At 54.7% G+C, this 60,948-nt stretch overlaps 6 protein-coding genes across 8 annotated transcripts in view; 3 read left to right on the top strand and 3 right to left on the bottom strand.

Moving 5' to 3' along the window:
* Positions 1 to 3,182: 3,182 nt before the first annotated feature.
* Positions 3,183 to 14,126, bottom strand: LOC141475015 (cryptochrome-1-like). Its single transcript, XM_074163114.1, has 10 exons — positions 13,714 to 14,126; positions 12,641 to 12,757; positions 10,840 to 10,987; positions 10,137 to 10,277; positions 8,747 to 8,917; positions 8,459 to 8,599; positions 7,813 to 7,964; positions 6,721 to 6,818; positions 5,093 to 5,203; positions 3,183 to 3,346 (listed from the first exon to the last, which is right to left on the bottom strand). Exons 1-10 carry the CDS (start codon positions 14,124 to 14,126, stop codon positions 3,183 to 3,185), a joined length of 1,656 nt encoding a protein of 551 aa, XP_074019215.1.
* Positions 14,127 to 20,576: 6,450 nt separating this feature from the next.
* On the top strand, positions 20,577 to 26,580 carry UBE2T (ubiquitin conjugating enzyme E2 T). The gene is made up of 6 exons (XM_074163407.1): positions 20,577 to 20,862; positions 21,210 to 21,279; positions 22,623 to 22,728; positions 24,044 to 24,142; positions 25,308 to 25,391; positions 26,273 to 26,580. Exons 1-6 carry the CDS (start codon positions 20,754 to 20,756, stop codon positions 26,396 to 26,398), a joined length of 594 nt encoding a protein of 197 aa, XP_074019508.1. The 5' UTR covers positions 20,577 to 20,753; the 3' UTR covers positions 26,399 to 26,580.
* Positions 26,581 to 27,677: 1,097 nt separating this feature from the next.
* On the bottom strand, positions 27,678 to 30,655 carry LOC141475228 (tetraspanin-18-like). Its single transcript, XM_074163478.1, has 7 exons — positions 30,599 to 30,655; positions 30,255 to 30,449; positions 29,257 to 29,331; positions 28,869 to 28,967; positions 28,475 to 28,654; positions 28,168 to 28,251; positions 27,678 to 27,725 (listed from the first exon to the last, which is right to left on the bottom strand). Exons 1-7 carry the CDS (start codon positions 30,653 to 30,655, stop codon positions 27,678 to 27,680), a joined length of 738 nt encoding a protein of 245 aa, XP_074019579.1.
* A 1,696-nt stretch (positions 30,656 to 32,351) lies between these two features.
* On the top strand, positions 32,352 to 38,143 carry ADIPOR1 (adiponectin receptor 1). The gene is made up of 7 exons (XM_074163341.1): positions 32,352 to 32,492; positions 33,336 to 33,452; positions 34,092 to 34,263; positions 34,726 to 34,912; positions 36,060 to 36,247; positions 37,473 to 37,666; positions 38,015 to 38,143. The coding sequence occupies exons 1-7, from the start codon at positions 32,352 to 32,354 to the stop codon at positions 38,141 to 38,143; spliced, it is 1,128 nt and encodes a 375-aa protein (XP_074019442.1).
* Positions 38,144 to 40,658: 2,515 nt separating this feature from the next.
* TIMM17A (translocase of inner mitochondrial membrane 17A) lies at positions 40,659 to 52,326 on the bottom strand. Of its 3 annotated transcripts, none has more exons than XR_012463640.1 (7): positions 52,268 to 52,313; positions 47,617 to 47,716; positions 45,904 to 45,967; positions 44,364 to 44,492; positions 43,232 to 43,342; positions 42,317 to 42,400; positions 40,989 to 41,957 (listed from the first exon to the last, which is right to left on the bottom strand). XR_012463640.1 is itself a non-coding variant. In XM_074163209.1 (6 exons), exons 1-6 carry the CDS (start codon positions 52,291 to 52,293, stop codon positions 41,887 to 41,889), a joined length of 501 nt encoding a protein of 166 aa, XP_074019310.1. In that variant the 5' UTR covers positions 52,294 to 52,326; the 3' UTR covers positions 40,659 to 41,886. The 3 variants fall into 3 exon arrangements, 1 of the variants encoding a protein (XP_074019310.1); XR_012463639.1 differs by having other exon boundaries at positions 41,632 to 41,957; positions 42,317 to 42,403; XM_074163209.1 differs by lacking the exon at positions 42,317 to 42,400 and having other exon boundaries at positions 40,659 to 41,957; positions 52,268 to 52,326.
* Positions 52,327 to 58,661: 6,335 nt separating this feature from the next.
* LMOD1 (leiomodin 1) overlaps positions 58,662 to 60,948 on the top strand; it is a 21,826-nt gene continuing 19,539 nt past the window's right edge. Inside the window, exon 1 of the mRNA XM_074163403.1 lies at positions 58,662 to 59,058. Within this exon, the coding sequence (XP_074019504.1) occupies positions 58,798 to 59,058 (261 nt within the window). The 5' untranslated portion in view covers positions 58,662 to 58,797. The remainder of the gene's footprint in view (positions 59,059 to 60,948) is intronic.

Genomic DNA, 60,948 nt, shown 5'->3' with positions numbered 1-60,948 from the left:
TGAGCCCTTCCCTTCCTCCCGAAGCCGCAGCGCTCACAGGGTCCCACATTGGCTGTTCCTGCTGGGAGGGCACAGCTTCCTGGGATGGAATGGGCTGGGGATAGTCCTTGTGTATTTTTATTGGTTCTTTAGTGGTTATTAATACTGGTTCTTTAGTGTTATTAATGTTAACTATCTAGTATTCTGTTATATCTATTTATATTTCTGTCATAGGGTTTCCTTGTTTTTCCCCGATTCCCCTTCCCAGGTGGGGAGGGCTCATCGGTGAGAGAATAATCGTCTAAACAACACTAAATTGTTGTGGGTTTCTCAAACCTTGACACTTTGGGATGACCTTATTGAGGTGAGGCGTGGAACTGCCCTCGTCTGTCACTCCTGGCAAAGACCCACCCATCACCACCCAGGGACGAGTCCTCCAGGGTAAGGTCACAGAGTAGCTCCTGCTTCCAAGTAGCGATTGCAGCCCTTTGAGCCACGAGCGAAGCTGGTTGAACCAGTGAACGGTATCAGCAGCGAAGGTTTCTTCAGCAGCAAGGAAGGAAGTCGTGTCACAAAGCTAAAGCAGCTCTGAAAACTCTGCGTCTGGTTGGGAAAGGTCCCCACCAAAGCAGAAGTCACCGCAGGCAACCAGATGACCTAATTTGGCCGCCTGCCTCTGGTGTGATTCACCACAGCATCGACTGCGACACGAACCAAAGGAAATTACATCAGAAAAGACACTTAAAGCCCTAAACTCACAACCCCCAAAATGTGAACTTAAAAAGACAAGCCTCCTAAAGAAGGAAGAAAGAAGAAAAATATCACCTGGACACACAGAGCGGGTTTCTGCCTGTTGGAGAGGAGTGAGGAGCCAAGGGAGGGGCAGGAGGGGGGGAAAAAAAATAAATCAGGTAAGATCAGTCACCATCAGGCCCCTCTCTCTACCGTGGTAAATGCACTTAAGATGAACCAGATTCAGGTATGACCACTGCCAAGCTGGGGCGGCCCTGCCTCACACCAGGCACACACAGCAGAGACACCATCACTCCTCTCCCTACCCAGAGCTCAGGGATCTTCACCAGAAGAAACCCAAGTGCATTTTGTTGGCTCAAAATCCAACCAGTTCCACAGGGAAATAGTGTTGCCTCCATGGTCCGGTCCCCCACAGCAGAGAAAAAGATGGAGAGGAATATTCTCTCTTAGTGATTAATTTTTACTGAGCAGATCTTTTTGCCACGAGGGAATAAATGAGACCTTGGTCCTTCTGCTTCACGGGAACTTCTCCATTGCTACTTTGTCAGCCAGAAGCAAATGTCTTAGAGCTCAGTTGCCCTTGAAGTTTCCTGCTTAAACAGTGCTCCTACTCCTGCTGCGGTTCCTCAGCAGGCACAAGCCCTACCCCTTCCAACCAAAGACCTTCCAGCTGCTTTGTCACAAAAAGTCTCCTGAAGAGGCCTTGGTCCTCCTGGTTCCTTTGATGGCTGACCAAGGCCACCCGCATGGTTGGAGGTCTCTCCGCCTATGGTGGATGCCCCTCTGGCTGCAAGCATGCTCATGTCCAAAGTCATCTCTTGCACCACGATGTTAGAGGTGATGCTGCACAGCAAAAAACATTCGGTGGCTGCTGATGGTCCTGTCTCTTCTCTATGAGGCTCTTCCTAGGACTCACAACACAGCTCAGGTGACACAAAGTACTCCAAGGCAGAGATGTTTCAGGTAGCTGAAGAACCATTTAGGACCTGAAGGACTATGCCTTAAAACATGAGGCAAGAACCGCTCTGCATTCCTGTGGCCACCTGGGCTACAGCCCTGTGAGCTCAGGATGCAATAAATCCCTGTAAGCAGGAAGGAACCCAATTAAAAAGATGATGGATGCCAGGAGGCTTCAGTGCAGTGGTCATTGTCCCCAAAGTAAGAGGCACTGCGTTGGCCTCCGTCCTTTCATCAAGGATTCAGTAAGGGCCTCTCATTCTGGTCATCCTTGCGAATTCTGAGGTTTGCTGAAGGGCTAAAATGTTGAGGAACATCAGCACCTCCAGGAGCTTCATGTGTGCTTGGGGTGGCGGGAGGGTACAAGCAGCCTCTCAGATCAGTCCGATGGTCCCTGCGGCGTTTGTGTTTGTATCCTTGTGCTATCGTGCCCTTTCCTGAGAGGTCCTGCAGGTCACCAGCAGTGGTGGAAGACACTGTCAGGAGCAGTGTTTGGCCTCCTCCTGGTGCACACGGTCCTGGGCTGCTTCTGCACCACGTCCGGGGATGCTCTCCAAGGGAAGGAGTTTGGGAGCTCTGGGTCGCTGCAGGGGTGTTCTGCAGCCAGGTTTCCATAAAGGACCGACGGATACCAACCGTGATGATACATTACTCTAGAGACCTTACATTTTTCATGTCAGGAATCATTTTTATTTCTGTTAAAACCAAAAATAGTACCTACGGTGATTAAAAACCCCACTCCACTCCCCCCCACCCCCACCAAAACCCCAACCATAATAAAAGATCATTGACTAATCCCACCTTGTGAAACCTCACAATGAGACGCTTCAATGGAAGGGCACGTTTGTACATGTGGTACCATAGAAATGACATCTAGTCTACAGTTCTACAGTTCTAGGGGAATTAGCCAAGAAGCAGAGTTCTGGTGAATGAAGCTGAACATCAGCCCTAATTCAGTGAGACATTTTGCAACGTTACCCTTAAAAGGCATAAGAAATCCCACTTAAGTCACAAGAACTACACACAACCTTACAACGGGCTGGACTCCGCTGCCCCTCCCCAGACCGGGGACTGCAGCACCAACTGTGAACCTAAAAACCGCATCTGAAAATCCCTAAACCTCTGTCTCTACAAGACAGACAAATAAAGCTGTTAACACTAATGTGTGAAAACACATTAATGTGCACATATTCTTCAACTGACATTTATCTGGTGCGTTGGAAAGACAAGTATTTATCACTTAAACTATTTATACGCACGAACACGAACTCGCACAAACAGCGAGTGGATTCGAACAATACTGAAGCATCGCGTCCTGTCCAAACCAGCCACCTCTTGAACAACAAACAGCTTCTAACGCTCATAGACAGAGAGTTTCATTCGAAATAACTGCACTAACACACACATTCAGGATCCCACACTTTTCCTGGAGGTCAGTTCCGAAACCGGAGGCACCGCCTGCAGGACACAGCCCTGGGTGCCGTTTGCCCAGCTCAGTTGCCCCCTGCCTCTCCCCTCTTGCCGTTCTTTGGTTCCCGATGGGTAATCCCCGACGGGACCTCGGTGTGATCTGCCATCCTGGCCACTTTTCCTTTTGGGACGTTTTCTTCAGAGTGGTCACGCTTTACCTTCATTTCCATTGGGTCATCTGTGTCATCTACGGCGAGAAGGAAAGAAGAATTAAGGTTTGCGAGTCCTTCTGCGACTTCAGCGCGACAGCCCCCAGTGACAGCGGTGGGTGAAGCTGCAAAGCACGGCAGAACCCCCTTCTATTTACAGGCACCAAGAACAACGTGGGGAGTACGGGGCTCTGGGTCTTGGATTTTGGATTTCCAGATCTCCAAGGGTTTGTGGAAGAATTGACAGCATCCAGTGGTTGTATCTGGAACTTCCCAGATACATCCGTGTGCACAGGATTGGGAGCAATTAATTCCATCTGACCACAGCAACTGAGGCAGGGATACTTAAGAATCCCCTCGGCTGCTGTACGTTGGATTTCTGTAATGTATAGAGAGGCTGCTACGCCGTACTGTTAAATACAAACGCATCGCTTCACTGACAGCCCTGCAGAAGATTCTCCTGAGGCCAAGAGCTCGTCACAGGCCCCAGGATTTCAATTTTAAGAGCACGGGTGCCGTAAGTGAAACATCCACATGACTGGAAATACCAAATTAATTCAGGCTCCCCCAAAGTTTGAGTGTTCCAGCCTTACCTGATAATTACCAGTTTGTTATGCAGATGCTTAACCTACTTAGAAAACAAGGTCAAAAGGTAAATTTCTTGGAGCAACTCAGCTCTCAAAGGCTTTTCGCTCATTAGTGGTCAGTGGGAATGTCAAATAATTCCTGCAGGGCAGATCATGGTAAAAAGGACAGTTAAGGATGCTGTGGTTCGCGAGAGGTGTGGGCAGAGCTGCAGAGATTTCTGTGCCCGGGAGATGCAGCTGGGAACCCTGGGGCTGGGGAGTCTCTTTGTGCAGAACCAGGGAAGGCAGAGAAGGTCTGCTCTCAGGAGGTGTCCCTCCAGCAGGGAGAAGGGAGCTCCTGCCCTGCCGGGGCAGCCGTAAGGGAAGGGACACTGCCTGGCCTCTGGTTTTCCCTCTTGGGACACCATTTGAGCAGTAACTAGAAGAGCAGCACATGGTGATGGTAACCAAGAGGAAAGACATCCTGATATTACCGTTTGAGAAAACCCATAACAGTTTATTGTCATTTAGACAATGATTCTCTCACCCGATGACCCCTCCCCACCCCGGGAAGGGGAACTGGGGGAAAACAAGGAAACCCGGGGGTTGAAATAAAAATAGATTTAATAGGATAAGACTAAAAAATTAACAATAATAATAATGAACCAGTATTAATCCCAATACTAATATAAGATACATAAGGACTATCCCCAGCCCATTCCATCCCAGGAAGCCGTGCCCTCCCAGCAGGAACAGCCAACGTGGGACACAGTGAGCGCTGTGGCTTCAGGAAGAAGGGAAGGGCTCAGGCCTCCGGCATCGGGGCAAGGAGTTCTCTGGACCATTGTCATCAAGGGAGAGAGAGAACTACCCAGCAAACTTTCTAATTTCTGTGGAATGTGCTATTCATGGTATGAAATAACCCCGGTGGCAGCTTGGGTCAAGTGCCCGGGTCTTGCTCCCCCTAATCCTCGCACCTGGGGAGCTTGAAAACACTGAGACCTTGAAATCCGCACCCAGAGCTGGCTGTAAAGTAAATATTGTCACAAATTCAGACACCAGAGTCTTCTAAAAGTGCAGTTCTCCCAAGCGTTAGAAGTTAGTCCCGTGTTGCTCAAACCAGGACACCTGGAAATCAGCACAAACCCAACGCCCAAAGCCAGTGACGGTCTCTGCATCACAGCAGAGTGAACGCCCAGCGCTGCAGCCCCCCCTTACCTCTCGTCAGCTGGGCTGTTCTGGGCTGCTCCTCTCGCACCCGCTTCATCAGCTGCAGGTTGTGATCGCTGGCTTCCTTGTGGTTCACCATCGGGAAGGGGTAATCGCGACCTGGGGCAACACGGAGACAGCGGCTTTTACAGAACTGATCAAGGACAAGGCACTGGATTTGCACCAGGGCAAACACAGCTTTTCTTAAAATAAATGGAATCTAAAATAGAATCACACGGAATCACAGAATTGTAGGGGTTGGAAAGGACCTCTGGAAATCATCCAGTCCAAGCCCCTGCCAAAGCAGGGTCACCCAGAGCAGGTCACACAGGAACGTGTCCAGGCGAGTTTGAATGTCTCCAGAGAAGGAGACTCCACCACCTCTCTGGGCAGCCTCTTCCAGGGCTCTGACACCCCCAAAGAAAAGAAGTTCCTCCTCATGTTCAGATGGAATTTCCCATGTCCCAGTTTGTGCCCGTTGCCCCTTGTCCTGTCCCCGGGCACCACTGGGAAGAGTCTGGCCCCATCCTCTTGCCCCCCGCCCTTTAGCTATCGCTCAGCATCGATGAGATCCCCTCTCAGGCTGCTCTTCTCCAGCTGAACAGCCCCAGGTCCCTCAGCCTTTCCTCAGCACAGAGATGCTCCAGCCCCTGAGCATCTTCGTAGCCTCCGCTGGACTCTCTCCAGCAGCTCCCTCTCCTTCTGGAACTGGGGGGCCCAGAACTGGTTCCAATGCCCCAGATGTGGCCTCCCCAGTGCAGAGCAGAGGGGGAGGACGACCTCCCTCCACGTGCTGCCCACGGTCATCTTGATGCACCCCAGGAGACCATTGGCCTTCTTGGCCACCAGGTCACATTGCTGGTCCATGGGCAACTTGTTGTCCAACAGGACTCCATGGTCTTTCTCTGCCAAGCTGCTTTTCAGCAGGTCTCCCCCAACCTGTACCAGTGATGGGGTCATTCCTCCCTAGGCCATGTGACCTACTCTTCAGAAGTGCTGATTTCTCTCCATCAAAGAGTAAAAGCTCCCATTTAGCCACAAGTTTATAACAGACTTCAAAGATGCATTAGAGCGAGCGTAAAAGCACAAGATGTTCCCATACTATTTAAAGACAGCCAGGAACCCCAGACAGATTCATAGATTCATAGATTGGTCCAGGCTGGAAGAGACCTCCAAAGGTCATCTAGTCCGACCTTCCCGCAGTCAGCAGGGACACCCCCAACTAGACGACGTTGCCCAGGGCCTCGTCGAGCTTCACCTTGAATATCTCAAGGGAAGGGACCTCAACCCCCTCCCTGGGCAACCTGTTCCAGTGTTCCACCACCCTCAGAGTAAAGAACTTTTTCCTAATATTCAATCTAAATCTCCCCTTCTCCAATTTAAAATAAGTGCAAAGGCAACAACTTACAGTGATCCAACAGTTTTAGGACATGAAGTAGAGGCAAAAATATGTACTCTGAGATTATTCCCCAGTAAAAAACTTTAAAGCAGAATGGACAGAAGGTAGACTGCTGGGTTAACCCATTTTCAGAAGATAAATGCATGACTTGTGTCGGGAGTGAGACGCTTCCAGCTCACGCATGTAATCATTTTGGACATTGAGCAGCAGCAGAACCTTCAGCACCCAAGTGAATTACCGATGATACACCCCGCTCGCTGCTGCTCCTCTTCGGAGGCCGTCCAGGGCTCATAGATGTACTTGGAGGGAAAGTTCTTTAGAACAGGCAAGTATTTCCTGCAAAAGAGGAATAATATGGATTTTTATAACCCTGCAGATAAATATTCATACATTTAAGAGAAGTGTAAGCCAACCTGTGCCACATTAATTCTTGGTGATCGTACTGATACTACAATCCCTGGGAAGGTTCTGATTCGTTTTGCACAAAACCTCTTGGGTTTATGTTCTGAAAACTCCACAGGTTGATATCTTCCAAAAGTTAATTTTACAGAAAAGAATAAGTGGGTTGATTTGAACATTACTTCAGCTTTGACTTCATCCAAAATATTTTGGGTTTTTAACATTTTCACTGATATTTCATCTTAAACTTCAATAAATTTGAAAAACAAACTCATTAAAATTATCTAAAAACTTCCTAGAGAATGGGGAAGTGATTTTCTGCCCCGCTCTCTCAGGTACATCAGCCTGGGCTCCTCCTTGGCAAGACACGAAGCCGGGCAGGATGCGAGGAAGAGGAGGTGCAGGGAAGTGGAGTTGTTCGCTCAGACGTAACATGGCCTGTTCCTGTCGCAGGCAGCGGTAAAAACACCCCCGACTTGTGAGGATGCCCATCGGTACCTCATCTAGAGAGAAGGAAACTGAGACTTTGAAGCAAAGAGGACTCACTCAGAGCAGGGAATAAAACTGAAGTGTCTGAAATGAATCAGATCAGCTACAAAACCCAGAAACGCAGCACTGACTGGGGCGGAGGGAGCTGTGGGAAGTTTTACTCGAGTCCTTTAGAAAGAGGAGTCAGGCTGTGATCAAACACGGTGCTGGGACCAACAACTGCTCACAAATCAATCCCCAGCCCTGCTCAGTCATCACCTGTGCAGCCACACTACGTCCCTGCTTCTCTGTGCCTCAGTTTCCTTATGTGTTAAATCAAATCATTGCTGTGTGCCCTGTTTCAGAGGGGTTTGTGTTTCAGACAGGCTGAGTTCAGGGGCTCCTGCTGTCGGAGGAGCCAAGGGAGCGGTAATGGAGAGGACGGTGGGGTGCATGGCCCTACCTGATGTACTGCCCCTCGGGATCCGTGCGCTTCCCAAAGCGTATGGGGCAGAAGATCCGCGTGTACTGGTGGAAGAAGGCGCTGGCCGACAGCCACATCCAGTTCCCCGCGTTGATGCTGTAGTCGGCATCTAAGAGCAGCTCTTCAAACACCTGCGCCTCAGGGATGGGAAGAGAAAGAGAGAAAAACACCCCTGAAACGGCTGCCTTCGTGGCCAAAAAAAACCCCTCCAAACACGTTGGGAGATGAAGGGTGAAGGTTGGCACTGGGGCTGGGCTGCCCTTCTCACAGGGCACAGGGCTCTCCAGCAGGACAGTTTGCCAGTAGGAAGCTAAAGCAGAACCCAGTGATAGAGCAACCCAAAGCCCAAAGGTCTGGCTTTGATGCCTGCTGCAGACTGAGCAGGTCTCCGATACCCAAAATGATCCAAAATCATCCAAAATCATGAGGCCTTGGGCACGGGAACAACCTCTCGCCGCTGCACCCAGCGCAGCAGGGCTCCAACCTGGTTTCATTGGATTTCTAGCGAGGCTCCGTATCGAGGCGCTGCTCCACAGAACCACCTCCCGCTGCCAGGCCCTCCCGGTTCTGAGGGGCATTCTCAAGGTCAGCCCGAAGAGAGAAAACCAAAAACCCAGGAGCGAACCTTCATGCCCTCTTCCCAGCTGATCCAGAGGTCCCCCCGCGTCAGGAAGCAGGCAACGGCGTGCCGAGCGAGGTGATGGATCCAGCCCTCCTGGCGTAGCTGGGTCATAATCGCGTCGATCCACGGGAACCCCGTCTGTCCCTGCAGCAGAACATGAAAATAAGCACGAAGCTTCTTCCCTACACGCTGCTGTAGGTCCCAGCTCAAACAGCCAGCGAGGAACAATCCCAGGGCAACAAGAAAAGCTCTAAACTGAGACGCAGCGGTTGTGGCGACACGTCCTCTTACCGTTTTCCACTTGTGGAGCCTCTCTGCATCCTCGTACCAACGGATCTGCAGGCAGATGGGGTTCCCAGCCATTTTGGTGAAGTTTGGTGTTGCCGATGCCACCGTGTAGAAGAATTCCCTCCATAGAAGCTGCCCTTGGAGGGACACCGGGGGCAGAGAGTGATGCTTGGCCTGCAAAGGACACGTGAGGTGGAAGCTTCAGTTCATACGTACCATCGGAGCCTCACTCATGTTGTGACTGTCAGGCCCATAAAGTAAAGATTAATCTAACTACACTAATGGCTTCACGGCACGTTACCAGGAAGAGTAAAAGGCTCCAGGGAGACCTTAGAGCCCCTTCCAGTCCCTCAAGAGGCTCCAGCAAAGCTGGGGAGGGACTCTGGATCAGGGAGGGGAGCCATAGGAGGAGGGGGAAGGGTTTGACACTGAAAGAGGGGGGATTGAGCTGAGATGTGGGGAAGAAGTTCTTTGCTGTGAGGGTGGTGAGACCCTGGCCCAGGTTGCCCAGAGAAGCTGTGGCTGCCCCATCCCTGGAGGGGTTCAAGGCCAGGCTGGATGGGGCTTGGAGCAACCTGGTCTGGTGGGAGGTGTCCCTGCCCGGGGCAGGGGGGTTGGAACTTGATGATCTTTAAGGTCCCTTCCAACCCAAACCATTTTGTGATTCTATGATTGCCACAGAAATCAAAGCTCTGAAGCAATGCTACACGCCCAAAGCAAAGCTGAACTCTGTTAAGACATCAGCGTTACCTCAAACATTCTCATCTACCTCCCAAAATGGGATTTCTTAAACCAAACATGCATTTTAAACCTAATGAGCATATTAACTGCTCGGCCAGCTGAATTCAGGTGCCTCAGCCGTGTTTCATGAGATACTCTTACGGAAAACACTCAGGGAGACCTTGGTTTTCTTTGTTTGTTTTCAACCATACTTTTTCTTAAGAGTCAAACAAGTTTTCAGAAGCCAGTTTTGGCTTACGCTGTAGTTAAAACTTGTTTAAGATGAAAACAGACACTTTCTGAAAACAAAACGGCTTGAACAGGTTAAACTGATCAAAAACTTCACTTAAACACCAGGCAAATGCCCTGAACTCCTTGAATTTTCGGAGGGTTTTCCTGGGCTTCCCCCTGCTGCCTCCAGGTCTCACTGCTCCCTATTTATCGTATTTCTAAACCTTAATTGGGAAAAGCCGTGTACGTTCACCCCTGGTTCATGCAACGTATAAAGCCACTCACAGATTTCACAGGACACTGTGAAAAGGCAGTAGCAAAATAGCATTTTTTGATAACATCAGGTCTCTACCAAGATGATCCGAGTGTTAAATCCCAGCCTCGGGGGCCGGACATGTGAAAGTGCTGGATTTGCTTAATTACGAGCAATTATTTTTCTTACCTGAGCATAAATGTTTGACAACCTATAAAAAAAGGTGCGAACGGACAGACAGCCCATGCTGAAATAGGGGCTCAGGCCCGTGGTGCTTGGAAGCAGCGAATTTGGGACTGTTCTGGGTTTACTAAAACTGGCCACCCAGCCCTAAAATGGAAACAGAAATCCAGGTTCAGGCAGAACAAGGTGACAAACGTCCAGCCTAACAAAAGAGGCGAAAAAAACCTCTTGGCAATTGGCTTCTGCATCACGAGGTCACACATGGAAAATACTCCCGCCACCCGTTCTCCCACAGATGCCACCATCGAGGACAACCACATCTTGAGACCAGGCTGCCATCCTCCTCCAAGATCTCCAGATACACAGACCACCTCCAAGCCCAACATCAAGCCATGTCCCACCCCCACAGATCCCAGAGAGTTGGGTGATTTTCTAACCCAAGGAACAGCTCTCTTGGTCCAACAGAAACTAAAGATCTTTTCCACTTTATGAAATTGGGAGGGGGAAAAGCATCTTCTTAAAAGTGGCCAGCACCAAGGCAGGGCTGGCATCTAGGAGCTGAGCCCCGTCAGGGAAAAACTCAGCTAGAGCTGGAAAGGACTCCTCAGCTGAGCAGCTTCTCCAGGTCTAGACACAACCAGACACAAAATGATACCAACCTCAGCCCACCCCAAGCCACCAGCATCGCCCATGTGAAATCAAGGCTGACCTGGTCCGTCAAGTGTTGCTCCAGGCGCTGCAGCCCTTCGGTCTCCCCTCCTCGCCAGGGAGAAAGGCTCTCCAGGGGGAGCTTCAAATCCATGGGGAGAGGCACCCCGTAACCCTCAGCCAGGCCCGGGTCAGGGGGCTGACACCTCCTAATGTGAGAGAGAGGTCTCTTTCAAAGAGGGGACTAGAGCCAGGAGAGGGGGAAGACCCCTGCCCATTGAACACGCCAGGATCTCCTCTGTCACGGCACAGCCAGAGCATGGGGGAACCAAAGCCCAGCCAGAAACCCCAGGCTGCACTCTCCTGGGGGGGAAGAAAGAGCTCGTCCTGCAATGGCTCCAGGTGATTCTAGCCTGAATTGGGGGAAGAGGAACAGACCCACCAAATTACAGTGCTCAGAGCAGTGGCTGCAGCCCCCGCAGCTCAGACATCCCTCTCGCTTCCCATCTGCTATGTAAGGCTCGGAGGCACCTCCTCTCCAGCGTCCCCCGACGCCTCATCCATCCCTGGGAGGGAGCCAAGAGCCTCCTCAGACTCTAAACACAACTATGGGGCACCGGTGCCGCCTCCACCGCCCCAGATCCCGTGCCTCTGGGGAGAGGTTTCATGGGAAGAGGCAGATCAGCCCCATGGGCACCTCCCCAGCCAAGGTGGGGGCTCCCCAAGCCGTCCCCCCACATCTCCTCTGCAGCCTCAGCTGTTGAAGCTTCCCCAAGGCTAGAAGAGCATCAGGGTGCTTTTTCCCCCACTGTAAAACACCGAGGAGGTTCAGGGAAGTGTCGGTGGATGCAGACTTCTCAAAAACCATCAACGGACTGAAGAGATCGATAGAGATCTTTCCACTTACCTGGAGAAACCGAGCCCAGCTCTGCTGCAGACACCTACAGAAGAAGGGGCCAGTGCAGCTCTCAGAGCACTGGCACAACAGAGGCCTGCTGGGAAGCACGTGAACCACTTATCGCTCAGCATCATTAATTTATTAAGTGCAAAGAAACAAATTCAGGAAAAAAGAAAGAAAAAAAAAAACCAACCAAAACCGTGCAAGAAAAAATATAGGAACTGATCTATCCCAGTACCTACATAGGTCTTACCATGGGACTATCTGAGGACAAATTCAGGAATTCATGGGATTCCCCCAAGATGGGAAGAGCCAAGACTATGTTACCGACACCAAGCTGAGGTCACGCAGGTGTCTGGTGCAGAATTCCCAAGGATCTGCCATCCCATCCCCAGTGGCCAGCTCTCTCCTGCCCCAGCCTTACCTCCCTGGGCATCACTAATCTCTCCTCAGGCAGAGCTAATGATAAGAATCCTTGACTCTGAGCTTCTTCTCAAGTCCTGGGAGACATGAGCTCGGTCCCTCCTTCCCATAGAGCAGAGGGGAGGAGAGAAGAGATTTAAAGCCAGGAGGGAACAGTACGATTATTCCACCAAACTTCCTGCATAAAAGAAAAGCTACAGTGGTTCAGCCAATTCCTGCCCAAAATCTCCATTTGAGAGGAATCTAGAGCTTGCCTTTGAGAGAGAGACCTGGAATTCCTTAGTCGTTCCTCTCAAACTTTCACATTTCTTAAAAGTTCATCTCAATGCGAAAGCTTGAAGTCTTTGGACCGTGCCACCTCTCGTCTGCTCTCCCCTCCCAACAGCAGGGTCACATCCCCTCTACATAAAACCGATAACCCTCCGTGCACAGAAAGAATGCAACGTAACAGCTAAAAAACCCCATCATCGTTTGGCCCTGGCTCTTCTTTGGGGCAGAGAAAAAGGGACCTGCAATTTCCTGCTGGCCAACTGGTACCTACTGGAAGTCTTCAGCGGTGAGGTTTCGGACGGGCACCTCGGGGTCACCGAGCAGAGACAGAATGTGAAGGAACCTCTTGTACGTTAATGGGGGAGTCCCACCATTCAGGTCCAAAATCCTAAATAAAACCAAGATCACTTTTCACCATAATATAAAGCAAGAAGGAAGCTGGAGCCGCCGGGGGATGGGAAGATGACAGCACAGGCTGGAACAGCCCCAGTTCCTGCAACCGGATGTGGAAATTACAGATTTTACAAGTAAAACTTCCCTGGGTGAATGTACATCCACCCCGAGAGCGGTCTCTCAGGACCTGAGACAACAAAACTGGGACTGGGATACCAGCCACGGCTTGAACTGGGCAGCTGTGTACAGAGTGGAAGGTGCAGGGCACCTCTGGGGCTGCCAGAGGCAGATTGATCATAAAAAAAACGGGGTCAGGGCATTAAATAACTCTTCTACGGGAGCAATCACCCGTCCAAACAAACAGCTTGGATTCAAGACGGGAAGTTATCCATTCATTTATGGAAATTCAGAGCTTCCCAGGACTGTACTGTTATGGCTTTTTTAGCTACTACTGATTATCTCCCTGTTATTATTACTAATTTCAATATCTTCAGTCACTCGGCTCTGAATGACAGCTTGGATCCACGTGCATCCAGAGACCACTGAAAGTCTATTAGAAAGATTAAAAATAAAATCTGACACAAAAAGATTTATATAAAAGTCCTATTAAATGTGTTAAAGAATTTCTTTCGCTCTGTTTAAGAGAGTAGTTAAATGTAAGGTCTGAAGTGAATTTAACTGCCCAAAGGGAAAAAAATTAATAAACTCTTTAGGCTCAGATCACAGCCCAACATCTGTGCAACCCACCAAAATCCCTTCTGTTGCTTCCAGCAGATCAACACACAAAAATCCTCCGGTAAACAGTGCCATGGCCATCTCAGAGGGTCCAATTTATTCAAAAAAAAAAGCACATTGGGATCCAGAAGGACCAAGATACTTGATCTTTTCTCCCTGATGCTTGCTAAATCTAAAATAAACCTTCCTGGAGAAATCTTGGGGGCAATCACGTACCGTTTGGTATCGTACAGGCTGTGGCCCACCAGAGAAAGCACCTCAAACCCCAGCTCTTCTCCCAGATGCCGTATCTTGGCCTCCATCTCCTTGTAAAAGGGTTCCATCTCCGCATCCAGAGTCACCTGTGTGATATTCCACTTCTGGACGTGATCCCTAAGAACGTCCTCGTACTCTCCTTGAGCAACCAGCAAGCAAGAGCCCAGCCGAGACAAGTTTTTCTGGAGATCCTCCAGGGACTGCAGCAGAAAATGCCACCGCAGGGCCCCTATGTGCATGACGGACGTCATGAACTTTCTGTCCAGGATGTAGAGGGGGTAGAGGACCTCCGAGGACTCCAGCGCCGCCACCAGCGTTGGGTTGTCATGAAGCCGAAGCCCCTTCCGAAAAAGATGGATGGTGCGATGCGGCATCCTGGCTCCTCTGAGAGATGAAGGGAACCGTTGGCTTTGGGGACACACGATGCCTATTAAGGAATAAGGTCAATTAGCAATTAGAAATGGAGCTCCAAACAGTCCCCAGCTCTTTTTACTGCCAATCTCTCAGAATCATAGAATTGCCTGGGTTGGAAGGGACCTTTCAGATCATTGAGTCCAACCAGCAACCCAACACTGCCCAAACCACCACTCACCCATGTCCCTCAGCACCATGTCTGCCCGGCTTTTAAATCCCTCCAAGGATGGTGACTCCACCACGTTCCTGGGCAGCCCATTCCAAGGCTTCATAACCCTTTCAGTGTAAAAATTGTTCCTAATATCCAATCTGAACCTCCCCTGGCACAACTTGAGGCCATTTCCTCTTGTCCCATCGCCTGTTCCTTGGGAGAAGAGACCGACCCCCCCTGGCTACACCCTCCTTTCAGGGAGTTGGAGAGAGAGAGAAGGTCTCCCCTCAGCCTCCTTCTCTCCAGGCTGAACACCCCCAGCTCCCTCAGCCTCTCCTCATAAGACTTGTTCTCCAGACCCCGCACCAGCTCCGTTGCCCTTCTCTGGACCCGCTCCAGCTCCTCAATGTCCTTCCCAGCCCATTCCCTCCCGAGAAGTCGTGCCCTCCCAGCAGGGACAGCCAATGTGGGACCCTGCGAGCGCTGCGGCTTCGGGAGGAAGGGAAGGGCTCAGGGCTCCGGCACCGGGGCAAGGAGTTGTCTGGATCCCAGCCATCATGGGAGAGAGAGAGAGAAAGAGAGAACTCCTCAGCAAACTTTCTAATTTCTATGGAATGTGCCGTTCATGGTATGAAATAACCCCGGTGGCAGCTTGGGTCAAGTGCCCGGGTCTCGCTCCTCCTCGTCCCTGCACCTGGTGAGCTCGGAAACATTGAGCCCTTGAATCCCGCTCCCCAGAGCTGGCTGTAAAGTAAATATTGTCACAAATTCAGACACCAGAGTCTTCTAAAAGTGCAGTTTTCCCAAGCATTGGAAGAGAAATTCATCCTGTGTTGCTCAAACCAGGACTCAAGGGAAAGCAAAGCCCAGCTCAACCAAGACCGAAACAGGAGTGTAATATCCCAATTCATCCATTTGCCATAGTTTTTATCCATCTTTCCTAACACCAGGAGACCTCACAGTGCTTCCAGGCATCAGGAGAAAAATCCTCCTCTCTCTGTAGCAGAGCCGGGTGGTGATAACTGCACAGAACTACTATTTTTCTAAGCTGGGGCTGACACAGGGATTAACACACACCCCCATTCCCCTCGGAACTGCTTCGGCTGAGAGCAGGGGACAGGCAGGGCTGCCAGAGGCAGAGGGGTCACACCAAAACCAGGGTCGGGGACGTAAATAACTCTTCTGTGTGAGCAATCACCCGTGCAAACAACTTGAATTCAAGATGGGAAGTTATCCCTTCATTTATGGAAATTAAGGGCTTCCTAGGACCACACTGTTAAGGCTGGTTTAGCTACTGCTGATTATCTCCCTGTTATCATTAATCACAGAATGATATGGGGTTGGAAGGGACCTCTGGAGATCACCCAGTCCAACCCCCCTGCCAAAGCAGGTCCACCCAGAGCAGGTCACACAGGAACGTGTCCAGGTGGGTTTGGAATGTCTCCAGAGAAGGAGACTCCACCACCTCCCTGGGCAGCCTCTTCCAGGGCTCTGCCACCCTCACAGGAAAAAAGTTCCTCCTCATGTTTCGGTGGAACTTCTTATATTCAAGTTTGTGCCCATTTTCTCTTGTCCTGTCCCTGGGCACCACTGAAAAAAGACTGGCCCCATCCTCCTGACACTCACCCTTTAAGTATTTATAGATGTTGATCAGATCCCCCCTCAGTCTGCTCTTCTCCAGCCTAAACAGACCCAAGTCCCTCAGCCTCTCCTCGTAGGAGAGATGCTCCAGGCCCCTCATCATCTTTGTAGCCCTAATTTCAATATCTCGGTGTTGGTTCTCAGTCTGGGAAGAGTCTGAGAAGCTGCTGACAGACTCAACAGCAAAAAGAAAGGACGAGCCCAGCTGCCACCTCGTGTTTGTGCCAAACCCAGTGGCGTCTCCCCAACCCACTCTCACCCACGTCAAGGGGGGAAGCTCGACCCCTTCCTCCCTTCTGGGTCCACCCCTGCTTCTGATTCTAGCGTTACCGCCCGGAGAAGAATTAAGAGATTAGGGATTAGCAAAGAACCAAACAATAATCTCTAACCCAGTTGAGCTCTTCCAGCCAAACCGCTCCACTCGCACCCTCCCAAAAGGCTGCGACGGGGGACTCGGCCCCTTGTCCCCGCGTGACCCACAGGCAACAGCTTTACCAGCCTCATACAGGATGATTTTGCTTGACCTGTTTCCCAAAAACACCCATCAGCGTCACCGAGACAAACCCAGGCCGTGACACGGCCCGTGGCAACCCCCTGATAAGTGAACCCAGGAAATTCATGGCAAAAAGCACAGGGTTTGGGGTTTTGTGGGGTGCTCTTGCTCCCCGGCTACGGCACCGCCCTGCCTGCACCTCCCGGGAGAACAGGAAAAACAAGGCGGCTCTCCTGCTGCTCAAGGGGGCACCCAGCTGGCACTTTGGGGTAAAAAAAAAACATGGAAAGGGTGCTAGAAGAGTCCCCTGCATCCCGTGACAGCAGCACAGGACCAGCCGGCCTCCCCAGGGGGCTGCCCCAAGGCCCCCCACAGCCTTTGAGGCCATCCCAAGCCCTGCAGCCCCACAGTCTGCAGGGACACCCCAAATCCAGGGCCCCATAAAGCCCCTAGGGTCACCCCAAATCCGTGTCCCAGGGCCCCAGGCAGCCTGTGGAGCCTCTCAGCCCCACGCAGCCTTGAGGACTGCTCTGTGCAGCCCCACAGAGCCTGGGGGGCCTCCCCTATGGGAACGCCACCATCTCAGGACACAACCTATGGGGCCCTGCACCCCACCACAGCCTATGGGGTCACCCTGAGCCCAGTGCCCTGTAGACCCTATGGGGCAGCACCAAATGTGGGGTCCCACATAGCTCAGGGGGCCAGCCCAAGCCTGAGGGCTCCCAGCCCATGGGATGTCCCCAGGCCCAGGGTGTCCCAGTGGGGGTCCAATGGGATGGGGAGGGGTCTAACCCAGCCCTTCCAGCAGTACTGTTCCCTGCAGGGCCGGTGGGGCACGGCCATGGGGAGTGGGAACACATCAGAGCAGGGACTGGGAGGGATTGGGAGGAGGGCAGGGGGGCACCAGGCCAGGGCTAGAAGGGACCTGGGTAAGGGGCAGCTCTGGGGATTCCAGCGCAGGGGGCTGTAGGAATCGGAGTTGGGGGGGAGCAGGGGTCCCATTAAAAGGGGCTGGGGGACACTGGGGAGGGGCTAAGTCTGGAGCTGAGGGGGTGTCAGGGCTGGGTGGGGAGCTGGGACCCATCCTGGGGTGGGCAGGACGGGTGGTATCGGAGAGGAGGGGGCGGCTCAGCACCAAGGGATGCTCTGGCCCCACCAGGAAGAAGAGGAAGATCCTCCGGGGTCAGGGGGAAGGCAGAACAGGCACTGTCTGTCGATAAGACGTTGTGTTAGGATTTATCTCCTAACTCTCCTCCAACGAGTGACTTGAGGCCGTTGCCCCAGCGAGGCCAGGCAGGCTCCCTGCCACGTCTGCGTCACGTCTGCCCACGGAAAATCAACCAGCGCTGGCAGAAAACACACCTGAGGCATCCCACACTTCGGGAAAGGCACAACAGAAAGCAGGGAAAACCTCAAATCAGACGACAGGGCCTTACCTCGAGGGTTTACCTGGTTGAGGCTCCGCGATCTTCACATGTCACCCCAAAAAGAGGAGGCCACGCAAGCGCCGATCACGGCTCTCCCGACGGTAAGCATCTCCCTCCGCGGGCAGAGACGTGCTGGAGGGATGCAGCTGTCGTCAGAACGTCACCATCCCGCTCCTACAAACATTGGGGAATCAGTCGCCGGGGTTTAAATGCTCCAAAATACCGTAAATCTACGCATCGAGGTGGATTCCGCACCGAGGATGGTCTGAGCGACTGGAGGGTTTGTGTAATTCCCGTGCGCGGAGGAGGGCGGACGGCAAGACGGGGCACGCAGGGGCTGAGGAAGGGAGACTTTTAACAGTTTAATTCCCTCCACGGGCACTCTCGATTGTCCGGTGAAGTCAAACCACGGACGTTCTCCTTGGCCATAAGCCTGGCTGCTTAGGAAGCAACAGTAATGCAATTATAAAGGTTTAAATACGTGTGTCAGGCAGCTGGAAAAAGCAGCCCCCGCGACTGCCCTCTGGAACTGCTACGGTTTGGGCTTCTGAAGTGGAATAATTGTCACCGTCAAGTTGTTTAACGGTATTCTGACTTGACAGGCCGGAGGACAATTCCTCAGTTGGGACTTAAGAAGAATCCCAGTCTTTTGCGTTAATTTGCTTACGTTATCCCAGTCTCTGCGTCAACCCAACCCCTCTGCCTTATTTCCTCTTGTTCTGATAGCTTAGGTGATAAATATATAGCACTTGATGCAAGAAAATGGCATTTTAAGTCACACCAGGAAAAGAGCCCCAAAACCACCCGCCTGTAGGGGCTCGGGCAGCTCTACCCCCCCCAGGGGGGCCCGTGTGGAGCCCTCAGGCGGGCGGGGGGCGAGCGGCCCGACCCGGCCCGGCCCCCAGCACCTACGCTCCGCCTTTACCTCCTTCCCCGCGGCCCGTGGTTTCTCCTGGAGGCCGGCGCCCAGCCCCTGGCCCCGCCATGCCCCGTTACACAACGCCGGCCGGGGGAGGAGAGGCGGGTCCGGGCCATGGCGGCTCCGCCTCAGGCCCCGCTCCCCCGCCGCCCCGTCACCGCCCGCCGCCCGCCCCGCTCTGCGCAAGCCACGCCCACGCAGCGGGATTTTTACTGGGGAAGGCGGGGCTTGTGCTCCCGCCTGCCGGGCTCGTCCAATGGCAGCGCGTCTCCCTTTCGAATTCGAAAGGCCGCCGCCGAGGGGGCGGAGCTGCGCGTTACCCAATCAGCGCCGGCGTGGAGGGCCGCGGGGCGGGGCTGCCCGCGAGGCGTCGCATCCCGTTGCCAGGCGCCGGAGGAAGTCCCGCCCCCGCCGCGCGCCAGCCGGGGCTGCCTCGAGCCGCAAGTGTGTGAGGGGGTTAAACTGGGGGGTAATTAGGCTGAGGGGGCTAATTAGCGGGGGAGAAAGCAGTGAGGCTAGGGAGGGGGAAGGCTGTTCCTGGTGGGATTCTGCGAGGGAGGGGGGCTTTTGGTGGGACTCGGCCCTGGGAGGCCATTGCCATCCCCGTGAGGGGGCAGTTAGGCCCTGGGTGGGGGGTGTCCTTGTCCTTGTGAGGGGATAATTAGGCTGAGGGGGATAATTACTGTGGGGGAAGCAGTGAGGCGGGGGAGGGGGGGCTGCTGTTCCAGGTGGGATTCTGTGAGGATGGGGGGCTCGGCCATGGGAGGCCATGGCCACCCCTGTGAGGGGGCAGATAGGCCCCAGGGGGCGTGTTAATCCTCGTCTATGTGAGGGGATAATAAGGCTGGGGGGGGGTAATTAGGCCGACGGGGGGGTAATTGTTGTGGGAGAAGTAGTAAGGGTTGGGGGGAGGCTGTTTCTGGTAGGATTCTGTGAGGGTGGGGGGGGCCAGGCCAGGGGAGGCCATTGCCATCTGTGTGAGGGGGCAGTTAGGCCTGGGGAGGAGTGTCGTTGTCCGTGTGAGGCGCTAATTAGGATAATTAGACTGAGAGAGGAGGGTGAAACTGCTCCCCCGTGTGGGTGGTCAGGCTGGGGGGTGCAGCTGAGCTGAGGAGGGGTTTGGTGGTTCCCTGAGGGGGGGGGGGGGGGGGGGGGTTGACGTTGGCCACAGGGTGGTGTGGCTGGGTCTGTGTGGGAGTAATTGTGTCGGGGGAAGGGGAAGGTGAGGCCTTGGAGGGGGGGGTGGTTAAGCCAGGGAGGGGCTCCCCCTCATCAGGGGTGAGCAGTAGGTCTGGGGTGGGTTATGTGAGCCAGGTCCTCCCTGTCCCCCCCCTGTCTCAGGGTCCCTGTCCCTGTGCACTCAGGAAGAGGTGCCCTGTCCATGGAGATGGGACGGGCAGAGTGAGGGGTGTGGGGGGCCCTGCCTGGGGGGTGTCCCATCCCTGAAGCAGCTTTGGGTTTCCTGTTGCACAGGAGGGGAGAGCAGGATGCCTTTGAGGTGGGAGGGGTGTCCCTGTCTACTGGGGGGGTTGGAGGGAGGGGGAACCAGTGCGTGTCCCAGTCTGAGGCTCCTCTGGGGGTGGACGGCCCCAGCAGGGCAATGGGTGCCCCTGTCCATGAAGGGACAAGGGTTGTCCCGGGTCCTGTTAGGGGTGTGGAGCCCCTGGACTGGGAGGGTCTGTTAGACTCAGGTGGGGACTGAGGGTTTATTACGCTCAGATGGGGACTGAGGAGTGGAACTGATTATAAAGGGGGCGGAATCTGGTTCTCTTCCTCCAGCTGGATGTGAGAGCAGCTCCAGGAACAGGTTCCTCAGACTCTGCTTATCCCACCAGGATAACAACTTGAAACCCAGGTTAATTCTCCTCAGCCAAAAAAAAGAAAAGAAAGTCTCAATATTCGAAGCGCCAATTTTGCCAGCGATAAAACTCAGTCTCTTAAAAGAGTTTCAGGACAATGCAAAGAGCTTCGCGGCTGAAGAGGGAGCTCTCCCTCTTGACCACGGAGCCGCCCCCAGGCATCACCTGCTGGCAGAATGAAAACCAGCTGGATAACCTGCGTGCACGTACGTACTGCTCCCCTGGGACTTTCCTACAAGGGCTGTGTTAGAGTTTGCTGCCAGGTTTGGATTGGCTGGGTGGTGGGTACTTTATGGGTTCCACAAAAACGTGGAATTTTAAGAAAAAAGGGGTGTTTTTTCTTGTTTAAACATAAAACTTGGCCTATGTCTCCGTTGATCTGCCTGTGGTTTTGATGGCTGTGGGGTGGAACTGGCCTCAGATAAGATGACACTTTTTTATTCCTGGGTCTGAGCAGCGTTAGAGGCCTGTAACTGGGAGGTTTGTGGAGGCTGTCGGACGAATCCAAGTGATTTTTGATTGTAATGCTTATGTTTTAATCTTGCTTTTAAAGAAATTCTAGGAGGTGCAGACACACCATATGAGAAAGGAATATTCAACCTGGAAATAGTTGTTCCTGAAAGGTAAGTGGGCAACGAGATCTAGTTGAGTAGTTGTTGTAGTGCTTCCTTTAAGTGGTTTTGGCAATGTTAGGTTGATGGTTGGACTCGATGATCTGAAAGGTCTCTTCCAACCCAGACAATTCTATGAAATATAAATTAACTGATGTAAGCTATTTTAATGTAAGTGCTACCATTTTTGTCTTTCATAGAATTGCCTGGGTTGGAAGGGACCTTTCAGATCATCGAGTCCAACCATCAACCTAACATTGCCAAAGCCACTGCTGACCCATGTCCCTCAGCACTACGTCTGCCTGGCTTTTAAATACATCCAGGGATGGTGCCTCAACCCCTTCCTGGGGCAGCCCATTCTGAGGCTTAAGAACCCTTTCAGTGTAAAAATCGTTCCTAATCTCCAATCTGAACCTCCCCTGGCACAACTTGAGGCCGTTTCCTCTTGTCCCATCGCCTGTTCCTTGGGAGAAGAGACTGACCCCCCCCGGCTACACCCTCCTTTCAGGGAGTTGGAGAGAGCGAGAAGGTCTCCCCTCAGCCTCCTTTTCTCCAGGCTGAACACCCCCAGCTCCCTCAGCCGCTCCTCACAAGGCTTGAGCTCCAGACCCCTCGCCAGCTCCGTTGCCCTTCTCTGGGCCTGCTCCAGCCCCTCAATGTCTTTTTTTGTGGTGAGGGGCCCAAAACTGGACACAGCCCTTGAGGTGGGGCCTCACCAGTGCCCAGTCCAGGGGGACGATCACCTCCTGAGTCCCACTCACCACGCTGTTCCTGATACAGGCCAGGATGCTGTTGGCCACCTTGGCCACCTGGGCACACTGCTGGCTCATGTTCAGCTGACAGTCGACCAACACCCTCAGGTCCTTTTCTACCAGGCAGCTCCAGCCACTCTTCCCCAAGCCTGGAGCGCTGTGTGGGGTTTCCATCAGCCTTCCAACAAAGAAGGTGGTTGATTGGGTGACACCCTTCCTTTAAGGCCTGTAATCGTTATTTCCCTTGGGTGATAAGCTTATCTCGCATTGGGCATCCTCAGGTGTGTGATTAACAGCCTAAAAGCATTATGACAAGGTCTCTGCCTGATCATGTTGTCTCAGAGCTTCCTGGAAAGGAGCTTGTTCAGGAGTAGAAGCTTCCTATCGTGTTGCTTCTCTGTGGGAAGCTGCCCAGGGAAGTGCCAGTCGGACACGGCTCAAAGCATCGAAGGCCGAGTGCTGCCCCCTCCCACAACCTGTGGGGAAGGACGTCACTCAGTAAATGCCCAGGAGGAGGAAATGACGGCATTTTTGGGGTGATGAAGCAACTGGCGGACAAATAGAAAAATAATTGTTTTGTTTCTTACCACTTATCCCTTAAAGGTACCCGTTTGAGCCCCCGAAGATTCGCTTTCTGACTCCTATCTATCATCCGAACATTGACTCCGCTGGAAGGATTTGCCTGGATGTTCTTAAATTACCACCAAAGGTAAGACAGCAACTTGGGCGTGGGTAAGTGAACCTGGGGAGGAGAATGACCTCCTTATCTTTTCCTTGTAAAAGCCTTATTGAATGTCTGTTCGCTACTGACTTATTTACAGAGGAGCACGGGAGTAAAGTTTTTGAGTGGCATCTCCTTTGTTTAGAGACTAGAACATGACCTTCTCTGTTCCAGATAAGTTTCTGAGGTTTTTAAGGACTGGAGTCTGAAGGCATTAGGTGGCCCGGTGAAAAGAGGCTACCCCAATATCGACCTGGCAGAGAGGCGCAGCCTGTGGCTGTTGGTGAGGCTTCCTCGGAGAGGCCACAGCCCGTGCTGAGAGAGGATCTGGTGGTTTTTTGTGGGGGTTAAGCGCTCTTAAGTCCTGAGGCAGCTTGTGGGCAGGTGGGGTTTAAACGCTCTAAAGCGGAAAAGGAGCTGGGGGTGTTGGTGGCCAGCCAGCTTAACATGAGCCAGCAGTGTGCCCAGGTGGCCAAGAAGGCCAACGGCATCCTGGCCTGTGTCAGGAACAGCGTGGCCAGCAGGAGCAGGGCAGTGATGGTGCCTCTGTGCTGGGCACTGGTGAGGCCTTACCTTGAGCGCTGTGTTCAGTTCTGGGCCCCTCACTACAGGAAGGACATTGAGCTGCTGGAGCGTGTCCAGAGGAGAGCCACCAAGCTGGTGAGGGGTCTGGAGAACAAGTCACACGAGGAGAGGCTGAGGGAACTGGGCATGTTTAGTTTGGAGAAGAGGAGGCTGAGGGGGCACCTCATTGCCCTCTACAGCTCCCTGAAAGGAGGGTGTAGAGAGGTGGGTGTTGGCCTCTTCTCCCAAGGGAATAATGACAGGAGCAGAGGAAATGGTCTGAAGTTGGGGCAGGGGAGGTTTAGATTAGATATTGGGAAGAATGACTTTCCTGAGAGGGTGGTCAGGCCCTGGAACAGCCTGCCCAGGGAGGTGGTGGAGTCTCCATCCCTGGAGGGATTTAAGAAACGTGTAGACGTGGCACTTCAGGGCATGCTCTAGTGCCCGAGATTGTTGGTTTGTGTCTGTTTGTGGGTGGGTGTGGGGTGGGGTTGTGGGTGTTTGTTTTGCTTTGGTTTTGGTGTTCTGTTTTTTGGGGGGGGGGGGGGGGGGTGTTTTTTTGGGGTTTTTGTTGGTTTTTTGGGGTGTTTTTGTTGGTTGGACTCGATGATCTCAAAGGTCCCTTCCAACCAAGAAGATTCTGGGATTCTGTGATTCTCTAAGTCCTGGGCTGTCCCTGGGCAGCCGGTGGGCGGGTTTCTTCCTGCTGATCCGTTTCTCTCGCCCCGTTTCCTCGAAGGGCGCGTGGAGACCGGCCTTGAACATCTCCACGCTGCTGAGCTCCATCCAGCTGCTGATGGCGGAGCCCAACCCCGACGACCCTCTCATGGCAGACATAGTACGTGAGCTCCTCTTCCTCCCTCGTGGCCGTGGGGAAGGGACAGTGGGTTAGATCGAGGCCGGTGTTTCCCCTTCGCTCCCTCCGCATTAACGCGCTGGCACCTTCCGTGTTGGTGCAGCTTGACCTGGATCGGGCTGGGGGGGGGGGGGGGGGGGTGTGACTGCGGCACAGGGTTTGTGCCGGGGGTGGAAAATGGATGGTGTCGTGGTTTTGGCCAAATTTACCAAAACCGGACTGACAGATGGCCCTTCCCTCCCCCCCCCCCCCCCCCCCAAAAAGAGGAGAGAAGAAGAGAATGAGATAAGGAGATTTAGAAGTTTAGAATGAACTACACTACTTTAATGAAGAATTAATATTAAAATAAAAATAAAGAAGAAAATAATGAAATAGATACAATATATATACAAAACCGTATCAAGCTCCCAGGATGACAGTCATGTCACCGGCAGGCACTGGGGAAGTCCCAGACTGGACTCAGTGATGGATGGGAACTGGATTCCAGCTCTGGAGTCAGGAACACACGGATCGGGATCAAAGGCAGATGAACAGACAGAGTCCTCTCTGGACGTTGGCCATCGCAGGAAGGGGCTGACCCTTTGATCCCTCAGCTTTTACACTGAGCGTGGGGCAGATGGGATGGAATACCCCAGTTGGTCAGGTTTGGGTCACCTCTCCTGTCCCCTCCTCCCCACCGATGTGACCCCTCTATGTTTTTTCCGTTTCCGACCCTCTGAGGGGGCAAAAACCGAAATGGGCTGCCCTTGGTTGTTATGGCAATAAGGATAAGCAAGAGCCTCCCTGCACACCATCCCTTGGCACGGAGCACAAACATTGGGCTGATCATTCTGAGAACGAGCGGTTTTCTCCACAATGTGCCGTTCATTTCAGAGAGTTAGAAGAGGCCCGGCTAAAATGTAAAATTACAGAACAGGAAATTGGTTCGGTTTTACTTCAAACCGGGACAGATGGTCGCGCTCCCGTCTTCAAGCCCGCGAACGGCAGCGCGTGTTCTTCAAGCAAACAAAATGAATTTTACGCTTCGTGCCGCTTGTTAGTGGTTCTGGTCTGGTTTTAGGAGTCCTGGAGCCGGAGCTTAGTCCCAGCTCCTCGTTCTGATGTTTTGTAAGAAATCAAATTTCTCTGTCTCGTTCCTTACGTTTAGTCCTCGGAGTACAAGTACAACAAGCAGCTCTTCTTGCTAAATGCCAAAGAGTGGACGGAGAAGTACGCGAGCCAGCAGAAGAGGGTAAGAAATGTGCTCTGCTTTCTCTCTCTCTGTGCACAGCCCGGCTCGTCTCGCTCTGCCTTTCACCATCCCTTTGTGCAGCTGCCTTTGGCCACGTTCCTCCTTTCCTCCCCTTCTGTTCTGTATTTCATTTCATTATACTTTTTTTTTTTTTTTTTTAAGATCATTAGATTCACTCCTTCCAAATAAATGTGTTCGTTCACAAATAACTGCAGTGGTTGGAAGGATGAGGCTGAATCCCGGATAAACCCCTTCCCCAGGGACGCTGCCGCCCCATTTTCCGCTCTGTTCTGCTCTGGCTGTGCCTCACACCCAGCTGCGCCCGTTCTCCCCCTGCTCCTGCGTTCCCAGACCAGTCTCCCAATTCCCGGTGGAGAACAGCCTTCCTCCATCTTCCTGCCTCTTCTCCCTCCCGCGCCCTGACTCATCTCACAGGGGACTCGCATAAAAACAAAGAGGACAAAACCTGTTCCAAAAAAGCAGTTCTGTTTGGGCCTTCTCCTTCCCTTCCCTGCACCCAACGCGGAGAATGTGCTTTCCCAGAGGGAATTTCTTCTACCTGGAAGCCCCGGGAGCGGTGCTCGCTGCTCCTGCGCCCCACATGTTTGTAAATTAATTGTGTGGGTCGTTAAAGGGCTCAGGGTGAAGGGCAACAAAATCTGTCTGGCAACACTGAGCGCTTCCAGGCTCAGTCATTACCCTGCTTCCCGCTCCATCCCCTTCCCAAACAGGAACAAACAGGAGCAGGACAATCAAGGGTCGCTCGGGTCTGATCCCAACGGAGCGCAGGGCGTTCCAAGAGCTGGGAACCCACAGCAGTGTCAAGGGCTGTAAAACCGAACTACTCACAGCTCTTACTCCTATTTCTTGTGCTCTCACAGGCTTCCAAGCCTTTGGAGGAGAAAATAAACCAAAGCGAGACGAGCGCCACCGACGGATCTGCCGTGCAGAAAAGAAAAGGGAGTAACCTCAGCAAGAAGGAGAAGAAATCCCGCCTGGATTCCTGAGGGGGAGTTTGTTCCTCCTGTGGCTGTCACCGCTGCCTTCCCTCTCCTTGTCTCTTTACACAGGTTTTCCTAAATATTTTAACCGAGACGTAGCTGTAGCTGCTTTGTTTTCCTATTTCCTAGGATTTTTTTTTTTGGTGAAAAGTTCCATTATATAAATAAAATATAAAGCTTTAACTTACATTATATGTATTTTTTGGTTTTGTGGTGTGGAGTTTTTGGAATATTCAGAAGAAAAGGAAAAGTGGAAGTACTGGTTCAGCTTCTGATTTCCAGCTTTCTCTCGGAGAAACGGGAACAGCACCCGGTATTTCAGTTCCCGTTTTACCCTCCCAGCCGGCAGAACGGGAGCTGAGGAGCAGCCACACTGGGACCAGTGTGTGGAAATCCTTCTCCGGTAAAGGCTTTGTGTGGGGCAAGAAGCCAGACGAAGGAGAACAAGTTGCCCATGGACCAGCAATGTGACCTGGTGGCTGAGAAGGCCAATGGTCTCCTGGGGTGCATGAAGAAGAGCGTGGGCAGCAGGTGGAGGGAGGTCATCCTCCCCCTCTGCTCTGCACTGGTGAGGCCACAGCTGGAGCACTGGGACCAGTTCTGGGCCCCCCAGTTCCAGAAGGAGAGGGAGCTGCTGGAGAGAGTCCAGCGGAGGCTACGAAGATGCTCAGGGGCTGGAGCATCTCTGTGCTGAGGAAAGGCTGAGGGACCTGGGGCTGTTCAGCTGGAGAAGAGCAGCCTGAGAGGGGCTCTCATCGATGCTGAGCAATAGCTAAAGGGCGGGGGGCAAGAGGATGGGGCCAGACTCTTCCCAGTGGTGCCCGGGGACAGGACAAGGGGCAACGGGCACAAACTGGGACATGGGAAATTCCATCTGAACATGAGGAGGAACTTTCCTTTGAGGGTGTCAGAGCTCTGGAAGAGGCTGCCCAGAGAGGTGGTGGAGTCTCCTTCCTGGAGAGATTCAAACCCGCCTGGATGTGTTCCTGTGCGACCTGCTCTGGGTGGACCTGCTCTGCACGGGGTGCTCTCCAGAGGTCCCTTCTGACCCTCATCACTTGGTGATGCTCAGCCTCCCCTCCTGCACGGTTGTCTCTAAGGAATTTAACCTGTGTCCTGTCCCTGCTCTGAGCCCGGCCCATCCTCACACTCCTGCCGGAACAGGGACAGGACTCGGGGCAGCAATGGGGGTGCTGAGCTGGGCTCCGATACCCCAGGAGATGGAGCGTCCTGGCCTGTGCTGGTTCCAGAGCCCTGGGCTCGTCTCTGACACGCTTCGTCCTGCTCAGTCGAAGTTGTAATAAAGGCAAAAGGCAAAGAACATGGCGAAGATCTGAAACGGCAGGAGGGGGAGCGGGTTATCCCCCCACGGCCGGGCCACGCTCCCGCCTCCCTGCTGCTGAGCTCTGAGAGCCCAAGGACTAGGGGATGGTGGAGGAAGCACTTGGGACCCTCCTGAGCCTGACACCCCTCCCCTCCACGGGCAGTGAAGCAAAATAAACCCTCCCCAGCCCTTTACCCCACGGTGGGAGGTTGGTTTTACACCCCAAGACAGACCCACTGTAGGTGAACCCGCTTTCCGGCTGTGATTGTGCCAGCTACAGGTGTGGGATGGTCCACCCTGAGCCCGTTTGTGGTGCCTTCACACACAGACCACCCTCCCGGCAAAAACAGAGCCCCTGGGAGGTGACAGGGCTGCCTGCCCTGTCCCTTCTCATCCGCCCTGTCCTTTCCCATCTGCCCTGTCCCTTCCTGTCCCTGTCCCCGCTCAGCACCTCGATGCCCAGCACGGCCAAGCTGCAGGTCCCAGGGAGGGAGATGTATTTCTGCAAGGTCCTGCCAAAGGTGGAGAAGCAGCCCTGGGAGGGGGGAGAGAGACAATGGAGGGACTCGTTTGTGCACCCCACGGCCTCAGGGAACTCAGAGGGTGAGATCAGGGGGCACCGCGATGAGCTGGGGACCTGGGGAGTCACCAACGAGCAGTGTCCCTAAATCTCAGGGGCAGAGGACGGTGCTGCCCCACCGCCCCGAGTCTGGGAAGCGCTGGGGACGGGAGGGGGACGTGGCAGGGACGTGTCCTACCTGCTCGTGGATGAAGCCGGGGCTCCTCTCGCGGCACTGCTCCCAGCCCCGCAGCTCGCCCGCCTGCAGCAGCCCGTCCCGGGCACAGCACGCCTGCGGCCAGGGCATCCCCGGGTACAGCTCCTGGAAGCGGGAGCCGTTCCCAAAGTCTTCTGGTCCTAAAACGCCACAACACGAGAACTGAAACAGAAGGGAAATGCCATCAAGATGTGGTCAAAATCTGGGGGGATGTCGCTTGGGGAAGTGACGGAGGGAGGGGGAACAGCCCGGCGTGGAGCCCGGTGTCTGTCTGGGGTCCACGAGCCCCTTGCCCGCATTTGGGGCCACCCTTGGCAGGTCCCGTGGGTGCTCCACAACTCCCCTGTAGCCCACCAGGAGCTTCCCGGCTGCTCACCGTGACCATGAGAGTGTTCCAGGCGGTGGAGAAGACCTCAGCGCTCTCGTCCCCGCGGTAGTTCCTCCGCAGCTCAGAGAGGAAGACCTCGGGCTGGATCTGTGGGATCGGTGCCGCCTGTGAGCACCGGGGGACCAGGGACGGGGACGGGGCTCTGGGGGCTGTGCACCCACCCTAACCCTCCCCAGGGCGCCAGTTCTCTTCGAGGGGACATGGGGACCCACCCATGGGACCCACCCACCCGATATCAGGCTTGCGTCAGGGTGATGAAGATGAGGGTGAGAAAGGGTGTCCCTGCAGCGGTCCTTGTCCCCTGGGGGACTGGGGGCCATGACCCACGGGATGACGGAGGGAGGAGAGGGGTGGTGTCAGGGCGCGGGGACGGTACCTGTTTCCAGTGCACCAGGAAGACAACAGCCCCGACGAGCTGCGTGAGGAAGACGAGGCTCACCAGGATGAAGAACTGGAAGGCAACGGGATGTAGGATTCAGAGACCAGCCCGACCCCGCGGGCAGCTCGCTCCGGCTCTTCCTCCCCTCCTCTGCAGCCAGCCCTGCCCCCGAGACCGCGGGGACACTGGGGACACGTGCCACATCTCCCAGCACCGTGGCTGGGAGGCAGAGGGTTTAAAAACAAGGACTGGCTGCCAGAGCTTGGGGCTGCCAAAGAAACTGGGGTGTCGGTGCTCAGAAAGGGGTTTCTAGCCCTCGCCATCGGGGGGAAAAGCTCAGAAAAGCCACATGGGACAAGCCAGCGGCTGCAGAGAGAAGTGACCCCACTTGGTGGCTTTATAAAAGCCGCTGGGCTCTCAACTGAAAGACTCACAAGGTAGGGACTGGATTGGGAGGGCACTGAGAGCTGACAGGGCCAGGATGGGGAAAACCGGGCTCCTCCAGGGCCACCCCGCGTCCCCCAACACCCTCCATCTCCTGGTCCCCATGTCCTCCAACCCCTGGTCACAACATCCCCCAGCATCCTCCATCTCCTGGTCCCCGTGTCCCCCAGCACCCTCCACCCCCTGGTCCCCATGTCCTCCATCCCTTGGTCCCCATGTCCCCCAACACCCTCCATCCCCTGGTCCCTGCGTCCTCCATCCCTTGGTCCCCATGTTGCCCAACACCCTCCATCCCCTGGTCCCTGCATCCTCCATCCCCTCGTCCCCGTGTCCCCCAACACCCTCCATCCCCTGGTCCCCGCATCCCCCAACACCCTCCATCCCCTCATCCCCGTGTCCCCCAGCACCCTCCATCCCCTGCTCCCCACGTTCCTCAACACCCTCCAAGCCCCTGGTCCCAATGTCCCCCAGCACCCTCCATCCCCTGCTCCCCACATCCCACAAGCTCCAGCGCCCCACAGCCCCCTCCCCACCCATCTCCCCTCTCTCACCACCAGCAGCAGGGGCCGGCTCCGGCGCAGGGCCCCGCAGCACCCCAGGAAGCCCAGCAGCGCCAGGGCGATGCCCACAGCCAGCAGCAGGTAGGCACCCGCGCTCAGCACCGCCTTGGTAGCCACGATGTCCTGGAAACCAGCCGGGTCCACGGCCACCCAGACCCCCAGGCCTGCCAGGCATGTCCCCCCAGCCTGTGGGACACGCCGGGGTTATGGGGTGCAGGGACCCCATGGGGGACTGAGGGAGGCTCTAACCTCTGCTGGGGGTCCCCTCCCATGGAGTTGTGGTCCCCCAGCTGGGAATGGGTCCCCCCCACCCCACCGGGCCCCAGGGGACTCACAAACACCAGCACGTTGAAGATGAACATCAGGTACTTCATGCAGCTCAGGACACCCATGGGGACACCGTGGTGGGGGGGACACGGCAGCGTTTGTCCCTGCAGAGGGGAGAGCAGAGCCCTGGCCACCACCAGCCCCAACCTGGCCTGGTTCCCTTGGCTCCAGTGGGACATGGGGGTGCCCCCATCCAGCTCAGCCCCCCAAAATCCCCAGAGCATCTCCCACCCCCCAAAGAGCCCCAAACCCTGTGTCCCCTCCAAACCCCGCGTCCCCTCCAAAACCCACGTCCCCTCCAAATCCCATGTCCCCTCCAAACCTGTGTCCCCTCCAAATCCCGTGTCCCATCCAAATCCCGTGTCCCATCCAAATCCCGTGTCCCCTCCAAACCTGTCCCCTCCAAATCCCGTGTCCCATCCAAATCCCGTGTCCCCTCCAAACCCCACGTCCCCTCCAAAACCCATGTCCCCTCCAAATCCCGTGTCCCCTCCAAATCCCACGTCCCCTCCAAATCCCGCATCCCCTCCAAACCCATGTCCCCTCCAAACCCCTCCACCACTCACCCTGTGGGGACAGCGGGTGACCCAGGTCCCTCCGACCCACCCCGGCACCGGCGGCACCTATTTAATGCCAGGAAGGTTGGAAATTCCCTCCCCTCCCCGTTCCCCAGCCCAGCAGCCCCCGAGAAACCCCTTCCAGCAGCGGAGCCATGAATGATTGATGGGGAACAGGATCCGCCATTGTGCCAAGCAGCTGAGGGGAGTCTCCGGCCCTGGCTGTCGTTAGCGGAGGTAATTAAACCTCCGGGCAGGGAAAGATGAGCCGGCCCTAACAGGCCGAGGGCGACCTCGGCCATGAATTATTGCTGCGAACGTTTGCTCTCCGGGGCTGTCAGCAGCCGGGGAAGCCCTCGACGGCCTTCAGAGGGACCCGCAGCGCTGGGGTTGCCGACAGCCATCAGGGACAGAGGGACGGGGAGAGATGGGGCCTGGCCTGGGCACCCCTCAGGGCGGCCATGACACCGTAACAGGGCGGCAGAGTCACTATAACCGCAGGCCCAAGGGTGGTGCGGGCCTGACCCTCGCCCCTCGGGGGGTCTGTGCCCCCTCCCCGGTAGGGCCGCGGGGTGCGGGCCCCCCCGGGTCCCAGCGGGCCCTCCCGCCGCCATCACGGGTCGCCCGGAGGTGGCGCTCCCGGCGCGGCGCCCGCCCCGCCCCTAGGGGGCAGCAGAGCGTGCGGCCACAGAGACGCGGGGCCGGGCCAGAGCGCCTCCCGCCCGGCACGTCAGGAGGGCGGCTCGTCCAATCACAGCCGCGGGAAGGGGGAGGGTGGAGAGAGAGAGATAGACAGCGGCGGTGACCAATCAGAATGCGGGACCCGCCGTTCCGCCCCGTGGGGGTGTCGTCGCGGCGCGGGGCGGGGCTTCGCCACCGGAAGCGGCCCCGTTCCCTCAGCGTCGCTTCCGGTGCCGCCGCCGCCGCCCAGCGCGGGATGTAGCGGCCGGTGAGTGCGGGCGGGAAGGGGGAGGGCGGCGGTCTCAGTCCCGCCGGTGCCCCGGGGAGGGTCGGGACCTTCCCGCGGGCTGGCACCGGCGGGCCCGGCCCGGCCCGGCCCGGGGTGCGGTGCGGTGCGCGGCCCGCGGTTCCCGGTGACTCTCTTCTCCCTCCCTCCCTCCCTCCCTCCCTCCCTTCCCAGCGCGGCGGCAGAAGGACGTGGAGGGACCTGCACCGGCTGCCCCCCAGCACCGACCCCGCCGCCATGGCGTCCCGCAAAGCCTCCGCCGCCGGGCAGGGCAACGGGCTGGCGGCCGCCGGCCGGGACCGAGCCCACCTGGAGCTGGCCGAGCTGGGGCCGCTGCTGGAGGAGAAGGGGGACCAAGGAGCCGCCGGCTCGGCCAGTGTAAGCTCTCCCTCGCCCTCCGCCCCGAGCGGGTGCCCCCGCTCGCAAGAGCCCCGGTTGGGCCCCCGCGCCTCCGTCCCGGGACTCCCCGCTCCCTCCTTGCGGATTAACCCGGGAATTTGCCCCTTATCCCATTAGCAGCTTGAAGGGTGCGGGCCGGCTGGCTGGGTTTTGTGGAGCCCCGAGGCCGGTCCTGGCGTTGGGTCACTGCAGAGCGGCCGTGAGGGGACGGGGAGGCCGTGAGGGGACAGTCTGGCTGGTCCCAGCACTGAGCTGCCCCAAAAAATTTCTCCCGCGGTGCTGGCGTGGGCCTGGGGTGGCCGAGACGCGCCGTCCCTGCCTGCCAGCGCTGCTGTTTGGGGTGAAGGGGGTGTTTGAAGGGGGGGGGGGGTGTCTCAGCCTTAGGGCTGGAAATCGCTTTCCCAAACCCACTAACGGAAAAGGAGGAGGCTGGGAGCTGCGGTGGGACGGGCAGAGCGTTCCCGGTTCCGGAGGGTGCTGGGGAGCCCCTGGCCCTGCTCTGGGTTGGGCTCATGGCTTGGAGGGGGGGGGGGGGGGGGGGCAGGTTTCCTGGCTGGGCCGAGTGGCTGTTCCAGGGGTGTAGGGATGCAAATCCCCCAGGGTAATCCCGCCTTTCAACAAGGATAAATCTGGGATTAGCCTGCCCGAGATGGTTAAGACAGCAGCGTGTTGCATAAGCGGTGGTGACCGGCGGGTCCTGCCTGTCCCCTCGGGAAGGGATGAAGCCCCAGGTGCTCTCGGAAGGGACTCGCCATGCTCCGTGCGCTGTTCCTCCTCCTCCCACGGGCAGGAATGATTTCCTTCCGGCCTTTCTCCCTTTAGGCTGAAGACCCGCCGTGCCCAGCGGCCCGTGAGGAAGAAGAGGAAGTGGTCCGTGTGCTGACTTTGCCTCTGCAGGCTCATCATGCCATGGAGAAGATGGAAGAGTTTGTCTATAAGGTACAGGAGCCTGGTGCGATGCCCTAATCCTGATCTTGGAGTATTAATGAGGCCGGGATGCCCCAGGGCCTGTTCCCGGGAGTGGTGTGGGAAGGGGATGGCGGTGGCTGGGAAGGACCGGTGGGTGTTGGAGGTTGTGCCCAAACGAGCAGCGACCTGGGGAGCAGCCCCGGTGTCTCTGCATTCCTTCAACGGGGACTGGGAGCACCAAACATGGTTGCAGGTTTTACTGGGCGCCTGTGCCCGCGGTCACCGTGGTTCTGTAAGCGGGGACACCGGCTGAGGGCCAGCCCGGTTCTTCTACCATATGGGACTCCCTCTTCCCTGACCAAAACGGGAGGGAATTCCCTGCTGCAGGGAACAGTTACTTCAGATGCCAAAGGGTTAAACCTGAGGGTGCAAATCGGCTCTGGCTCCCTGGGGGGCCGTGTGGGGTGCGCTCAGCGGGATGCGGGTGGCTTAAGGGGTGCCTGATGTTGCAAGAGCTGAACTTCCTCTCCCCGAGGAGCCTTACGGAGCGTTTTCAGCCTGGGCTGGGCTTGTTCCGCCTGTGACTTTAGGCTCCTGGAGTGAGTAGATGTGAGCCCTTGGGCTGGCTCAGTGCTCTGGGGGCCACTAGCCCGGCTTGGCCCGTTGCAGGTGTGGGAAGGGCGCTGGCGCGTGATCCCCTACGACGTGCTGCCCGACTGGCTGAAGGACAACGATTACCTCCTGCACGGCCACCGGCCTCCCATGCCCTCCTTCCGAGCCTGCTTCAAGAGCATCTTCCGAATACACACCGAGACGGGCAACATCTGGACCCACTTGCTAGGTGACCGGGGGGGTGGGGGTGTTTGGTAGCCCATGGGGCTTTTCCCCTACTCACAAGGGTGGGCCAGGACCGGCCCACCCTTTCTTTTGGCCAGGACCGGCCTGGTGTTGGGGTCCTTTCTGTGCCCCGGGATCACCTACCCCTGCCTGGTCCTGTGTGCGCAGGGAACTGGTCGTGAGGTCCCTGGGGGAGGAGAGACCGGGGCATTTCCTCCCAGCGGGGGCCCCAGCCTGGGCTCAGCCACCGTTTGTGGCTTTGCCAACGCTCCGCAAGAGTGGGACGGAGAAATACCTTCTGGGCAAGATAAGAAATCCTCGGAGTCTGAAACCCAGGGGCGGGCGGTGGCTCTTCACCCTGTACCTGACCGTGCCCTTGCCCCCGGGGCCCTGTTTCTCCTGGGTTTTTGCTTGAATTCATTCACCTCCCTTCTCCCTGACCCTCCCTTTGGTGTGTTCCCTGCAGGTTTCGTCTTGTTCCTCTGCCTGGGGATCCTGACCATGCTGCGGCCCAACATGTATTTCATGGCTCCTCTCCAGGAGAAGGTGGTGTTCGGGATGTTCTTCCTGGGAGCGGTGCTGTGCCTCAGCTTCTCCTGGCTTTTCCACACCGTCTACTGTCACTCGGAGAAGGTCTCGAGGACTTTTTCGAAGTGAGTCAGCACGAGCGCGGTTGCGTGGCATCGTATGGAAGGTTTTGGGTTGTCTCAGAGCTTCCTCTTGGAAAGAGCTGCCTTCCCAAAGTTTTGATCCCTGGGGAAAGGGAGTGGTCACCAAATCCGGTGCGGAATTGAGAGGGAGCCACAGCTGGGCCCTGGAGGGCTCTGTCCTGTGCCCAAGCACCTTAAATCTGCCGCTCAAATGATGAGGTGGATGATAAAGGCCGGGGACCCGCAGCTCCCGAGGGAACAGCCTTTGTGCCCCTCGTGGGGGTGAAGTGAGGAGGGGTCTCGCTCTCAGGAGAACGGGGCGGTTTGGCAGTTTCCTGGCTGCTTTCAAAAAAAAAAGGAAAAAAAAAAAAAAACAACAAAAAAAAACCAAACGCTGGTTTGGATCCAATTTGGATTGAAACCAAATGGAAAGAAAACAAACAGGATTCCCGGCAAAGTGGAAAGGCTGGGCAGCGGCCAGTGCCTCTCCCCGAGGGCTCCTAGGGTTAAGCTCGCATCAGCGGCGCGGGCAGAGCAGCAGCCGGGCTTCCACGAAAGATCTGTCAAAGGCTTTTATTTGGGGGTGGGTTTTGCTGGGAAATGGGGTCGCTCTCCTTTGCGCAAACCCCAGATTTCCTGCGGGATCGTGCCTGCAGAACAAACGGTGCCGCCGTGCCCTCAGCAGAAACGTCCTTGCCCGTCGGGGAAAGGGCTGGCCGTGGCCGCGGGGGTAACGCGAGCGGCTGCTTTCGGTGCTGCAAGTGGTTCCTGGATCGATAGATCGAAAGCACTTTGCGGCGGAGGAGGAACAGTCAAATCCATACTCGCAGGGACTCGTGCCCGACGTGTCCTGGGGTGGGGGTTCGAGCGCGCGGCCCCTCGTATCCACCCGGTTCCTGTTTGTCCCCAGGAGCCGCCTTCGTGCCCAGACCCTTTCTCCTGTCCCAAATCGCGTTGATGAGACCCAAGATTTCTCCCCTTTGTGGACACTCGGCTTCACCCGCGGGGCCGGGGAGGGGGGCTTTGTTGGGGCACAGACAGGCTGGGGGGTCACCGACACACCGTTACCCAGAGGACACCAGGAGGTGGGGGGGGGCTGGATTTTGGGGCTCATCACCTGTGACTCTCCGTCGTTCCACCCCGGCTGCAGGTTGGATTATTCAGGAATTGCACTGCTGATTATGGGGAGCTTCGTCCCGTGGCTCTACTATTCCTTCTACTGCTCCCCGCAGCCAAGACTCATCTACCTCTCCATCGTCTGCGTCCTGGGCATCTCCGCCATCATCGTTGCGCAGTGGGACCGCTTTGCCACCCCCAAGCACAGGCAGACGAGAGCAGGTACGAGTTCTCCCTCCTTTCCCTGAGTCCCCAGCCCCGGGAGGGACTTTGGGAAGGTCCCGTTGTGGGGGCGTGGCTCTTCCCATTCGGGGAGAGTTCTCGGCAGCTGCAGGATGATTTCCCCCGGAGCGCTACGGCAGCTCCTGGCAGGGAGAGGCTTCTTCCTCCACGGGGATTTAGACCCTCCGCCGAGCAGGGCCCGAGCTCCGCCTGGCACTCGCCAAACCCGAGGTTTGGAGCAGACGGACGGCGTTTATCGATAGCCCTGTAAGCGGCGGCCGGGTGCCCCGGGGCTGTGCCGCACGGAGCCACCTTCTCCGGGAAGCGGTTCGAGCTGCGGGTTCACGCTGCCGGGCGGAGGAGGAGAAGATTCCCTCCTCTCTCCCCCGTCGGTTACACGCTGGCATGTTCCTGCCTCCCTGGAGGCTGCGGGGAGAGGCTGCCCCCCGATCCCACTCCGCACGTACACCCTGTCCCGGCCCCGCTGCGGGTGGAACCAGCCTCACTGAGCGTGGAGAAATGCCTCTGCCCGTCCTTCCTCCCGGGGGGGGGGGTCCTACAGCAAACGGCTCTCCTAGCGGTGTCCTCGTTACGTGGCGAGAGACGATGCTGAGCTGGAGGCCGGGCGTGTGAGGCGGGAGACCCCCCCCGGGAGGGCAGGGGACAAGGGGGGGACCTCCAGTCCCACCACCTCCTTGGCTGCCGGCTCCGGGAGGGGGCTGCCGGCCTCCCCCGGTGCCAAGAGACAGCGCTGGCTGGGCCAATTCCTGTGGCCAGTCCAAGCCGCAGCCTCTCTGGGCTGGTGTCTCACCGCGGTGCCGTTTGCTCTCTGCCAAACTAATTAGATGCTAGAGCTGAAAATTTCAGCACTGCTAATTAGCACCTTCCCCTCGAGCTCCAGGCAGTTTCACCTCCCCTCCTGGCAGGGTTCTGGGGCTGCTGCCCTCCTCCTGCCTGCTGGAGCACCAAGGGGCTGGCACCCTCCCCAAGGGCTGTTCCCGGAGTCGGGAGCCATCCCTGTGGCTGTACTGGGAGCACAGTGAGCCCTGCCCAGTCAGCACTGGTTTTGACTGGGACGTAGAGCTGTAAATCCTTTGTTTTTCAATGGATAGATGCCTTGGGGTCGCATAATTTGGGACCGAGCGAGGAAAAGCCTGCCAGTGGCTGCGGGATGTGGGGTGGGGGGTGATGATGGCGGTTTGCTGATCTCTCCTCTCGGTCGCAGGCGTCTTTCTGGGGCTGGGGCTGAGCGGGGTGGTGCCCACCATGCACTTCACCATCGCCGAAGGCTTCGTCAAAGCCACCACCGTGGGCCAGATGGGCTGGTTCTTCCTCATGGCCGTCATGTACATCACGGGCGCGGGGCTCTACGCCGCCCGCATCCCCGAGCGCTTCTTCCCGGGCAAGTTCGACATCTGGGTGAGTGTGGGGCGGAGGGGGCGAGTGTGGGGCGCTGTGGGGCTGGGGAGGGGATGGAAAGGGGGGGGGGGGGGGGGTGAGCTCCGAGGTGAGGAGGAAGAGGCTGGGGGTGTCCTGCTGTGCCCCAAGGCACATCAGGCAGCCAGACCTTGACTGGCTGCTGCCAACAGGCAAAGTACAGGGTAGAAAATTCCGCCTGGGAGCGAGGAGCGGGGAGAAGCGGAGCTCACAGTCCTGGGGCGGTGCAGAAGCAGCGAAGAGGAGGAGAAGGAGGAGGAAGAAGAGGTGTTCCCGGTGTTACTTTGGCCCCTTTGGTCCGGTCTAAAGGGCTTTTTCCCTTCCCCGCAGTTTCAGTCTCATCAGATCTTCCACGTGCTGGTGGTGGCCGCGGCCTTCGTCCACTTCTACGGGGTGTCCAACCTGCAGGAGTTTCGCTACGGACTGGAAGGGGGGTGCACAGACGACTCCCTGCTCTGAGACACCCCCCCCACTCCCTCCCCCCCCCCCCCCCCCCCCGTTTTAGTACAAGCTTCCTAAGTGCTTTTTAAACTCTTTGTCTTTGCTAAAAATCAAAGGAAGACTTAAAACTGTTTGGGGTTGTTGGTTGGGTTTTGTTTGGTTTTTTGTTTGGGTTTTTTTTTTTTTTTTTAAGAAAAAAAAAAGAAACAGAAAAATTCTTTAGCATTATTGACCAAATCCTCACACACACACACACCCCCCCGTTGCCACACGCTTCACCGGGGCTGAGGGGGGAGGCGAGGGGGGGCCCCCGGCAGCGCTTTTGCCTCCTCCAGCCGCTCTGGGGTGATTCCCCCCCCCCCACTCCTTCCCAGACAGGTCGAACCCCCCCAAAGGTAGAGGCACGGGCCCCCCCAGTCCTGGCACCGCCGAGCCCCCCCCCGAACTCCCCCCCCAGCTCACGGCCGGAGCCAGCAGCAACACGCACTACCAGAGATATTTCTTCTGCGTATCCCTCGCAGCAGAAGTGGGGGGGGGGGGGGGGGGAGCAGCTCTGCATCCCTCCCCCCCCCCGTCCCCCCAGAGCTGCTGCCCAGGGCGCAGATGCATATAACTTAAGTTTTAATTGTCTTATTTCTTGTTTGTTCGTTTGTTTTTCCTTGACAAAGTAATGTTAAACATAAATGAGAGAATATTTAATATTTAATACTAAGCTTTAAGGACTTGCTGCCAGCGCAGTGCACCGGGCTCCCCGCTGTCTGGGGGCGTTGAGGAAGGACAGCGTCAGGGGAATGTAGAGCTGCTGTAGCTGATTGAAATAAAAAGGTCAATAGTTCAGTGTCGTGCGGGGGGGTGTCTGTCTCCTTTTTTTTGGGGTTGGGGGGGTTGGGGGGGGCGGCAGTGAGAGTGAGCAGCCCCAAGGGCTGAAATAAAACAAAGGGAGCCCTTTCCGGGGGAGGAAATAGAGAATCACAGAACAGTTTGGGTTGGAAGGGACCTTAAAGGCCACCCCCCGCCCAGTGCCACCCCCTGCCCTGGGCAGGGACACCTCCCACCAGACCAGGTTGCTCCAAGCCCCCTCCAACCTGCCCTTGAACCCCTCCAGGGATGGGGCAGCCACAGCTTCTCTGGGCAACCTGGGCCAGGCTCTCACCACCCTCACAGCAAACAAGTTCTTCCCCACATCTCAGCTCAATCTCCCCTCTTTCAGTGTCAAACCCTTCTCCCTCCTCCTATGGCTCCCCTCCCTGATCCAGAGTCCCTCCCCAGCTTTCCTGGAGCCTCTTTAGGGACTGGAAGGGGCTCTAAGGTCTCCCCGGAACCTTCTCTTCTCCAGGCTGAACCCCCCCCAACTCTCTCAGCCTGTCCTCACAGCAGAGGGGCTCCAGCCCTCCCAGCATCTCTGTGGCCACCTCTGGTCCCACTCCAACAGGTCCATGTCCTTCTGATGTTGGTGGCCCCAGAGCTGGAGGCAGCACTGGGGGGGGGGGGGGGGGGGGTCTCCCCAGAGCGGAGCAGAGGTGCAGAATCCCCCCCTCGCCCTGCTGGCCACGCTGCTGGGGATGCAGCCTGGGGTGCAGGGGGTTTCTGGGCTGCCAGCGCACGGTGCCAGGGCTTGTGGAGCTTCTCACCCACCAACACCCCCAAGTCCTTTTCCTCAGGGCTGTTCTCAAGCAGGGCTGGGTGAAGGCTTCCTCTGGGGCTCGGTGAGGATGAGGGAGGTGCCGTGAGCTGCTGCAGCCCAGCTGGTGGGGAGGGAGGGAGGATGACACCCCGAATCGGTGTCTTCCGGGGTGTAGGTGACTCTTGCAGGGGATCAGAGGGAAGAGCTGAGCCGAGCCAAGCTCCTCTCCGCAGCCCCGGCCCGTTGCCTTACAGAGGGGTGAGGGAGGAGGGCTCAACAGGGCCACCGCGGGCCCCGAGCCACAGACGGACACTGGTGGCACATGTCCCCACTCTCCCCGTGTCCCTGCTGCTGCAGAGAAGGGCTGTGTGGTGGCCCCTTTATGGGGGCCACCTTTAGGGACCTGGTGGAGCCCCCAGGGAGGGGAGCAGCAGGTTCTCCTGTGACAGCTCAACCTACAGCAGCTCCTGTGCACCCCCGTGTCCCCCCTGGCCACAGCACAGGCAGGAGAGGTCACCCATGTCCCCTGGGGCCAGGAGGGGACTTGGCCGAGAGTCCTCTCTCCCCTCCCGGCAAATGCCCAAGGACAGCTCAGCGGTGCGAGGGCTGGAGACCGAAACCCTTGAGCTGCACAGCTGAACAACACCCGAGGGCTCCAATCCCATATAAAAGAGTTTGGGAAAACACCTTTTGTGATTAAAATGGAAATTTGGATGCCCGGGGGAGGGTCCAGAGCTGCCGGGAACTGAGCGTTAATTCTCTCTTAGAGACCAGAGACTCACCAGCTCTATGCCTGGGGGGCTCAACTGAGGAGAGGGCACCGAGTGACACAAATCAAGAAAATTGCCTTTAAAATTCACACACACACACACACACACACACACACACACACACACACACGGTGCTTCTGTGCTTAAGGTTTTTGGAAATGACACACCAGCAGCAGCCACGTGCAATGGTTCGGTACCAGAGCCCCAACCCTGGCAGCCCTGGAGCGTTTCCAGGACAGGCAGGGGGTGGGAACAAGAAAACACCCCCTTTTACAAGATGCCAGGACAAAAGAGATGGTCGGGATCCCGCACGCCTCGTACGATCCCAGTTCACCCCTTTATCAACCACTAACTGTGACCGCTCCTGCCTGATTTCCACCCTCTCCTCCTGCTCAGCTCCGACAGGCTCCTGCCAGAGGGCAGGGATCAAACTCCTCTCTGGGAGGGGAAAAAGCCACGAAGCAACTCAGATAATATGAATGAAGTCTTTTTGAGTACGGATATTCCATCAGGAACTGACAGAACGCATGATGCAAGCATGACGGCACCAAGCAAATGTATTAACAACAGAAAACCTCACTGGATTATGATTTTTTAACCACTGGCAAGAGGGAACGCACCTCCGCACCTGGAGTTTAAGAACAAAACCACGGAGCAGCCATTTTAATCGTGCTCAGGACTGGACCCAAGGCGAAAAGACCAGCAGCAGAGGTGAAGAATTAACTTGCTGCCACCTCTTGCCACAGGGGGCTCAAAGCCTGGCGGGTTTAGGGGACAACGGGGGACGCTGCAGCCCGCGGACCCCCAAAAGGCAGGTTCAGCTTTAACCAGAGACCCTGGGCTGCCTGGTGGCAGCCCAGAAAACAAAGAACAGGAGTGAAATAAGTACTGCTGGAAGTAATTTTCACTGGCTTGCACATTCTCCCAGTAATATTCACTTTAGGAATGTAAAACTGCGCGTAGATTAATTATTTTCCTTAAGCTGAAATGTGTGTCGTGACCTAAATCCGGTGGGGAAGAGGCTGCGGTCGCTGTCGCTGCCCCATCCCGGAGAAGACTCCAGAGACCTTCACTTCAGTCCACTTCCAAAGGATGACAAGACTCCGTTTGGTCCTTGTCTCAAACCTCCGTGTATTCTATCAGACATGTATTAACATTACAGCAATGGAATCTATCGGGAATAAATAGATTTGTCGTCTTCTAAAAGTTCTCCTGCGCAGCTTTACACTGAAAAGGGCTGAAGGTCCTCTGGGCCTGGTTTGGGTAAGAGGCTACCACCGGCGTTAAGGACATACCGCGGCTCGCTCCTCCAGAGTTGGGACATTTCAGCTCGGGGCCAACGTGAACCAGGAGAAGGAGGAGAATCATCACTGGTATTGTCTGTAGTCACCGAACGGAGAGGGCTGCAACTGGGAGGGGTCTTCTGAAAACTGAGGGCCTGGGAAGAAGGCGAGAGGGGGAAAAAAAAGGCAGATGATAAATACCAGAAGACAGGAGATTCTTCCCACTCCCAGCATGAACCACATTCACAGCATTTTTAACAGAAAGCCCCTCTAGAACTAACGAAGCCAATAACAAGACTTTATATTTGGTGGTTTTTTTTCATTCAAAGAAGTTCAAGAGCTTTTTGCATCGATGGAGCCTCGGTCCAACGAGGACCATGCTTTTATCTCCTTTATTAAGAGGAAAATTAATCGGAGCAGCGAGAAGGAAGCATTTTCAGTCACCTAAAGGAGCTGAAACCTATTCCTTATTGCCCTGCAGTTGAACTTAGCCACTCTGTAAAGGTTTACCCACCGTAACTTGCCCGACAATAAAGCAAGCCAGTGAGACGGAACAAATCATTGCGGAGTCAGCTTCCCGACTCCTCTTGCTGCCGTTCTGCTGGAGGGAAGCAATACGTTTACTGTGCGCCAATCCCAGAGAATAAATCCTAACAGACAAATGACACCCTTCCTCTAAAGCAGCTTAATTTTAAAATGTCTTGGCACGAAGAACAGAAACTCGTAAGAGTTTTAAACTGAACAAAGAACATCAGTCAACAAACCCGAGAGGAAGCCTCTCAGGAGTTAGTGGCTTGTTACTAATCCTTTCAACCAGTCTTTTTTGTCAGAATTCCTCCCAAAACAAGGCGGGGCGAGAGGTATTGAGTATTTTGCGATACGAGTAGTAACACAAATGGTTCTCGACTCGGCTGACACCCCAGCTTGCATTTTACTTAGAAAAAACCAAAAGGGATCTAGTTTTTGAAGAAGTTTAGAAAAAAAATGCCGCCGCCACCCTCCTGCCCCTCTTTGAAATCTTGTATTTGTCCACTGATCTCCATCAGCCCATCTAAACCAGTGTTTATACTGGCACACAGACCACAGCAGGCCCTTCCCCACAACCTGCTGCCTGCTGTCCCCTCACACCTCCTGTGACACCCTCCACCGACTAAACTCCTGCTGCCACCGCCTGCCAGGCTGTACGGTGGCCCCAGGGGACGGGGCAGGACAGCAGGGACGTCCCTGCTTTTGGTCTTGGGTCCCCAATTTCAGTCCCACAGCCTCCAGTCACCCACTGGGACGGAGCTGATGATGCTCTGGGCTTCTCCTTGGCTTTCCGCAGCCTCAGAAGCCGGCAGAGCAGACGTACTCCGCGATGAGACTGAGGTTGGGGAGTAACGGCTGCGCTACGAAAGCCTTGCGATACCGGAGGCCGATGGTTCCTCACCATTTGGAAACTGTGTGGAGGCAAATCTTGTTAAGAGAATACCAGCTCCTTCGATTAAAGCCAGGAGAATTCCTCCCATGGCGGCAGATCCGACCATGGCAACGGGGCCATCTGGAAACAAAAAGCACAAAACAACACTTTTTTACTTCTTTGATGCATAACTTTGCATATTATAGCTCCCTTTCTTCAGTTATCATCTCTCCTATAATTCTCCTCCAAATTTTGCATCCATTAAGCCTCATTAGCATCACCAACAAAAGGATAATTACTGTGCAACTCCCCTCCTCTTCCTCAAGGAAACAAAGGAACAGGGTAATGTCTGAGAACATCATTATTACTTTCATAAGTGTGCCCAGTGCCAAGAAGGCCACCAGCATCCTGGCCTGCATCAGGAACAGCACGGTGAGGAGGACTTGGGAGGTGATTGTCCCCCTGGACTGGGCACTGGTGAGGCCCCACCACCAGTGTGTGTCCAGTTTTGGGACCCTCACCACAAAAAAAAGGACACTGAGGAGCTGGAGCAGGCCCAGAGAAGGGCAACGGAGCTGGTGAGGGGTCTGGAGCTCAAGCCTTGTGAGGAGCGGCTGAGGGAGCTGGGGGTGTTCAGCCTGGAGAAAAGGAGGCTGAGGGGAGACCTTCTCGCTCTCTCCAACTCCCTGAAAGGAGGGTGTAGCCAGGGGGAGTCGGTCTCTTCTCCCAAGGAACAGGCCATGGGACAAGAGGAAATGGCCTCAAGTTGTGCCAGGGGAGGTTCAGATTGGAGATTAGGAACAATTTTTACACGGAAAGGGTTCTTAAGCCTTGGAATGGGCTGCCCAGGGAAGGGGTTGAGGCACCATCCCTGGAGGGATTTAAAACCCGGGTTGACATAGAGCTTAGAGACATGGTTTAGTGACGGGTTTTATCAGAGTTAGGATGATGGTTGGACGAGATGATCTTAAATGTCTCTTCCCACCCAGACAATTCTATGATTCTATAAACACAGGACAAAAGTTTCAGATAATCTTTCAATTTCCCTGAGCAAGTAAATTCCAATTTGGGTATCACAGACTGTTGTTTCGCTGTAACAATGAGTATATTTAGAAAACAGAAGTTTTTCAATTAATGTCCTCCTCAGTGCTCAGGTTCTTACTTCTGGCAGCCAATATGGCTCCGGTCAGGGCTCCGCTCGTGATGGAATTCCACGGATCTTCTTTCCCTCTCATTCTGACCATGCTACAGTCGATCATGGAGAAGAGCCCTCCCCAGACAGCAAAGCTACCTGTTAAAAAATAAACAAAAAGCAGTTTGGAGAAAGCAGCCGAGCCAGTTGTGCTGCAGCCACGTAATCAAGAGAGGTTTCAGACACAGAAGTACATTCAAACTCCAAAAGAACCCAAAACAGATTAAAAGCAATACTGACAAAAATTCTCAACTTGCCAGGTGACACACAAATTACACATATTTTATATATAATACCACTAACTTATATTTAATGACAAGAAGCTTATCAAACAGTGATCATAATGGAATTTCCATCCTAATAAAACCAGATTAGCCCCGGGAACTTTAAAATTTTTCCATCTTTAAACATATTTCCACATAGAGAATGATGCAGAACAATTTTGCACCTTATCCTAATCCAGTTCTGCCCTGGGCAGGGATGCCTCCCACCAGACCAGGTTGCTCCAAGCCCCCTCCAACCTGGCCTTGAACCCCTCCAGAGATGGGGCAGCCACAGCTTCTCTGGGCAACCTGGGCCAGGCTCTCACCACCCTCACAGCAAAGAAGTTCTTCCCCACATCTCAGCTCAATCTCCCCTCTTTCAGTGTCAAACCCTTCCCCCTCCTCCTATGGCTCCCCTCCCTGATCCAGAGTCCCTCCCCAGCTTTCCTGGAGCCCCTTTAGGGACTGGAAGGGGCTCTAAGGTCTCCCCGGAGCCTTCCCTTCTCCAGGCTGAACCCCCCCAACTCTCTCAGCCTGTCCTCACAGCAGAGGGGCTCCAGCCCTCCCAGCATCTCCGTGGCCTCCTCTGGTCCCACTCCAACAGGTCCATGTCCTTCTGATGTTGGTGGCCCCAGAGCTGGAGGCAGCACTGGGTGGGGGGGGTCTCCCCAGAGCGCAGCAGAGGTGCAGAATCCCCCCCTCGCCCTGCTGGCCACGCTGCTGGGGATGCAGCCCAGGGTGCAGGTGGTTTCTGGGCTGCCAGTGCAAGTTGCTGGGGTGTGTGGAGCTCCTCATCCACCGACACCCCCAAGTCCTTCCTGTCAGGGCCGTTCTCCAGCCATTCTCCACCCAGCCCGGATTTGTGCTGGGGATTGCCCTAACCCAGGTGCAGGACCTTGCACTTGGTCTGGTTGAACCTCATGAGGTTGGCTCGGGGCCACCTCCCCAGCCTGTCCAGGTCCCTCTGGATGGCATCCCTTCCCTCCAGCGTGTCACCACGCCACACAGCTTGGTGTCATTGGCAAACTTGCCGAGGGTGCACTCGATCCCACTCTGTGTTAAGCCTGGTTTATCACACCACGAACACAAGCATCTTCCCTCCCCACCTGAACCAATCCTGGATGCACCAGAACCACATTTACCCCCTGCCTGGAATCACAAACCCCACTGATCTGCCCCACAGCTCTTGTCCCACGTTACGTTCCCAAACTGGCAACTGACAGCAACACCACCACAAAATTAATTACCTCCCAGTTGTGGAGCTCTTGTTTTAATCGCTGTCAAACTTCCCCGCAGCCGGTGGTTCACACCCTACAATAAAAGAGAAATGACAGTTAAAAGAGTGAAGACTCAGCCAACCTGCCTATAGAGAGTGAAAACTTGCCACAGGCCCGACATATTTCTAAGCACCCTCAAGAGCCATGATCAGGAGCTGATAAAACCTTGTTTTATACATATTTTATTATTTACCACTCCCTTATAATGTACCCATCAACTACAGAAATTAATTACAGCCATCGGGCATTAAACAATTTCAATTCAAAGTCTATTGGCCTACTGGGGACTAAAGGAGACAGCATTTCTCTGCTCCAATCCGCTGCCTGGTCACCTCATGCAGTTGGCACAGGAGCCACCAGCAGAGCATGAGGGGCAGGAAACCATGGGGAGGAGACTCTGTGGGGAGAACAGGGAAATCCACCCAACAAGAGTCCCACAGGGCTGTGCCAGAGGAAAACCCTGCTGATATATCACATTTCCATCAGTATTTCATCTATTTTAGTACAAGCCTATCTCAGATGCCCACATCCCCAGAGGCCTGTGCTGGGCCATCTCATTGGTTGTCCCGAATTTAGTCATTCCTGGTCGGGTGGAGGATTTAATCCTTGTCTCGTCAGCATAGTCTCGGGAGCTAAGGGAAGCGAGGAATTCAGCTTCTGAACGTGGTGCTGAGCCTTCCAGAGTCTGACGCTAAACACGTCACCCAGGACCCCACAGAATTATCACTTGGGATTTTCCTACGCTTTAAGAAGATTTAAAGAACACACACCCAAGTTTGATTTTTGATACAAGCACTCAGAAGCGCGACAGGTTTATTTAATAAATCTTAAGGAAAATTAAGAATATAGTTAAGTCTATAATCCTTTTCAAGTTAATTGCCTGCAGGATCTGACTAGTTTGGAAACAGTTATTTACTTACAAAACTTACCTCAAACCAATGGCTTATTAAGTGTCACACAAGTAACACCAAAAAGCTCAACAAAAATCCCTTTTTGTTTGCCAGAGAAAACGTTTTAAAACGTTTATAAAACATTTTAAAAGGCTTATAGTCAAAATTTGGCAGCAGAAATCCTGAAAGTGAAAACTGACTCGAGCATCAGCTCAACTTCAACTTTCATGTTGACACACACTTCTGCGTTTAAACAAAACCCAACTATCAAAAAAATCTAGTTAATAAAGAATGCTAATAATTAAGTAAGAGACTAATTAAAGAAAATAATGCCCTCTAATACAAATCTGAAGGAGAAAAGATTCTTGCTTTGTGTCTTTCCATTTGTGAAAAGGGAGGGAGAGGGGTGGCCGGAGGAGGAACAGCCCGGGCTCCACGTCTTTATGTGCAGACAGAATCAAAGGTAGAAGATCAGCCAAAATGGACATATTCTGCTGTACCCTCCACTTCCCCATCCCGAGGGAAATGTCCCTCAGCCAGGGTCCCACTGGTGCCACCAGATCGAGCAGGGAAAGCAGAACTTCGACCCAGAAAGACGAAGGAGCCATCTGGATCCTGAGCCGGTCACCAGATGTACCCCCCCTGGTTTGGATTAATGACAGGCAGGTCATTAATCACTCACACTCCCGGCACAGGGATGATTTCTCCTCTACCTTCGGCTGGCCAGATTCACTGCTGACAGGGAGAGAAAGCAGGACGCACTCAGAATATGCTCTGAAATGGTTTTACTCACCACTGGGGAATTCCTGAACCCCTTGATAGCTTGGAAAATGCCACCTCCTATCGCTCCCATCGTGAAAGCACCTCCGCAGTCATCTACTATCCTCCAGGGACTAGAAAGAGAAATAAAGATGAAAACACTAAATTTCATCACTTTAAACCACACAAGTAACAGTAACGGATTCACCACTCAAGCATCGAGTGTAACTGGAGTGAAAATCAAGCCTGCGTTGTCTCACACCCAGCGTGCTGAGCAGACATCACCAAAACACAGGGAATATTACACCAAAACAAATCCGAGGTTTGCCAAGAATCAACCAACCCGGCTCCCTTGAGCGGTGGCAACAAATACGGAGAAGAATTGCCCGAACTCCTCACACAAGGCAGAAAGACCTATTTCCATCACGGAAAACTTCTGCAGAGTTCTGGCTCTGCCCTAATTACAGAGCGTAAATAGCTTCAAACTTTTTGTTCTCATTTTCCTCTTGACCTACGGAAAACTTCGGTGGCAAATTCAACGAGACTCGGTTCACAGCTGGCACAAAACACCGCTTTCCTGGATTACTCCTGTTTTTCATTAGTTCTGGTTATTTAAACGAGAGGCTTCAAAGTCATCTTTTGTTAAAGGGAAAAGGTTTTTTTCATGGTGCGTGCTGGATGTCTGAAATTCACTCGAACAAAACACAGACCCAGTCAGAGAAGGCCGCAATTCCTGCCTCCGACGACACGGAGAGTCAAATGTTTCCGACCAGCGCGGAAAAGCTTTGCGACGGAAAGAGTAACTCCCTCGCAGCAAACGCTTTCAACACCAGTGAGATGAGCTTTAATTTGGGGTTCAAAATCCGTTGCCAAACACTAGAGCCTTGGAACTCTCCGCCACCAAACTGAACTCCTAAACCAGGTGACTGCTAACCTGGTATTAACCTCTGTTGCCACTGCTGGTAATTTCAAAGCATAAAATAACAAAGTTATTGTGTTTCTTTCATCTTCTGTCAAAATCTTACAGCAGAAGCCAAGCACTCAGGTGATTATAACTCCTGCGCTGTCAATAATCAGAAAACTGAGCAAAAAAACACTACAACACCACACAGGGTGACAAAACTGAACTCTATGGAACGCTCAGCGCTCACGGTAGCGAACGCCAGCTATGAGCATCCGTGTGCGTTCCCCATCGCACTCTGAATTTCACGTTTCTGTTCACGAGGGCTCCCTACAGCACCCAGCTGAATCAAAGAATGCTATGGGGTTGGAAGGGACCTCTGGAGATCATCTAGTCCAACCTCCTGCCAGAGCAGGGTCACCCAGAGCAGGTCCCACAGGAACGTGTCCAGGCGGGTTTGAATGTCTCCAGAGAAGGAGACTCCACCACCTCTCTGGGCAGCCTCTTCCAGGGCTCTGCCACCCTCACAGGAAAGAAGTTCCTCCTCATGTTGAGATGGAACTTCCCATGTTCAAGTTTGTGCCCGTTACCCCTTGTCCTGTCACTGGGCACCACTGAAAAAAGACTGGCCCCATCCTCCTGACACCCACCCTTTAAGTATTTATAGGTGTTGATCAGATCCCCCCTCAGTCTGCTCTTCTCCAGACTAAAAAGACCCAAGTCCCTCAGCCTTTCCTCGTAAGAGAGATGCTCCAGGCCCCTCATCATCCTCGTAGCCCTTTGCTGTGTCCTCCAGCAGCTCCCCATCCTTCTGGAACTGGGGAGCCCAGACGTGAGGGTACGTCTGCACTGACCCCTTTTGAATCTGACACTTTCCTGCTCCACAGAACATGCTGATGCTCTTCTGCTGCAAGGAGTGACAAACACCATCTCTTTTCCCCAGACCCCTCGCTTTACTGCATATTTTGTCACAAGGGTTTTGTTTGGGTTTTTTTTTTTAATTCCTGCAAATAATTCCCAAACTGGCAGTCCCTTCTCCTACACCTTCTCCCAGGCTCCTCACTTCCCCGACCTACTTCTGCATCCCTCCCTGCCTCCGCAGCCGCTTTAACGAGAGCATGGCCAGCTCTGCACACCTTCTAAAGGAAAGCAAATCGCTTGTTTGCACACATGGCATCAGTCGCTTGCTTCATTTTTCCACTCCGACATCGCCTGGTTGTTCCGAACGCACCAGAACCCCACCCAAATGTCACCAGTGATGACCCCAGTGACAGCGACATCCAGGTCACAAACCCACAGTGACTCAGAAACCAGTGGAAGAATTGTACGTTATCCCACCACACATCACCTTTCCTTTTTACTGCCCTGCCTGTAACACGCTTTCATCTCATACTCCTGACAAATCCCCTCTGGCTTTGACTACATTCAATAATTTAGCCCCGCTTCACATTTGATTTTCCTTCCCCTATTTCCTGCATTTAATGATCAGAAAAAGGTTAGAGGCACACTGTTGTCAGAGATGCCGAGATGAAAAGCCAAGAAGTCTTTCTTCTCGGGGTTTTTTTGTTGTTTTGTTCTTCTCCACATCTTCTGTCCAGATTTTGATCTACTCTGTTATGAATAAAACATCTCATCACAACCCTCTTCCTTCGTTAGCTTGCGAACAGTGATCTTGTTAAAAAGCTTTCTGGAAATCTAAATAGATTATGTAAAGTGGTTTTCCTTTACCCACAAGGTCAAAGAATTTCAATTTAGCAAATTGTGACTGTTCTTTACAGAAGCTTCGTTAATTAGACTCCAATCACCAAATGCTTCCCTAGATGTTTTCCATCTTTAACCCTACTTCAGATGTCAAGCTCATTAGCTGTTACCTTTGGGGTTCTTAATTTTCCTTTTAAACTAGCCCCCAAGCCTCCGCAGGAGCAGCTTTTAAACGAGAAAACGTCTTTGATACCAGCACAGCTATTCCATGTGTCAGCTCCTTTGAATTCCCAGACAGACGCCGTGTGTATCTGAAAGCCGACACAAAACACCCCCCAGTCCCTGGCAGTGCTCCACCTCAGTAGAGGGAAGAATCGGAAGAGAATAAAAGAGATTATTCCATTATTAATTTGGCACTTATCTACCAGCTTAATGTTACTGTTAATTGTTTCCCTGACTTTAAGGGGAGCCCTCGCAGCAGGGAAACGATGTGCTCGCTGCTACATGCAAGGTAAGGTCAGATTCCTACTCCTGATGGCAGCCGAGATCGCTTAGAGGTGAGGAGATCAGAGGCCAGGACTTTGCTTGCGCCGTGGCCCCGGGGCAGCCCCGCTGACCGCAGAGGCTGAGGATCCCCCACACCTCAGAGGGAGCTGCAGGGGCTCACGGCACTGTTTGGTTCAATAAAAAGTGGAGAGGGTGGCAGGGCCAGCGGAGCGAGGACAGCCGGTGGGCAGCATGCCAGCTCAGACCGCGCCTGGGCCAAGACCCTCGCTCCAAGGGTTGAATCGTCCCCCCGAGCTCCACGGCTGCCTGCAGCTCTCCTAACGGCCAACGAACCACGAGAGTCAGAAGCCACCACATTTTAAATAAAGCTGCCTTTTCTCAGCACCGAGGGCTCTGCGGGGAGCCAGCCTGATACCAGCTCTGCTGCAGAATGGGCAGCACTTCATCCTTGTCGTCAAACGATCGTGACATGCCAGCCTGACCTCTGCCTCCCCGTCAGCCACTTGAGCCATTCCCAGACTATGCAACAGCCAGTGCTTCTAACGAGGGCAACTGCGATGCAAACCACAGCCAGGTCCTACAGTGTCACCTTCCAGCGAGGTCACACCGCTCCCAGAAACAGCAGCTCCCAGGGAGTTGAACCCCCCCTCCCCCCACGTCACTGCAGGGGGACAGAGATAACGGGGTGACCAGCAACAAATGGGACAAAACAGCATGGGGCACCCTCAACCCCCCCCCCCAGTTCAGCAGCAACCCATCCCTGTCGCATGATCCTGCTGCAGGGAGAATGAGATTATCTGGAGCCCACAGCAATCAATAAATAAATAGAATTTATTTTACTGATGTCCCAAATTTTGTGCTCTAGAAAGGTGGAGCTGACATTTATGGAGAAACTTAAAACGTGGCAGCAGAGCAATCTGCAAAGCTTTGGGAAAAGCCTCGAGAAGTCACAGGTCTCTATTTGTAGAGGCTGCACACTTAAACCTGAGCCTAACCTTCACTTAAATGTTTTATTCCTACAAATAAAACCTTTTAAGTTGCAACCAAGGCAGCTGTGAACGTTTACAAAAGACACCGCTAAGGCATGATCGGTATGAGATGCTGCCAGCTCGGCAGTGCGAGCAGGCCTGTGGCGCTCCGGCCTCATGGAACTGGGAGAAGGAGGAGGGCAGAGTCACCGGGGCCTGAGGGGACACCGAGGGGACGAAGTGGCCCCGACCCAACAGCGTCTGCGGCCCTCGGAGGCCCAGGTGCCAGGCAGGCCGCAGGGCCTAACCGCCAGGCCGGTACCTCCCCGCCTCAGGGAGGCTCCTCCGGTCGCGGTACCGGCGGGGCTTTGCCCACCCAGGCCCCGAGCCACGGGGCAGCCCCTCAGCCGGCGCGGCGCGGCCTCCCCCGCCGCTGCTGCCTCAGAGGGGCCCGGCCAAGGTCACACCCGCAGCGCTCCACCGGGGAGCGCCCGCCCCGCTCTCTCCTCACCCCCTTCCCCCTCACCCCTCTCCCCGGTGTGCCCCCCCGGTCCCGGTTACCCCCCAAGCCCCGGGAGACTCCGCCGGGCCCCGCGGCCGCCCCTCACCAGGGCTCACGCGCGTACTCCTCCATCTTGTCAGGCACCACCGCCCTCGCCCGCCTTCCCGCCGCGCGATTGGCTGACGGGCCCCGCGCCGGCCAATGGCGGCGGAGGGCGGGACTAAGGCCTGCGCGGAGGGGGCTGCGCATGCGCCGTGCCCCCTTCACCCCGCGCTGACTGGCGGCGGCGGCGGCGGCTCTTGACCGGGGCCTCAGGTCGCCCGTTCCGCCGTGAGGCAGTCCCGGGGAGCACCCACTCTGGTCGCTGGGCCTGCTTCATGTACTAGGCCCACTTCATGTACTGGGCCCTCTCCGTCTACTGGGCTCGCTTCTTTCGCCGGGTCCGCTTCAACTGCAGGGCCGGCTTTGTCCGCCGGGCCTCCAGGCCTGCTGGGCCCGCTAGGCCTGCCTCATCCGTTGGGCCCGCTTTGCTCGGCGGGCCCACCGACCCCACTTGTGCCATCCTCGGGCACAGCCATCAGCGTGTGTCCCATGGGAATGTCCCCAGAGATGGTGCTGTCCCGACAGGGCCCTCTGAGGCGGGTGTGGGGCATTGGAGAGGCTCCAATGGACAAAAGGAGCATACAGGAAAGCTGGGGGGGCGGGTCTTGATGAGGGAGGGGAGCCATAGGAGGAGGAGGAAAGGTTTGACACTGAAAGAGGGGAGATTGAGCTGAGATGTGGGGAAGAAATTCTTTGCTGTGAGGGTGGTGAGACCCTGGCCCAGGTTGCCCCAAGAAGCTGTGGCTGCCCCATCCCTGGAGGGGTTCAAGGCCAGGTTGGAGGGGGCTTGGAGCAACCTGGTGTGGTGGGGGGTGTCCCTGCCCAGGGCAGGGGGTGGCACTGGGTGGGCTTTAAAGTTCCTTCCAATTCTAACCATTCTATGATACTATATATAATGTCTCTGTTAGGGCTAGGCCCGTGGCACTATGACAACAGCCAGAAACGTAGCAGCTTTTACTTAGGCCTCTAATAAATCGTGCCTGCAGTAAAAGCATGAGCAAATCCAGGAGGCTGGGGTCTGCTCTGCTGATCCTCAGGTGACTGATCTGTTTGTAAATGCATCCTGACAGAAAACGCTGTGGGTGCCCTGAAAGTGGAAGGAGAGAAGAGGCCTGGCAGCACCTGGCTGAACTGGAGGAGGATGCCTGGCTGGTGACAGAGGGGTCAGTGAGGGGCTCACGCTGAGGGCATCCGTCCCACCAGAGCTGCTGAGGTGCTCGGGAGCTGCTGAAGCAGCTAGGCTGACCTCAGGGTGTCCCTTGGGATGCTCCTGTGGGCCGGGCAGTGTGGGGTGGGCGAGAGCTGGGCTTTGAGGTCAAGAGACGGTGCCTGCGAGAGGGTTGTTCTCCAGGGAGGCCGGGAAGGCAGAGCTGAAAACAGCAGAATTTGTTTCTGTGCTGGCAGCAAATGCCGGGGCAGCCTGCAAAGCCCCAGAAGCCTTTCCCCACACGTTTGCAAGTGCTCTGAGTTGTAAATTGGTTATTCTTTTCCCACTCCTAATTTAACCTTACACACAGCGCTCTTTCATAAGGGCGGTACATCACTGGGTTCTAACAGGTGATGCGGAATGTGCACCAAGGCACTTAATTGCTCTAATAAGTCATGGGCTGAAGCAACGGAAAGGAGCTGAAATGCTCCCCCTGCTTTAATTTGCTGCTTTTGAAGGCTTTAAAGGACTCCTTGTGAATGTAAACCTTCACGGTCTGGGTGCTGCGATGGCATGTTTGTCCTTATTTGAGGCGGGATGGGAGGGAGCAGAGGGTGCTGCAGTGACGGGGATTACCAGAAGGTGGTATTGTGGCTTCTGCTTTGGCTAGGGAGGGGAGATGGGAAGAGTGGAAAATCTCAGCCTTATCCCAGCCATCGTGGCCTGATCTCCCCACTGCCATGTCCTCTGTTGCTGCTGTAACTGGTCCCACAGTGGTCTGACCCTCCTTAGGATGGCAATTTCTTGCCCTGGTCCTTGTCCTTTCCCCCTAATGAGTGGCAGGTTAATTATATCAGGCTCAATGATCACTCTGGTCATCCCTTTCACAAGTTGTGGGAGATTTTGTGAAGCTCCCTGCTGAGCTCATATGGTATTTGACCTGCAGTGCCCAGGGTCACCAAAGGGACCTCCAGTAGATCATCTGAGGGCACTGGTGACATCCCCGGGCAGGCTGCTGGAAAGTGCTCAAGGGCTTTCTGGGGTTTTCTGAATTTCTCTGTGGCCAGGAGCCAGTTCCTTTCCCAATATATAATGTCTTTTCCACATTTCCCTTGCTCTCATGTGAGCAGGTGTTTTTCAGAGGGAGGTTTTGGGTGAAGTTGCAGTTGGGTTTGGGAGCAGTTTCTCTCAGTGGCCGAGAGACCAACATAAAATCATAGAATCATAGAATTGTCTGGGTTGGAAGGGACCTTTAAGATCATCTCGTCCAACCATCAACCTAACCCTGATAAAACCCGTCACTAAACCATGTCTCTAAGCTCTATGTCAACCCGGGTTTTAAATCCCTCCAGGGATGGTGCCTCAACCCCTTCCCTGGGCAGCCCAAGGCTTAATAACCCTTTCAGTGTAAAAATTGTTCCTAATCTCCAATCTGAACCTCCCCTGGGGCAACTTGAGGCTATTTCCTCTTGTCCCATCACCTGTTCCTTGGGAGAAGAGACCGACCCCCCCTGGCTACACCCTCCCCGGGCTACACTGAAAGGGAGTTGTAGAGAGCGAGAAGGTCTCCCCTCAGCCTCCTTTTCTCCAGGCTGAACACCCCCAGCTCCCTCAGCTGCTCCTCACAAGGCTTGAGCTCCAGACCCCTCACCAGCTCCGTTGCCCTTCTCTGGGCCCGCTCCAGCTCCTCAGTGTCCTTTTTTTTGTGGTGAGGGTCCCAAAACTGGACACACACTGGTGGTGGGGCCTCACCAGTGCCCAGTCCAGGGGGACAATCACCTCCCGAGTCCTCCTCACCATGCTGTTCTGATGCAGGCCAGGATGCTGGTGGCCTTCTTGGCCACCTGGGCACACTGCTGGCTCATGTTCAGCCATGTTCCAGAGCAGCCGTGTGTTACAACCAGGCAGGGAGATATCACTTACTTCCTCAAGGAACATCTTCTGAACTGAAAAAAAGATCAGTGCATTTAACCTTCCCTCCTGCAGGCTCTGAAGGAAAGGGAAATAAACCAGATTAGAGGAATCCATTCAATTTTCAGTTGTCCTTTATCAGCTAATAAGGAAAAATGCAGGAAGGTGGACAGTCCTCAGTGGTGGCACAAGAGATGGGAGCATGGAAGGCTTTCCCAGCTCCGCCATGGATCCGGTACATGTGCCTTTACATGTGCTTAATCTGCCTCTGTCTTGGTTCCTCATCTCTAGGATGTGGCTAATCATGTTGCTGCGTTTCAAAGGAGCGTTGTGCAGAAATATTCATTAGTGCCTGCGAGGTGCTCAGTTGCTATGGAGATGGGGATCCTGATAAATGCGGAGACTGACGGAGCCTCGGCGGAGATGCGGAGCTGCTGGGAGCTGCTCTGCACCAAACCACACTGCACTGTGCCGTGCCGTGCCACACCATGCCGTGCCGTGCCATGCTGCACCGCGCTGCCCTGGCTGGCATAGCTTCAAAGGGCCAGAGTCAATCCGTGGTGGCCGGAGCTGCTGCGGAGAGGCGCCTGAGGGTCCCCACACACGTCCCCAGTTGCTGGTGGCCTGTGAAAGAGCAGCCAGTGCAGACATATCCACAGCTCCTCTTATTCTGGGGTGAAAACACTACATTTTCTTTCTGTGATTTCTTTCTCACAGCACCGAGAACTCTGTGGAATATGATGCGGTCAGAGCAGTGCTAATATCCCCGCCTAAAGAGAGACGTGTGACAGCCAAGATAAACTGCAGTAAGACCATCCACTAATAAACCGCGACAAGTTTAGGGTGACCCCTGCTTCTCCCCCAGCTTTTCTGCTAATGAAGGAATATTTCTCTGCAAAACTCTGACTCGGTGTTACCTGTGTGAAGCCAGCTCTGCAGCTCAGCGAAGGAGAGCCCGGCAGACGTGGGGTCCCAAATCCAGGAAGGATGTATGATACTTCAGAAGAAACTTGGAGCCTCCCAGGTCTCCTTTACAGCTTCTCAAGGCAAGCACTCGGTGTCTGGTGCTTCTCATCACAGGAGTCAAGATTCAGGAACAACGAAACAGAGACTTTATCATGGTGTCGATTGTGATTCTGTTGAAAACTGATTTGCAACACACGAAACAGTCATGAAAGAAAGGCAGAGAGAGACAGAAAGACAATTCCAGGTTTTACTCACTGGTGGAAAAGTTCTTTCTCTGTTTTAGCATTGCAAATTGTCCCTGGGGCTGTCCACGTCCCCTGTCCCTGAGTCAGGGCTGGCACACCCAAGAAAGCTTGGATCTTTCCTGGAAGAAGGAGACACATAGCTATGATTCCTTGTTTCCTTTTTTCTCTGCCCTCTCCAGCTGGGAACTGAACCTCCAGTTTATTACTTACCACTTACAAACATTTGGTGACCGAGCGCAGTGACATAGACGTAGAAATACCCGGCATTTGGCCATTTCTTCCATCTTCAGAGTCTCTTAACTCAAATTTCTCTTCCAGAAGACACGGTGTTAAAGCCTCTTGAACTGTGTATCCTGAAAAGCAGCCAGAGAGTGCGTTAGAGAGGTCCAGGGCTGTAGAGAAGTGGAACAAGAAGACACTCATTTGGCTTCTTCAAGTGAAAAGGGCACCAAAAGGACACCAATGTGCTGAATTCACTCTGGTTCCTGTTGCCTTCAGCGCTGTTGCAGCCATGGCAGTTTTGGGGTGAGGGAAGGAGGAGACTCTGACAGGGCTGAGACTAGGAGAAGAAGTTGAAGGGGGTGCCCATGTCCCTCCTGGTCCTCGGTGACCAGTGAGTGCCAAGATGAAGGTCATGATATCGGGGAGACAGAAGTGATGGGGCGAAGCGGGACGAAATTCACCGTGGCAACATTTAAGGTTATGCGCTTGGAAACTAAAACTAACAGTTTCTTCTACAGTCTGGAAAAAATCTGGGTCGTGCTGGTGAATCATAGGAGGACTATGAGCAGGAGCCGGGCCTGGGATGCTGGAGATAAATGAAATCCTAGAATGCAACAAGAATGTGCATTTCCCGTCAAGATGGGGGATGTCTGGTTTGTAACACGAGGCATTGGGAGACTCACCTGCAGGACCCTGTGCCTCTGCTCTGGGTGAGATCTCAGCCAGGGAGTCGGGCAGAGAAGGTAATTAGGCTGACGAGGAAAATCTTAGGAGAGCTTATTTTATGGAAGAGAACCAAAGGGCTACTTGCTTGGACTAGCAAAGAGAGAGGCCTGAGAGCAGACAGGAAATATTAGAAGGATGGTAAAGGATGAAGGAGAAAGGATGAAGATGGCAGCATAACAAACAGGTACAAAATGCTGACCATGAGATAAAGCTGCCTTCAAACCTGGAGAGAAGCGCCCGTCTGCCCCTGTCCCTCTGGGAGAAGTTGCAGGTACCAGTAAGCTGCTTTATGGATTAGGGTGATGGAAAGTAGGTGCCTCCAGCCAAAGCCCAGACTTAGGGCACCGTCTGAAAGCAGAAGCAGGAGAAACTCAGGGATTTAGTCTTGTGCAGGAAGGAGGGATCTCTCTGGGGCTTGGCAAAGGAAAATGGGAGTGTTGTGATGAAGAGCAGCTGCAGAAACACCCCTGCAGAGGATGGGGAATCATCAGGAGCTCTGATAAAGCAACACAGGGACGGTGTTGGGGTCGAGGAGCCGGCGCCGGGCTGGGCTGGCACTCGCTGCCCGCTTCCTCCCCGCATCAAAGGCACTGGACTTTGCACATCCTTCCTAAAGAAACCAGTCCCCACTAGCAAGACCACCACCCACCATCTCTCTCCCGAAGGACTGGGTGCTTTGGCCACCACACAGATCTTGGAGAGCAGCAGGATGAAGCTGAAAACTCTCACTGGGGTGGGCCCTTTATTGCCCATTTCAGCCAAGAGCTGTCACTGTCACAGCAGAATCTCTCCCCTCCTGTAACGGAGGAGACGTCCCATGTCTTCAGAGCCACGCTGACCTCTTTAGTAGCCCTCCAGCACCCAAGGGCACACGCTAGGGCTCTGCCTCCCCCACCCCCAGATCCCCAGCCTGCCGGCTTGTGCATTTTTGCCTGTTTTCTCACTAGGTTGGCCCATTGCCTTTAAAAGGCTAAATGCTCCGGACTAAATTTGGTCATGCAGCTCTGCATGGTTCCCTGGAATGTCCTCGGGTTTCAGGCTCCTCTGATAGCACCATTCCCCGCCTCCCGCTGGGCTCCATTGGCTTCCCAGCACCCGAATCGCGGCTGGATCCTGTTATTGGCCAACTCTTGGGCCGAGGGGTGTCCCCTCTTTATAACTACTATATCCCGGGCTGCGAGGATTGAGAGCTGCTGAGATTTAACACTTCAGCACCTGCTGCTGCTGGGGGAAGCAGTGGTGGAGCTTCGGCTTCTGTTTTTTCTCCTTCCTTGGGTACCACACACAACCGCAACCGTGTCTCGCCAACGAGCCAAGATGTCCAAAGTGGCCAAATATCGGCGACAAGTTAGTGAAGATCCGGATATTGACAGTTTGTTGTCAACTCTGTCTCCGGAAGAGATGGAAGAGCTGGAAAAGGAGCTGGATGTGGTGGATGCGGATGGAAGCATCCCTCTGGAGCTCAGTCAGAAAAACCAAACAGAAAACTCCCCGCCTGGCCCACAAAACTGCGACACGGTGCTCAATCACTGCGAAAAGGAGACCAGGAAACGTATTCAGAGGGAACAGTCCATAGACGTAAGTCACATCTCCCCACGCTCGAGCCTGGTTCTGTGAGAAATGCAGAACCCCGTGAACCCCACGGGGCTGTTGTAGGGGATGAGGTGGAAAACACAAACCCTGAGAAAGGTGTGCTGTGCTCCCTGACCAGGAATAGCTGTCGTGTAAGAGGCCAGAGGAGCAAGGCAGGAGCTGCTCCAGGCACTCCAGGAGGGAACGGGATATTTCCTGAAATCCCAGTGTCACTGGCAAAGCCAAAACCTGTGCCGGTGCCGGGGATTTTCTCTCTGCCTCTGCTCTACCACCCTCTGGCAGGGCTGGGAGCAGCGATGGTACCCCCAGAAGGCAGCTAGAGGGGCCAGTGCTGTGACAGCGATCCTGCAGGCTGCGTTTCTTTTTCCTCCTCTTGTTTTTTTTCCTTCAGAGAGTTCCGGACTCTCAGTTGCTTCAGCTCTGCCTGTGGAAAAGCTTAAACTGATACTGGCTCTTGTGGAATAAAAAAAAGTTTGCTGCTTTGTGGAAATCACCCTGAGAAGCAGATTTTGCCCTGAGCTGTTTGTTTCGTTGTTGTTCAGTTAAAATTCATTCTTTTATTTTGATTTGGGTACATTTCTCTCCTCCTTTGCACCTGGCAGATCCTTTAATAGCTTGCTTTGAGCTGGAAAGCTTTGTGCCAGTCCCTCTCATCTTTTTGCCTTAGTGGGAGCCAGTCCCACTTCTCTGTAACATTTATTAACCTCTGCACTAAGAATATTTGGTATGTGCCTCGTGCGTGGGAGGCTGGGAAGCATTTGGTTTCCCTGTTTTTTCACGGCAGGGCTGAGCCAGAAAGCGAAAGAAGGAGACTCTGTGGGTGTTTATCTGTGTAGTCACGGGCAGGCTTCATATCCCAGGCTGGATTCGCATCTGCCGGGACAGGACGGGGCTGAGGAGGATCAGCAGCGTAAGCAGAGCAGAGGGTTATCTGGGCACCCCTCCAGCTCCGATTCCTTGCCTATTCCAGCACCCTGGATCTCCCAACAGAGTAACCGAGCTCTAACTTGCCCGTGAGCACTTGGAAATAGCTCTTTAGGGATGTGTACGGAGTTTATTATAGGAGGGTCCTCTCCCGACTGGGTCTTGGGTGAAAACAGCAAGAAAAAGATGAAAATTGCAGCTGTAGGAGAAATTAAGGTTTATTTTGGAGACTGGAACAAGGGGTTGAATAGTTCCCCCCACCCCTCTCCACGCTGGGAGCTTTCTTCTGGCTGCGAGGACAAAGCACTCTCAGCCTTCACCTTCTATATGTGGCATTAGCGTGGGCGGGGGGACAGAAAGCGCCGTGTCCCACACCACGAGGGCACTGGGTTTGTTTTCCCAGCGGTGGGCTGGTGGAAAATCTCCCCGTGGTGGGGAACTGCAGGCGCTGCGGGACAAACCCACCTGCAAAGAGAAATGCTGTTGTGTGGGACCAGTCATCCCAGCGCCGCCACGGGGTTTTGCACTGGTTTGCAGGTGATCCCAGCTCGCAGCCAGCACTGAGCTGGCACTGAAAAAGCTGCTTTTTCAGGCAGGGAGGAACTCTTGTGTTTGGCGCCAGTAGCGATGCTATTTTGTTTTTAACCGTGGGAAGATGAGCAGCCAAGTGGGGACTGGGACTGGGAAGTGTCCATGATCAGGAGGAAGAGAGGAAAATTGTGGTTTTTGGAAAAAGAGAGCTAGGAAATTGCAAACACTCTGATATTTGGAAGCCACCTGAGAGTCTGTGTGTGTGTCAGTGCTGCAGGAGAGGATGGGGATGGTGGCAGGGGATGGCACGGGGAGGAGAGGTGTCCTGGGAGAGGGTCTACAGCTCCGAGGTCCTGAGAAAAGCACTCCTTCTGCTCTCCTTCAAACTTCAGGAGCTTTGGGCCATGGAAGACAAAGCAA

The sequence above is a fragment of the Numenius arquata genome, chromosome 24 (genome assembly GCF_964106895.1).
Source record: "Numenius arquata chromosome 24, bNumArq3.hap1.1, whole genome shotgun sequence".
Taxonomy (NCBI): Eukaryota; Metazoa; Chordata; class Aves; order Charadriiformes; family Scolopacidae; genus Numenius; species Numenius arquata.
This window is presented reverse-complemented; position numbering and strand designations above follow the sequence as displayed.

Bases quoted from the DNA above. Each gene is read 5' to 3' on its own strand.
- TIMM17A (XM_074163209.1), bottom strand. From the start codon at position 52,293: ATGGAGGAGTACGCGCGTGAGCCCTG. The intron at 47,717-52,267 runs GTGAGGGGCGGC...TTCTCTTTCTAG, and splicing joins GAGTACGCGCGTGAGCCCTG to TCCCTGGAGGATAGTAGATG. The intron at 45,968-47,616 runs GTGAGTAAAACC...CTTTTATTGTAG, and splicing joins GGTTCAGGAATTCCCCAGTG to GGTGTGAACCACCGGCTGCG.
- LOC141475228 (XM_074163478.1), bottom strand. From the start codon at position 30,655: ATGGGTGTCCTGAGCTGCATGAAGTACCTGATGTTCATCTTCAACGTG. The intron at 29,332-30,254 runs GTGAGAGAGGGG...GTTGCCTTCCAG, and splicing joins GCCGGCCCCTGCTGCTGGTG to TTCTTCATCCTGGTGAGCCT. The intron at 28,968-29,256 runs GTACCGTCCCCG...CCGATCCCACAG, and splicing joins TCCTGGTGCACTGGAAACAG to ATCCAGCCCGAGGTCTTCCT.
- LOC141475015 (XM_074163114.1), bottom strand. From the start codon at position 14,126: ATGCCGCATCGCACCATCCATCTTTTTCGGAAGGGGCTTCGGCTTCAT. The intron at 8,600-8,746 runs GTAAGAGGACGT...GTTCTGCTGCAG, and splicing joins GGCTCCACAAGTGGAAAACG to GGACAGACGGGGTTCCCGTG. The intron at 3,347-5,092 runs GTAAGGGGGGGC...TTCTCGCCGTAG, and splicing joins AACAGCCCAGCTGACGAGAG to ATGACACAGATGACCCAATG.
- ADIPOR1 (XM_074163341.1), top strand. From the start codon at position 32,352: ATGGCGTCCCGCAAAGCCTCCGCCGCCGGGCAGGGCAACGGGCTGGCG. The intron at 34,264-34,725 runs GTGACCGGGGGG...TGTTCCCTGCAG, and splicing joins CATCTGGACCCACTTGCTAG to GTTTCGTCTTGTTCCTCTGC. The intron at 37,667-38,014 runs GTGAGTGTGGGG...CCTTCCCCGCAG, and splicing joins CGGGCAAGTTCGACATCTGG to TTTCAGTCTCATCAGATCTT.
- UBE2T (XM_074163407.1), top strand. From the start codon at position 20,754: ATGCAAAGAGCTTCGCGGCTGAAGAGGGAGCTCTCCCTCTTGACCACG. The intron at 24,143-25,307 runs GTACGTGAGCTC...CCTTACGTTTAG, and splicing joins ACCCTCTCATGGCAGACATA to TCCTCGGAGTACAAGTACAA. The intron at 25,392-26,272 runs GTAAGAAATGTG...GTGCTCTCACAG, and splicing joins ACGCGAGCCAGCAGAAGAGG to GCTTCCAAGCCTTTGGAGGA.